This window comes from Babylonia areolata, chromosome 25 (genome assembly GCF_041734735.1).
Source record: "Babylonia areolata isolate BAREFJ2019XMU chromosome 25, ASM4173473v1, whole genome shotgun sequence".
In the NCBI taxonomy this organism is placed as follows: Eukaryota; Metazoa; Mollusca; class Gastropoda; order Neogastropoda; family Buccinidae; genus Babylonia; species Babylonia areolata.
In genome coordinates, this window is record NC_134900.1 from 10,770,684 (window position 1) to 10,838,470 (window position 67,787).

The following is a 67,787-nucleotide window of genomic DNA, read 5'->3' on the forward strand; positions in this document are numbered from 1 at the left end:
CAGTAAATTTGTTCACTTGCTCCTCCGCCCCTCTTTCCACACACACCCTTCTCATAGTTGCCAAAGTTGCTCGAGAGAAAAATTAAGTTCCTTTTATTTTCCAGCTTCCAAAACAAGACCAGCAATAAATATGATATGAGTACTTATATAGTGCCTGTCCTCGGTCTGAGACCAAGCTCTAAGCGGCTTACTCTACAAGCACTGTCATTTCCTCAACAGGCTGACTGACAGCTGTCATTTGGGCGCTCAAAATATACATATATAATGCATATGAAAACAAACCCAAAAAAAACTAGCATTAATTACAGAGTAATTTCCCTTTTTTACTATCTGCACCAAAACGTTTGCAAAATAAATAAAACTTCCATGCTTAGCAAAAGAAGTTCCTGTTTGAACAAAAAATGATAATAATGATTGCTCTAGTTGTTGGGTCAGAATATCAGATCAAAGTGCCAAGTTTAGAGAATACAAAAAATATGAATATAACAGTAAATGCAGTTTGCATATAATTCGGCTTCATTCTTTATTTTTTTGTGCCCATCCCAGAGGTGCAATATTGTTTTAAACAAGATGACTGGAAAGAACTGAATTTTTCCTATTTTTATGCCTAATTTGGTGTCAACTGATAAAGTATTTCCAGAGAAAATGTCAATGTTAAAGTTTACCACGGACACACAGACACACACACACACGCGCGCGCACACGCACACACACACACACACACACACACACAAACCGAACACCGGGTTAAAACATAGACTCACTTTGTTTACACAAGTGAGTCAAAAAAACCACCACCGCTGACAACAAGAGAATGACAACCTCAACAGGAAAAGATAAATCATTGTGCAGTGCTAGCTAGAGCTTGGGCGCTTGCACGTCTCGGTTGGTTGCTTGAGCGCCCAAGGCGCGTTTAGAAGATGAGTTCGAATCCTTCTGCATGGGCATCCCGAGTGAAAAGAAAGGGCATTTGGAGCAGTCTATCATGTGTATGTCGCTTTGATGGTGACAGCAAAGACCTTACATTCTTATGTGGTCGTGTAGTTTTACATTCCCTCTACCCCTCTAACCCCCTCGCCCCCTCTCCCCCCCACCCATCCCTCCCGCCTCCCCCCTCCACCACCACCCCTCCACCCCCCACCCCCGCACCCCCCCCCCAACACACACACACACACACACACACACACACACACACTCAACATCCCGATTCCAATTGTCCTGGGATGGTTACTCCCATCGACCATCTACCATATAACCAGAGAGAGGTGTCGCCCGAATGCAACAAGTCAAAGCTTGGTTCGCTTCCTTCCCTCGCTTCTGTGTTTATATAATTGTCTATTCGAGGGTTTACACTCTCAACACTTATGTCACAATTGTCACAGACGGCTTCAAACCGTTTTGTAGACTGTTAGACAGCTAAAGGGTTGAGTTTGCCAAAATCATTGAATGAAACCGATAAAGCAGCACAGAACACACTTTGAACATGAAGTTGTTGGGAAGAGAGACGAGGGTAGTGCAGACAGAAGGAAGGAGGGGTTGTGAGTTTGATTTGATCTCATTTGATATGGTTTGAATTGATATGCGATACTTCTATAGCGCCTATCCTAGGTCGGAGACAAACACGGGGTCATTTGAACAACAGGCTGCCGACCTAGGTAGAGCAGACTGATGGCTGCCACTGGCATTCGTTTCCTGTGTCATTTTAGGCGAGGGACGTGCCGTGACTACCATAAGTCACCCCGCCATTTTTTTTTTTTTTCTTTAAACCCATAAAGGTCCAGAGGTGGTGGGCGTAACCCAGAACTGGGAGCTCCTGGTGGTGCACCAGCCCGTCAGACCACCGACCACCCTCGTCTGCTTCGACATGGCGGGCAAGGTGCTGTGGTCCCGCGCGCTGCACTCGGCCGCGCGCCACGTCAGCTGCTGCAAAGTGGTGGGGGGCGCGGACGGCTACGTGTACGTGGCGCTGCAAGGCGACAGCGTCCTCTACCGGATCCACCCGGCCACCGGCGTCACCGAAACGGTGCTCAACTCTCGCAGCGGCATCAAGGTGAGGGTGACTGGAGGGTTGGGGGGTGGGGGTGGCGTTTTCAAGGCCTTTTAAAGATACTTGGCCTTTGGGGGTTTTTTTTGTTGTTGGTGGTGGTGGTGGTGGTGGTGGTTTTGTTGTTGTATAATTGTTGTTGTTTTGGTTGTTTTCGGTGGGGGGGATGGGGGAAGGGGGTATTTTTCATTCTTTCGAGACCCAAGGACGATCTGCTGAAGAAAACTTGACCATGAACTCTTGAGATCTTCATCTGCCATTTTGTAATCAGCAGATTCTCTTTTGTCAGTTTTGTAATTTGTCAGTTTTTGTTGTTTTTTGTTGTTTTCTGCTTGTTTCTAATTTCCTAAAGTTCACTTTCTGGTTATAGTCTGCCAGAGTATAATTCGCCAAAATCTCTCTCTCTCTCTCTCTCTCTCTCTCTCTCTCTCTCTCTCTCTCTCTCTCTCTCCAGTTTGTATTTCCTGAAAGTTCATAATCTACCAGTTTTGTTACCCTAAGTATTTATCTGCCAGATTGTGATTCTTCATGTACATTGCCGTCCATTGTGTAATTCACCGTGTTCTCTATCTGCCAGTTTGATTTTCCACATTCTTTGACAATCGGTTTGTAATTCACTCAGTCTTTTTTATCTGTCAACTTGTAATTCGCCAAATTCTTAGATTTCATCTGCTTTCATTCTTTAACTCTACCAAAATAAATGTGGAGACTCGCTTAAGACAACATAGATGCTGACTTGCAGTTTGTTTTAAAAGAGCACAGCTATGTCAGCATATATGTGACTCCAGTCTAAACAAGTGAGCAGCTGTTGGACAATCTTTCACCTGTTATTCTGTCCGTGTGTCTCCCACGCCGCTCCCCACCCACCTCTCCACCCACCGTACAAAGCTGCGATTCACAAAGCATGTGCTGTTTTTGATGGAATATGTTTAACGTGACTGAGTATGCTATTTATGTGTATTGTATATTCCTTAGCTCAAGTGTGCATCACTGGACAAAGTATGTTTCTCTCAAATATTCATTTTATGACACTCTTTCACGAGGGGCAATGGCCCTTAACCTTTCCCGTACGTCGCCTAAAATTTTGCGCGCCGTACGTCGTGGGTGTGCAGAAACCCATGGTTTCTAAGAAGGAATGACCCCTCGCTGTACGTCGTGGGTGTGCAGGCACCCATGGTTTCTGTGTACGAACTAACCCTTCGCTGTACGTCGTGGGTGTGCAGGCACCCATGGTTTCTGTGTACGAACTAACCCTTCGCTGTACGTCGTGGGTGTGTAGGCACCCATGGTTTCACTGAAGAAATAAGACCTTGCCGTACGTCGTGGGTGCACAGTAACCCACACCTGTCCGTAAAGCAAATTTGACTTTTCTTCAGCAGACTTGCATGCGCAGTTTCCACTTGTGCGTGTAGGCTATTTACTCCAGTGCTTGACCAGGCGCATTGTGAATAAGTTTTGCCCGTGAGAAGAGAGTGTTGTTACTTACAAAAAACGGTTTGTTTTTGTTTTTTGTTTTTTTGTTGTTTTTTTTGGGGGGGGTTGTGTGTGTGTGTGTTGTTTTTGTTGTTGGTTTTGTTTTGTTTTTAGCGGCTACACGCCCATCCTCTTTCGGTCAAGGCAGATGCCCTAACATAGCAGCAACAGCCTGGTATCAGTCCCCCCTTCCCTTGGCCTAGATCTCGGCATTCCTGGCTGGCTGGCTGGCATTTTTTTTTCTTTCTTTTTTTTAGCCATAGTCGGGTTTTCTCTACTTTGAACAGATTAGGATAAGAATAAAATTTCTATATCAACTATCTTTCTTTTTTTAGCCATAGTCGGGTTTTCTCTACTTTGAACAGATTAGGATAAGAATAAAATTTCTATATCAACTAGATTTTAGATCAATTGATTTCAGACTTACAAAAATATCCAGTTCTTAGAAAGGCACTTTAATTCCAACTAGATAAAAAGCTATCAATCAGTTGCTCCCGATCATTCTCTACAAGAAAAACAGTTCATTCAATATTGTTGAAGATATCTAGTGCAATAAATATTGTTTTCTGAAATTAGTTACAACTTTAGAGTAAAACTTGCCGCAGACTTGAACCGGGATACGATCAACAAAAGACAAGGTCACTCTCATCTCTCTCTGTAGCGAGCCCAAGTGACGTCATGTCGACAACGCGTGGCGCGCAAGCTTTGCATGGGTGGCTCCACACCCACGACGTACGGCGTGCAAGGTTTATTCTTTGGGAGTATGGGTGTCGTCACACCCACGACGTACTGGGACATTAATTGATTAATAACTTCTTTGTTTATGTATAAAAGAAAATAATGTTCAGTGGATATGTAGTAAACTATATTATGGACAAAGTCATGAAATTATGTGGAAGTGGCTTCAATATTACTTGAGTTACAGAGCAAAAACACTTGTCTGGGTGATTTCACACCCACGACGTACGGGAAAGGTTAAATGAATAAACCATCCAACCCTTCAACCCTGCCTGCCTGCCTGCCAGCCGTTCTCTCCGACCTTCCTGTTAACTAATTCTTCCCTTCCTTTCCCTACTCTCACTCAGCTGCCGTCCAGTGTGGCCGTGACGGAGAGCGGCACGGTGATCGTGCCGAGGAACGAACTGCCCAATGTGCAGTCTGGCGACGAGAAGGCCGCCACAAGCCAGGCGCCACACATGCTGCCCACCACCACGGAGATCGACATTTACGTGCAGTGCAAGGACAGCGGCAAGAACTCCGGGAACTGAGGTTGTCACCGTGCTGTTGTGGACACACAACATAACCTAACAAGAGCTGCCCGGCCCCTAGTGTGACTATGGCGGACGCTGTCCAGCAGCGGTCACTACAGGACAAGTACGTTGCCGATGAATGCACCCAGGGTGTTTTTGCTTTTTTTTTTTTTTTTTTTGCACGTTAAGTGGGGTGGTGGTTGATGCAGAATTGAAATCAAGAACACGTACTGAACACATGTGCAGCAACAGGTCACTATCACTCTGCCTGGACAGTACCGGTAGCAAGGGATGCACGCGGGTTTGTTTTTGGTGGTGTTTTTTTTTTTTCTTCTGCACGTTGAATGGGGCAGTGGATGGATGCAGGGGGTGGTGGTCACAAGTGAAACCAGGAACACGTACTCAATACGCCCTCCCGGCAGATGAATTGTATAATATCCACCTCGCACGAGGCAACGTACCGTTAGAGTTGGTGCCAGTTGCAGTTGCGAAGCCGAAATAACAACAAAATAATCTGAAGGACTTTGTCCAGTCTGACAATATGCAATGCATGGTGTTAGCGCCTTTGGATTCTTATTACATCACGGTGTTTATTTTATGCACGGACATCGTCTTAGAAAAGAACTTCATTGAAGGTATTTAAGGACACGGGTGTTTCATAAATTTGACTCGCGCAATTCATTTATCCTGTTTTAATTAACCTAGTGAAGGATGGGATACAATACGAATTTTAATCGAACACACGCAATTGTTTAGAAATTGAAATATGTGGAACCTGTGATTGAAAGCTGCTTGAATGTATGTCAAATTTATAATTGTATAAAACGTGAGAATCCCGAATGTCTTTAATGTCACGATCGTATTTTTTCTATTCCGGGCCCTCATACATCTTGTTCTAAATGGCTGTTCAGTGATTTGAACTTCGTTTTGGAATACAATGAGACAAACCATCGGGATAAAAAATATATACATATATCTTGAATTTAAAGGCCGTTTAGTTCCATGGTCTGCAGTGCCAACGAAATGGGAAGATGCATAATGTCATCACTGTAGCCAGTGCCGGTCAACATTCACTCCGACTCGGCCTAGTGCCGGTTCAGTTCCCTTGGACAGTCCAGTGCCGGTTAGTCACTCGGACACGCTTCAGTACCGGTCATATTCCATCAGTCACGGTCCAGTGCTGAAATTCAACCGCACACACGATGGCTGATGGCTGATGCAGCAGTAAAAATGGGCTTAATAGCTGGTTTCTCATTGAGCTTAATCAGTTTACACATTGGAATCGGAATTGTATGTTTTATTTTTGTGATGGCCTTTTATGTAGATTGCGTTTTAAATGACTTCAGTCATGTTGCCAACAGGGCAAAACTTTACCTGGGAAAAGGCACTGCAGACGCTCATTTACCTGGAATCAAAAGCTTAAGCTGGAAAAGACTTAGTGCATCCGACTTAGTCTGTAAATCTTGAGGTGAAAAAGAAAGAAAAAGAAATAAGGCCCTATTTTTAGCCCACCGCGGGGAAAAAAAATATACCAACAGCTTTCCATATGGTCTTTCAAGCGTCATTAATGACGTATTCCCATGACTAAACATGTTTTGCCATTTGCGTTGGTGATGGTTTTGAATTAGATGTTCTTTTACCAGAACAGAACATTTCATAACTTTCGATAGTGCCCTGACTACACTTTTTTTTTTATATGAATGTCTATTTTATGCATTGATTTACAGAGTGCGTTGATCGCAGATTGAAGTACAACGTTAGTCGCAGATGGACGTGTAGTTTTTTTTTAACTTGAAAGCATGACTAGATTCTTCAGTGTGTTTAGAGGTATGCTGAATGAATTGCTCGAATATTACGTGTAGTTCTGTGCTGTTTTTTATAACTTGTACAGATGGCGGGTCGTGATATGTCTTTTTTATGGCTTGTTTTTATGTACTGACCTATTTTTCAATATGCTAGTTAAGACTGCAGTGCGGTTTTCGTCGCAGATGATGGATGTGGTGGAGGGTGATGATCTTGATTTCGCGTGTTTCTGTGGTTTGTGTGTTTTTATGCATCAGCCTGCAACATGCGTTCATAGCAGGTATTTTTTGGTCACACACGGAGATTTAGTGGAGGATACAAATCCAGTCGTTTTAGTCTCTTTGAAATCTTACAGTGTGGGGTGCACGGATTACAAATCATAGTGTCATCTCTATCAGTGATGAGCTTGGTGGTTCAGTAAATAGAATATTATTTCACAGCTTATTTAAATCATCATAACATGGCTTATCCTGCTGGTGTGATATAACTTTATGCCAGAGGCAGACTTTTATTTTGGTTCTATGACGTGTGTGTTTTGTAAGCGTTGGTTTACTGATTGCGTTTGTCGCAGATAGAAATGTACTTTTGAAGTGGACACACAAGTCCACAGTTGTCACGCATGTCACCTGAATAAAAAAGGCGTCAGTACACATAAGTTACGATACTCCATCTGTAAAGTGAGTAATTTGACATGGCATGGATTTTATTATTCTTTATGTGAATAAAAAAAAAATGGAGAAATCTCCTCTGTGTGTGTGTGTGTGTGTGTGTGTGTGTGTGTGTGTGTGTGTGTGTGTGTGTGTGTTTGAAGTAAAAAGTAAACAAAACCATTTCAAAGAATATTGCCTTCTATAAATTTTTAAGTCGGCTCCCCCTTCAACCGCTCTCTTTGTTATCTTTATATAGAAAATGACTGCTTTGTGCTGAATGCCTGTGAATCCAAGCAAACAAGCAAGCAAATTTGCAATGTCTACGTTTCTGAGAGACAGGCCGGCAGGCAGGCAGACTTCATGAAGGGCTCGTCGTGTCACTTATAAAAAAAAAAATAATAATAAATAAATACCCATCACTAGCGGATGAAAGTCTCCCCGAACCAGTACGTTCAGATTCTCTCGCTTTCTAGGCGGACGCGTTACCATTTTGCCAAGACTCCATCTTTTCACGTTCTCGTCGCCACAACCCCCTCATTACAACAAGCGACCCCCTCCCCACTGAAACAATAACTACATACAACCCCGAAAGACAAAAAAGCAACCCCCACCCCCTACCCCACCACCATCCAACACGAAAGTCCCCACAACACAAACCAACCTAATTACCGCAACAACCGGAAACGAAACAGCTGTTTGCAGGCACATTGATTGCACGGACCAAAGACACTAGTGTCTAGTGTCTATGCACGGACTTCCAAACAGTCCGTGGCTGATTGTGTAACCTGACAAGATGGCGTGGAGAGCCTTGGCCAAAGGAATGCTTGTAGCTTTTAGAGGTGTTTGATTTTCGAAGAGCGGACAGGGCAAGACGGGTCGTCTTTTCACAGTCAGCCGCGCGAATTTTTGCCAAGCAGAGCAGGCCTAGTTTGCATCAGTTTGACATGGTAAGTATATGTATCACCAAACGTGGAGTATAATACAATTTCCTCCTGTTGATTGTATAACTAGTTATCTATATCCATTCAAACCATGACGGATTGCTAAACGTAGTTTTACCACTACACGCATGTCTCGATCGACATGTAAACCGAAATCATGTTACGTGACAGATCACGTGACATATCCTTTGTGACGAAGGGTCTACCGGTGTCCACCTCAAAACTTTCCGTCCTCCAAATATATCCGGGAACACGAGTTTTCTCGGTTCTGTTGTTGTTGTTTGTTTGTTTTTGTTTTTTGTGTGTGTTTGTTTTTTTGTGGGTTTTTTTTTTTTTGGGGGGGGGGTTGTTTGTTTTTGGTTGTTGTTGTTTTTTATTTTGTTTGGTTTTTGTTTGGTTTGTTTTGGTTTTGGTTTTTTCTCCTTTTTTTCTTTTTTTTTTCTTTCTTTTTTTTTTGTTTTGTTTTGTTTTTGTTTTTTGTTTTGTTTGTTTTTGTGTTTGTTTGTTTGTTTGCTTGTTTGTTTGTTGATTTATATTGTCAGCAAATTTTAGCCTATTCATTTTAATTAGTTTGTAAGGTACATAATTCATGTGTGTATATGTGTGCATGATTATCAAGCAAATCAATAACTTAACAAATAAACTGTACATTCCCATGGAATTGTCGTACTTGCGAAAATTCGGGCTTTCTTGTGTTTGGGATGTTACACTTCGTTGTGTTGTGTGTTATGTTTTCTTGTACTTCTTGATAACACACACACACACACACACACACACATATATATATATATATATATATATATATATATATATATATTCATATATATCTAACAAAATTGTGTCTTTTTGAAACAGTCAGTACTTTCCAAGGCAAAGTCCAAACGTACTGGATTAGGACAGTCCATAAGACAGTGTTGTGCATTTTGTTCTGAACAACTTTCTTTTCTTTTCTTTTTTCTTTTTTTTTTGTAACTTTTCTTTTCTTTTCGGGTTTTTGTTTTTCGATTTGTTTTTTTATAACAACAACATGTTAATGTTAAAAGGGACAGAATATGTTCCCGTACCTTATGCACATAAGATAATCTGCCACCCCCACAACCCCCAACCCCCAACCCCCATTACTTAGGAAAGGAAAGAGAAAGCTATCATCTATATAGCAATAGGTGTTTCTACACCACCATCTAAATGATTTATTTATTTATTTATTTGTTTGTTTGTTTATTTACTAAGTTATTCATTCACTCATTTATTTATTAATTTATCTATCTATTCATTTATCTAATCGTTCATTCATTCATTTTGTTTATTTATGTATATTTATTCATTCGTGTATCTGTTATTTCATTTATTTTCTCACAAAACTGTTATCTCTTGATGAAAATCTCTGTGTGCTTTTTTAGCCTTTCAAATTTCGAAGCTTTTGTCTTCTTCTTTCATTTACTATTAATTTTCTTCACCCTTTTGTGATACAACGAAAAAGTTGATGAAACTGATTACATTTTGTACAAAGAGGCGTGGAGGTATGGGAGAGGGTTAATGGGTGGTAGGCGATTTACAGTGAAACACTGTCAGTTTTCTAATTGTTTTGTTGGGGAGCTGTATTAGGTCTTCTTTTCAACATTTGTCTCATTCTTGACGGGCGCAATAGCCGAGTGGTTAAAGCGCTGGACTGTCAATCTGAGGGTCCCGGGTTTGAATCACGGTGACGGCGCCTGGTGGGTAAAGGGTGGAGATTTTTACGATCTCCCAGGTCAACATATGTGCAGACCTGCTAGTGCCTGAACCTCCTTCGTGTGTATATGCAAGCAGAAGATCAAATACGCACGTTAAAGATCCTGTAATCCATGTCAGCGTTCGGTGGGTTATGGAAACAAGAACATACCCAGCATGCACACCCCCGAAAACGGAGTATGGCTGCCTACATGGCGGGGTAAAAACGGTCATACACGTAAAAGCCCAATCGTGTGCATACGAGTGAACGCAGAAGAAGAAGAAGTAGTCTCATTCAGTCTTTGCTTCGGTTTTGTCCGTTTTCTACACTGTTGTCCGTTTTCTTCACTGTATTCGCATGTTCATGTAATTATATATATACATCGCAGAATCAATAAATACGCCTGTACGTATGTGAGTTTCAGTTTCAGTAGCTGAAGGAGGCGTCACTGCGTTCGGACAAATCTATATACGCTACACTACATCTGCCAAGCAGATGCCTGACCAGCAGCGTAACCCAATGCGCTTAGTCAGGCCTTGAGAAAAAAATAATAAATAAAATAATAATAATAGATAAATACATTAAAAAAAAAGAAATACTACTAATAATAATAATATGTATAAGGCGCAAAAACTTGATGAAGTCAACTATAGGCGTACAAATAAATTGATATAATAAAATAAATAAATAAATATATATATATATATATATATATATATATATAACTAAATAAATAACTAAATAAACAATAATAATATAATAAAAATAAATAATAATAATAATAATAAATAGATAAATAAATAACGTATGTGAGCAATTCAGAAATATAAATCTCAACCTATATAGATACAGAAGCATGCAAACACACACACACACACACACACACACACACACACACACACACACACACACACACACACAAACACGCGCACACACACACACACACACACACACACACACACACACACACACACACACACAGCGCATACTTGTGTATATATATATCATTATCAAATGTATACTATAATGATATATGCGTACATACATATATATATAAAATGTGTTTGTACACACACACACACACACACACACACACACCACGCGTGCGCGTGCAATTTGCAAACTGAACGACAAAGTTTTAGCTGGGTGGAAATTTTAATGGGGGAACATTAAAGTGTATATCTTGGCTAACCTCCCTTGTTACGCACGTGAGGGGGGGGCTTCGACTTCCTCTCTCACTCCACTCACTCACTACCTCCCTTGCGAACAGGTTGTTCCCTTGTACCACGGCGTGAATTTCAACCAGGACAAAACGTTGTGAGAAGCTGTCGAATATACAGGTATGGTTTAACTTTAATTTTTTTCTTCTTTCTGTCATTCATCGTATCCTTCTTCACATGATTGATGCTTGTGTACGTTGTGTTATGTTGTTTAGTCACTTTTTATCACAATAAAAACTTTTTTTGTGTAAGATTCGGGTTGCTGTCACGTCTATTTTTAGATCAGCGGTTGCTGTCCGCGAGAACACCTGGATTCCACGCTTCACTCTTTTTTTTTTTTCTGTTTGTTGTTGCTGTTTTAAACTAACGAGATGGATTTTCTCTTGGAATGCGGTGTCAACACCAAATTTGGCTTAGAATAAGAAACAAACAAAAAAAGCAGAGGGGGAACGAAAATTCCCGGTCAGTGAGGGAATCGATATCAAACACGTGGATAAGTTAGTTCTTTTACGCTCACTAAATCCATGGGAATTCGATTTATCCGTGAACGGCTTTTCCTCAGTCTACTTTCCACAACTGAGCTTTTGCTAGGAGCAACTCTCTTTCTTGCAATGGGTTCTTTTAGTTTTTACGTTTGCTTAGCGCAGATAGGACTTTGGTTTCTTTGTCTTGTCCAAAACAGTAGCACGCACACTACCACTCAAGCTCAAGTGGACGGTGGAACAAAAATTCTGATCTGTGAGGGAATGGACATTTTTTTTGTTGTATTTGTTGCTGTGCGTTCTTAAGTTCGCTAAGTCTATGAGACTTCGGTTTTGTTGCCTCAGCCGAACTGAAACAGTCGCCCTCGCAGTAACACTAAAGGTTAAGTAGACGGGGAAGTAAAAATCCCGGCCTGTGAGGGAATAGAACATGTGGACTTTTTTTTCCCTTTTTTTTGTTTTTCAAGGATGTTCGCAAAATATTAGTCCTATGGGGATTAGGTTTGTCGTCTCATCCGAAACAGTTACACCAACACTACCACCCCAAGATCTTGTGGATGGACATGAGAATCAAATTCCCGTTGTATTCGGGAATCAAACATGTGGACGTTCGCTTCTTTGTCGGGCACACTAGCAATAGACCGCAGGCTGGAGAGTTCCGCGGCCATCTTGGATCTTGCGCATGCGCATCTAACTTTTACTCGAAATCGCAAGCAGTGTCAAAGGCGATCGACACAGACAAAAGCAGCAAACATGCGCTGTCCCCCATTTCTTCAGTTAGTAGCCTCAACTGCTACAATCAAACTACGTACAATATATGCACGATAGAAAAAGAACAAAATATGAAGCAAAAGGTCGAAAAAAAAAGATGCTTTCTGTTTCGCACGTTCTACCTCTCTCGATCGCCTTGTTGCTCGAAATTTCCGAGAGCCAACCAACTCCGAGAGCACAGATCATGTGACGCGCCTCTATAAGTCATGTAAGCACGGAACTCTCCAGCGTTCCATTGGCCACTCTCCACTTTTAATGTGTGTGTGGAGAGGTGGTATTCATTTATTCATTTCGCCGTATGTTCAGTGACTTATTTCATTTCGACGTATAAATCTTAATTACAACGATTTGTTGTGGTTGTACACATGCATGCGTGTGTGTGTGTGTGTGTGAGTGCAGAGAGGAAGTGTGTGTGCGCATGCGTGTGCATGTGTGTGTGCAAGTGTGGAGAGGAAGTGTGTGTATGTGTGCGTGTGCATCTGTGCAAGTGTGGAGAGGAAATGTGTATGTGTGCGTGTGCATCTGTGCAAGTGTGGAGAGGAAGGGTGTGTGTGTGTGGGTGTGTTGGGAGGAGTGTGTGGGTTTTTTTTTTTTTTCCTTTTTGTGGAGAGGAAGGGTGTGTGCGTGTGTGTGTGTGTGCGCGAGTGTGGAGAGGAAGTGTGTGTGTGTGAAGACAGGAAGGAAGGGTGTGTGTGTGTGTATGTTGGAAGGAGTATGGGTTTGTTTGTTTGTTTGTTTTGTTGTTTTTGGGGGGGTGTTGTTTTTTCGTGGAATTTTGGCTTAAACAAATTTTATTCATTCTCAAAGAGTAGAATGCAGTGATAATCATTAAATAATTGAGCACAACAAGCAGGGGTTTTAAGCATATGTGGAATTTTAAAGTATGCTTGTGATGTTTTGTATATGGCTGTCTATGCATTCACTCCATGACTACTGATTTCTGAATCATTAAACACTGATTTTAGAAAGTTGGTTGTGTTTGTGCATGTCTGTGTGTGGGGGGGGGGGGGGGCGGGGGCGGGGGGGGGGGGGTGTATGTCTGTTGGGAGGAATGTGTGTTTGTCTGTATGGGAATGTTAAGAATTTGTATGATTTGTCTATGGTGTTTATTCATTTGTTCTGTATTTTCTTAATGCTTTGTTTATTTTTATTGTACTTGCTCCATGGCTTTGATTTATATACACATTGATTGGTTTTAATAAGTTTATCAACTGTGTGTATGTGTGTGTTGGTTGGGTGGGGATGAGTGTGTGCTTACATTATTCATTTGATTAATCATTTAATAAAATGTATGTTACATATGTGTTATACGTTTCAAAATCTGCACTAATGGCCTTATACAATCAATCAGTGCTATTATTACTATTAGTAGTAGTATTATTGTTACTGATATTATTATCATCTTTATTATCATCATCACTATATAATTTATGTGACTGAAGTGAGGGTTGGAGGAGTAAGGAATGATTTTATTATGTCATTTTATTTGACAGGTCACGAATATTGGTGTGACTTTTAATTATCAGTTTTAATATTTGATTGACACTATGCTGTTCAGATGGTTTTGAGAAAGGAGAGCTAACTTATGTTGGAGTAGGAATTAGGCTGGACTAGGGGTGACTGGCTGTGTGGGTTTTGGTGGTCTTCCTCTCCTTCTCATTCTTTTTCTTCTACGTTTCCTCCTCCTCCTCCTCCTTTCTTTCTTATTTCGATAAATGAAGTACATTGAACAAACACTGGTCCAGGATTTCGTGGTATTGTCTGTGATAGCTTTCCTGTTGATTTCGGTAGCCACACTCGTTTTTGCCGCTGGCTTAGCTCCTCGATTTGTTTGCCGTTGGAGTTGTCTGCGGTTGGAATTCTGTGAAATTTTATGCCTGGCTCCTTTATACGGTTGCTTGTGCAGTCTCTTACACTACAGTTATTCACCATGCTTTTTATATATATATAAAACAGTAAAAATGCGAACACCACTTTGTGTACAAGTCGATAATGCTAGGCCGGTGCTTTTATCCTCTAAGGACTTGTACGCATAAAGTGATGTCAATCGGGAGAGGTCGATTAGTGACAGAAGCTGTAATCAATGGTGGCATCTGGAAAGCAGTGAATACTGATTTAGTAGCTGGAGCTTAAATATAGAATTATCCATCTGAAATTATATCTGTAAATTTTTGTGTTCCATCAATGTTTAATGAATGTAAGTTACTTTTGTGCTAGAAAACGATTATAGATTTAATCACAAGTGCAAACGGGTGTGTGTGTGTGTGTGTGTGTGTGTGTGTGTGTGTGTGTGTTGCAGGATACCGTTCTACAAACATGAAGAGCCTTTTGGACTCATCCATAGACTTCATTGCTGATCACGAGGAGAAGTTTTGGACAAGAAGTCCAACCGCGCCTCATGAAGTCGTTTTCAATGGCCCGGTGGGGTTACTACGCTCCGCACATCTGGCTGAAAAGCTCCTCACCGCATTGTCAAAACGTTGTGCACTGAACGACGACTTGATGGAGTGGTTCGGAGAGCATGCACGCCTGAAGAATGTATTCCTGCACTCAAATTCGAATGTATCAGAACGAGGCTTAGCAGCTCTGAAATCACAACAACTGTCAACCTTCCACATCGACAACTCTTCGATGTCCACCCTTTCCATGGAAGGCGTCTTCTATGCGCTGTCGGGGTCGAGAGAGACCTTGACTGAAATGGAAGTGAACGGCATGGAGAATTTTCCTGACACCGAGGGATGGGGTCCTAAACGCCTGGGTAAAGAGTTTGGGAAATTTCCCCGTCTACGGTGCCTGTCATTGTATACCGGAAACGCACACAATGAATATTTACGCCCAATGCTCCAGAATCTCCCCCAGCTAAACAGCCTGGCAACATTCTTCGAAGTCAGTTTCTGTCCGACCGACTTATCTCCCTTGTCATTCTGCCAAGACCACCTCCAGAGTCTCGTTTTACGAGATTGTGTTCTTTCTAAGGACAGGAGGAGGATGCGAGCATTGTGGGGGTTGAGGCAGCTAAAGCATCTGGACTTGTCGATGCGCACCGAAGACGGACTGTGGTGCAGACGGAACTGTAGCACTTTTCGTATCAAACGGTTTCTTATGAACACCACAGCAAACCCCAAGTTAGTGTCTCTTGATATTGCGGGCGGAGATGTACCGACAGAAAGCGTACTCAGGTGAGCATGATTGAAACTTTCGTCTCGTATATTCAGCTAAATTTTGAATTGTACAGAAGTGATTCTATAAAAAAAATAAAAAAAAATTAATAATAATAATAATAATAAAAAATTTAAAAAACGACTGCCAACGCTGACATCACAAAAATAGCATGGTTTGAAAGGAAACTTAATATGTGAATTCAAATGACAGGGAAAAAAAACCATGAAATTTGTGTTGAAGCCATCTAAGCTTATCAGATAACGTTCAGCAATTTTTTTTTTTTTTTAATCATGTTTTGCACAAGATTTTAAGGCTAACCCGACTATTTTCTTTTATATAACCAGAGACTACATTGCTCAACACACAGAGCTCCGTCTCCTGGACCTAACCCACAACAAGGCTTGTCAATTCCGCATGTTTCGTGAGGGCTGGTACCACAACGGGGACACTTCTATCAAGGTGAGCATCTGTTTTGTTCACAATGGTCATTCGAATCGGCATGACAAGGATACCCTGTATGGCTTGATATATTCAGTAGATTTTATTTAAATCTTGGTACGATTGCGTATCGTAATGACTAAATTCCTATGCCTTTGGTTACCTTTCTTTGTACATTTTTCATGGATAAAAGCAAATAATGCCTTCTTTTTTCACTTTGCGCCTGTGGCAATTTCCCATACTTTCGCGTTTCGTTTTCTCTTCAAGTCCGATGTTATGGTGTATCAGAGAGCAGTTTCCTTTTTCGCTCCAGTGACGTTTCTGTAACATCAGTGGAAAATGTAAAGCTATAACCACTTGTTGAACTTACTTTGTTATTTAATTTTGTTTGTTTATTTGATTGATGTGTTGTTGTCGTTTCTTACAAGGTCCTTGGGCACGCCAATCTGCGACAGGTGACAGGAACGCTGGATGAATATGTGTCCCGAATCAAGTGTCGGGACACTGTTTATCACCACCAAAGCCTTTTGTCGCTGTACAATGTGTCCGAGACAATAATGGAAAACTTCTCCGACCTGTTTGAATCCGAGCTTGAAAAAAATAAGGTAGGTTATTATATGCATACATTTAGCACTGCGATGACAGAGAATTTGTCCGCAGTTGCCAGAGTGCGTTAACTAAAACAATGTCATTTAAAGTATATAATTTTTTATATCTAAAATGTATTCAATCTTTCGACCTAAATTGCAGTTTATCATTCATGTTGACAGATAATGATACTTTCAAGGGGCGTGACTCGTAAGCTGGCACAGAAAATACTGTCCCTTTGAATAATAATGATAATAACAATAATAATCAAATATAAACATTTGGTACTACACATGGTGGTGCCTGTTTTATACTACATAGCTGCTGAAGAGAGACATTTAACGGGACTTCTGCAATATTGATTCTGATACTACTGTTGCAGTAGTGGTGGTGGGTGGGTGGCGGTGGATATTTTTCTTTTTCCTCATTATTGCTTTGTTGTTGTTCCAGTTTCTGCAAGATTGCAGAGAACTGTCGGACTCACTTTTCCGACTGATACAGGCTGTCAACTGGCAGAAAGCTGTGAGGGAAATTATTGTCTTCCTCGTCAAAACCAGTTGGGAAACCGCTGTCAGTCTTCAGGGCCTACCTCTTAAGGTTTGCTTTTTTTAAGTCCCCCTTTTTTTCTGTTTTTCAGTCGCTTTCCATTTAAGTCTTTGAATGTTTTTAAAAGATGGACAAAATAATTCAACAAGAGACAAGGCCTTCACGACTCACTTGTGCCCTTCATCACAGTGATGGAACAAAAAGACCATATTAACGCTTCTCAGTTGCCTGACCGTAGGCTATGTTCCGTCCAGAATTTGTATTTCTTTTCTTTTAATTGAAAATAAGAAAAAAGAGGTCATGGCGTTTTCGTAACATAGCCTACGGTCAGGCAACTGAGAAGCGTTAATATGGTCTTTTTGTATCATGAACGAGCCTCATCGAAATAAACCTTTAAAACGATATTTTATTCAAGAAAGGCCATGGCCTTATCTCAAGGCGGTTACACATAAATAGGAAACATTTTAGAAAACGATGCACACAAAAATATACATGTAATTCGTGAATATGAGAGAGAGAGAGGGGGGGGGGCGGTGGCGACAGTGGGTGATGGTAGGGGTGTGGTGTGGGGTAGGGGTACTGAAATTGAAGGAAGGGGCAACGTTGGGTGTTTGATATTGCACTTCGAGCAGAAATCAACGGAAATATGCGATGTAATAGTGTTCATCATTATCATCGTATCATTGTCATCGTCATTCTTCTTCTTTTTATCATTTATTATTATGAGTACACACAGTAGTAGTTTCATCACTGTCATTATAGATATTGTCGTTGTTTTCAATATTATCATTATCACTGTTATCTTTATTTTTTTATCATCATTATCATTATCAATATTGTCGTTGTTGTTGTTTCAGATTCATGACAAATCCACATCCACCTTGTTGACGGCTTTAAAGCGGCTAAAGAAACATGACGAGGCGTTCGCCACCAGTACTCGTCGCTTACTGAAAAAAAAATGGGCTGGCAGTGTGTATTACATCACCCTTCGACTCTGCACGATGGAGCTACCTGTAAGTTGATTACTACGCTGGCTGTTCACGGACAACACACACATGTGCACAAATTTTAGCTGCATGATCTTAATCTTTCATCAGTGAACACGCGCTCAGCACACACACACACACACACACACACACGCACGCACGCACGCACGCACGCACGCACGCACACACACACACACACACACACACACACACACACAGAGGGGGGGTGGAGGGTGGGGGGGGAAGATTCACAAATGTTTACACTGCTAAAGAGCAGTACACTAGTGTATAATACAGTGAAACTATAGTAAAACTAAAAGAAAACGCACGCTAACGGTTTCGTTAGTGAATTCGTGACCCAGTAAAAACGCGTATCGCATAATTATATGTAATTCGTGTACAAAATTAAATCGATTTTATGCTGTTTTGTACATTTCTCTTTTTCTATTCTTTTAATTCTAATGGTCTAACTGCACTAGTTCAACACTGTATCAACGACAATACCGTAATGATTCATCAGGGGGGGGAAAAAAACAGCGAGCATGTGAAATATATAGATGATAGCGGTGTAAATGTAAATCGCTGACCAAAGCATAATGAGGAAAAGTACCCGTGGACAGTCTGCAACAAAAATTAAACTGTATAAATAAATAACTTACATGTGTGAGAGAGAGGAGAGGGAGTTTGAGGGTATATGTTGTAATAGACTGTTGACTGTGATCTGCTAACTAAAGGTATGGTTTTGTTCTTGTTGTTTTGTTTTTGTGTGTGTATTTTTTTTAATCTTTTTTTAAAGTGCTCTACACGTGGCTTTCTTCACTGCCCCCCCCCCCCCCCCAAAAAAAAAAAGAAAGAATAATAAATCATGATAATGATAATAATAATAGTAATACTATCATTGATAGTAAAACGAAAGATTCAAATGGGAAAGAACATGTTGGAAAATAAAGAAAAAGGAGACAGGAACAGACCCATTCATGCTTCATCCGTGTGTGGGTTTTCTAATGATGGACATTTGTTGCGTACTTTAATGTTGTATAAGTGCATGCCGTACTAGTGTTATCCACGCTAGTACTTGATGCTTGGTGGGGTTTTTTGCGTGTGTGTTCGGTTGCAGTGCGCGTGCGGTCGCATGTATCTCTGCTATTTTAGTCAATAGATTTCATGATCACGCTTTTCTTGGTTTTCCTTGTAGGAGACACTTACGGAGCTGGAGAGTGTCGCGCAGTGGTATTATAGCCGATTCACACGATACTTGGAAAAAAGGCAGTGATCAACGGCACCGACACTCCCCACGGCCCTCGACAGAGAAGTTGACATTTGCACGGCAGTTCAATGGGGCTGCACACAAGCCAGCATCCAGTTCCACAAGGCAAGCTTTCGCCCGTAACCACTGGGATCATACATGTACCTCTGGAGGGAGTGCGGAAGCAACGCTGATAACTGAGAAAAGTCTTGCGGAAAGGAAGTTGCCGTTCGGCCATCTTGGACTGCTGTCCCCACAACACGTGTTCTGTACGCATCAACACAGTGTGCTGTAGTGTATTCGGCTGTACAAACAAAAGTTTTGCTTAACTGCAAATGACAGAATAAAATAACTTCTCATAAAAGACCATATTTTGTTGCTTATCACTCTTTTTTTGTTGTTGTTGTTGTTGTTGCTTCAGACGCAGGTTTTCTTCGAAATATGCATTGCCTATAATTCAGCTCTCTGTTGGCAGTTGTCTCCCTCAGGCTACTCCTTTTTAAGTGTATATGAATCGCAGCTTTCGGTTTACGATCTATCTGTCTACTGATTTATTTGTTTATTGATATCCGGCAGGGCCTATGATTCAAGATGTACACGCTTAGTTTTATGACTTTACAACTGACCTTCGTTTTATCCTGAATAAGACATTATAGTTCCTAGAAACGTCCTGTCACAAAATCGTGTTTTTTTCCGTTTTCATGCATTTCTTCACTTCTCTTTTGATAAGTGATCGGCAGTGCAAGTCGTCAAATTCATGGCATGAAACGTTACGAAACATTCTTTCACACACACACACACACACACACATATATATATATATATATATATATATATATATATACCGCACGCATGCATGCATGCACTGGCGCGCGCGCACACACACACACACACACACACTGACATACACTCACACGACCAGACAGACAGACAAACAGGTTATCGAGGCAGAAAGATTACTATTGTAACGTCTAGAACTTGCACCCATTCACGGTGTCTTCTCAGAATTTCAATGGATATGGCGGTCAGCTTGTAAAAAAAAAAAAAACACTGATACCGATTGTTCATAAAACACGCAGTTTTTGTATTGGAAGATGAACACGTCGTACTAGTCCAGCTCTCTTCAGCCTTTCATTTTCGTGTGGTTAGATATCTATTTCTTTCTGAAAGCTGTCCTGTTGTTCGCCAAATATCAAATCTGCTTGTATGTTATTGTTGTTGCTGTGTTCTTTCGGTGTTTTGTTTTGTTTTGTTTTGTTTTGGTATGTATCTATTTTTCTTTATCTTCTAAAAATAAAGCGAGCGTGTGTGTGTGTGTGTGTGATTGCCATTGCTTCACATTCCCACATCACAAACTTGAGCTGATTCCTTTAGGTTGGTAAAAATGAAAAATATAGGGAATTTTTAGATCGTTGTCTTAAATATTTTCCCCTTTGCAATTAGTAACCTAAAGTTAGACACCAAAAACAAAAGCAAAGCACTCGCCGAGTATTATCTACACAATACAGCGTATCTTAAAGGGGAGGAAAACGTTTGAGTTTCAACATTCAAACAGTTAACAGACAATGACTATGTGTGCATGTCTCTGTCTGTCTGTCTATGTATATCTGTATACATGTCTGTGTTTGTATGTATATGAGTACCTGTGTGTGTGTACGTGCGTGTATGTGTGTGCATTACAGAGGAAAAATGAGAGAGATTTTAACAAATGAAGCTCATTGCATTGGTGACCAGCGCGATGTAGTTATTACAGCAAAACAACGCAGTTGGTGTTTACGTGCCGAACGAGCTGCCGGACAGCAACAACAAAGCCAAACAACACCTATAACTGGCAACACTTATCATCTCACGTTAATTCTAACCTTGTCCCAGCTGATTCTCACACACACACACACACAAATACACACACACGCACGCACGCACACATCCACGCACGCACTTTCGCCAGCTCGAAAACTGTTAGTACAATTATAGGGAAGGAAGGAGGAGAGACTTCATAAAGAATTAAGGAGGCCATTCTGCTTGTAAACATCAAAACAGACACTGATCCGACTACGTCAATCACGTATGGGGGTGGAGATGGGGGGATGACAATACCCGTTCAAGATGACCCAAAACTATATATAGTGGGCCATGACATAATTATGAGGGGAAAAAAACGATTGACAATGCCTGTTCAAGATGACCCCAAACTAGTGGGGTTCCGAATTTATAACTGGTCACTTGTTGACACAAGGCTCTCTGTCTGTCTGTCTGTCTGTCTCTCTCTCTCTCTCTCTCTCTCTCTCTCTCTCTCTCTCTCTGTGAACGCCTTGTGTCAACAAGTGACCAGTTTTAATTTCGGAACCCCACTAGTTTGGGGTCATCTCTAACCAACACACACACACACACACACACACACACACACACACACGCACGCACGCACGCACACAGACACACACGTACGCACGCACGCACTTTCGCCAGCTCGAAAACTGTTAGTACGATTATAGGGAAGGAATGAGGAGAGACTACATAAAGAATTAAGGAGGCCATTCTGCTTGTAAACATCAAAACAGACACTGATCCGACTACGTCAATCACGTATGGGGGTGGAGATGGGGGGATGACAATACCCGTTCAAGATGACCCAAAACTATATATAGTGGGCCATGACATAATTATGAGGGGAAAAAAAACGATTGACAATGCCTGTTCAAGATGACCCCAAACTAGTGGGGTTCCGAATTTATAACTGGTCACTTGTTGACACAAGGCTCTCTGTTTGTCTGTCTGTCTGTCTGTGTCTGTCTGTGTGTGTGTGTGTGTGTGTGTGTGTGTGTGTGTGTGTGTGTGTGTGTGAACGCCTTGTGTCAACAAGTGACCAGTTTTAATTTCGGAACCCCACTAGTTTGGGGTCATCTCTAACCAACACACACACACGCACGCAGACACACACACACACACACACACGTACGCACGCACGCACTTTCGCCAGCTCGAAAACTGTTGGTACAACTATAGGGAAGGAAGGAGGAGGGGGACTTCATAAAGAATTAATGAGGCCATTCTGGTTGTAAACATCAAAACAGACACTGATCCTCTGCTTGTGACTACGTCAATTACGAATGGGGGTTGGGGTGGGGGGGGTGACAATGCCCGTTCAAGATGACCCAAAACTAGTGGGCCATGACATAATTTTGGGGGAAAAAACGATTGACAATGCCCGTTCAAGATGACCCCAAAGTAGTGGGGTTCCGAAATTAAAACTGGTCACTTGTTGATACAAGGCTCTCTGTTTGTCTGTCTGTCTGTCTGTTTGTCTCTCTCTCTCTCTCTCTCTCTCTCTCTCTCTCTCTCTCTCCGTTTTAATTTCGGAACCCCACTAGTTTGGGGTCATCTCTAACCAACACACACACACACACACACACACGCGCGCGCGCGCACGCATGCACACAGACACACACACACGTACACACGCACGCACTTTCGCCAGCTCGAAAACTGTTGGTACAATTATAGGGAAGGAAGGAGGAGAGACTTCATAAAGAATTAAGGAGGCCATTCTGGTTGTAAACATCAAACCAGACACTGATCCTCTGCTTGTGACCGCGTCTAACACGTATGGGGGTTGGTGTGGGGGGATGACAATGCCCGTTCAAGATGACGCAAAACTAGTGGGCCATGACATAATTATGGGGAAAAAATGATTGACAATGCCTGTTCAAGATGACCCCAAACTAGTGGGGTTCCGAATTTATAACTGGTCACTTGACACAAGGTCTCTGTCTGTCAGTCTGTGTCTGTCTGTCTGTCTGTCTGTCTCTCTCTCTCTCTCTCTCTCTCTCTCTCTCCCTCTCTCTCTCCGTTTTAATTTCGGAACCCCACTAGTTTGGGGTCATCTCTAACCAACACACACACACACGCGCGCGCGCGCACGCATGCACACAGACACACACACACGTACACACGCACGCACTTTCGCCAGCTCGAAAACTGTTGGTACAATTATAGGGAAGGAAGGAGGACAGATTTCATAAAGAATTAAGGAGGCCATTCTGGTTGTAAACATCAAAACAGACACTGATCCTCTGCTTGTGACTGCGTCTAACACGTATGGGGGTGGGGGTGGGGGGATTACAAGTGACCAGTTTTAATTTCGGAACCCCAGTAGTTTGGGGTCATCTCTCACCAACACACACACACACACACACACACACACACACACACATCGTTTACAAACCACGAATAGTGGCCTAAATGAAACTGAATCTTCGCCATCAAGCTTCTTAATTAATCTGTCATTTATCAGTTGACGACCCCTGTACATGAGCGAAAACAAGTAAGCAATGTGAACGAACGGCCTCTCCATTTCTATCGATCTCTCAGTAATCAGGATCTGATCGTGGTTGTTTTTCGACATCAGCTACATACTGTTGATAGGCCTCCAATCTTATCGTGACTAAGTGGCTTGTTATTTCGGCTCTTATTGACCTTGCTGTCTCATCAAGTTCATGGTGCAAAGGCGATGGTGTTAGGCCTTGACCTTATATAGGTTCTGTCTTTCTTTCTTTCTTTCTTTCTTTCTTTGTCTTACCCCCTTTCTCTGACTGTCTTTCATTCTCTGTCATTCTCTCTCTCTGTCTGTCTCCCCATCTGTCTCAGTGTCAGAGGATAAACACAGACTTGTACGGGCTTAACACATATATGCGTATGTGTGCGCGCGTGTGCGTGTGCATGTATGTGTGTGTGCATATGTGTGTGTGTGTGTGTGTATGCGCGCGCGCTCCATTTAGGTACCCGTACTTCGATTCTGTTTGCTTCTTTGTCAGTTTGTTGTTGTTGTTGTTGCTAACAAGAGGAAGAACAAAATGACTAAACGATACAATTTAGCGGATCCCAGTCCCGATGCCAATCAACGACCATTAGTACCAGGTGAACAAACAGGAGGACTTTTTGATTACTACTGCGAAGTCTATGATAGACGACAGAGAGATTTCGTGACGTCCGCTCAGCTGCATGAGTGACACAGAGAGATATACACTGACAATGACACGTGCCTTGGAAACAGCTGCTTTGTGGTTGGTTCAAGGACGTCCACCTTCAATAGCTTCGAACTTTTAACTGGCTAATAAACCGGTGCATAACATCCTGTTCGTACCCCCGCTGGTTTAGACCCTGCGGTCAAATCTGAACCGCCCAAATTAATCCCCGGGGTCTCTGTAGACTAGCATAAAATGATCCCTGAGGGTAAAATTCAACTAGTCAGAAATGACCCCCACCCCCAGCCCCACCACTGCCCCACTTAGGTTTTACCCCCACACCCTCATAATGGATATGAGGGTCATTCTCTGCTAGCTTGAAATGACCCATACCGGAGGCACGATAAACTTCAACACGTCCCCATTTAAATTCCCTCACCCCCATCCCCATCGTACTTAATATGGGGGTCATTCCAGGCTAGCTTGACTAAAGTGACCCGGGGAAAATTTTGGCCCAGTTAAAATCAGTACAAGCTATCAGAGTACGTTCTCCGGCGTGTGCTTCCTTTACGTTATAAAGGATAGAAGGAGGGAAGGGGGCCTTTTTTTCAATACATAGTTGGATTAAACCCGTAAATAAGGGGGTTATTTCCATCAAGAAGGGGCGACGATAATTATTGTCTAGCCACAACTGACCCTGGGAGTCGTTCGAGGCTTGCCCAGAACATAGACACTATTCTATAGTGTCTATGCCCAGAATAACAACGGGATGAAACTGAACAGTGGTGTGGGGTGGGTACTTTGATCCCGTTACACCATCTCGTACGCCTAAGTAGTGCGCGTGGACGGACAAGCCCGGTAAACAACTGATTAAAGGTGAGAAGAGAACAATCCTAATAACTTCGGTGCAGTGAGGATCTAAATTTAGAGGCAGAGAAAAACCAAGACTGCGCATCGCACGATTGTAAGCCTTTTGCGTCGTGATTATGATGACCATATATAAAAATATATATTGGTAATTATCAGGTGATTATTTCCATATCAAAAAAGGAAGAAACAGTGAAAAGAAATAGAAAGAAAAGAAACAGAAAGGGGCGAAGGAGTGGAGAGAGAGACAGACGGAGTGAAAATAAAACAAGATATAAAACACACACACACACACACACACACACACACACACACACACACACACTACGTCATGTTACAAAGAGAGAGAGAAAGAGAGAGAGAGAACGAGCTGGAAGAAGAAGAAATGATGATGATGTTGACGATGATGGAACAGTGAACTGACATAAATTGCTAACCTTTCGACTGACGGCTCGCAGTCTGAAAACTGTCAGTTGGTTTTGCTTTCTCTCCACAACCTCAGTCTCTGAATGAGCACACACACACACACACACACACACACACACACACACATACACACACACACACACAGATATATATATATATATATATATATATATATATACACACTTTGTTTTTCTTTTCGTTTTTTCAAATCGTAGGGTGTCTTCGACAGTGGTATACATTTTATCAAATAAAAGAAATTGATTTACTCTTCAAGCCAAAATATTGGGGCCTTTTTGTTGTTGTTTGGTTTTGTTTGTTTGCTTGTTCACTGTAATGAAACGTATACCATTGTCAGTCCGGAAACGTTCCTCGATTGTTACTATTGTGAAGTCACCCAGGCCAGACGATATCATCCTGGAAACGTACAACTACTGTGAAGTGGTGCCAGGAAAACGGGAAGTTCTACTTTAATATTATATTTTAAGTGGTTTTCATATCGAGAGAACAAAAGTCCCGGTCCAAGTGGGATTAGAACTCATGGATACTCGATCACTTTCCATTCAGACGATCTACCACTCGGCCACCTGTCTGCAGAATAATATTCTTCTGATCCACACACACACACACACACACACACACACACACACACACACTGACACACACGCATGCACGCACACATTTTTCACGCGCGCGTCTGCAGCTGAGGCACGGGCTGATGTGATAACACCTAGATTTTGTCCATTACGGTAAGCCCCCACACACTAAAACTGCTTTCTTGTGCTAGGTAGTAGACATAGATAGCTAGCTAGCTAGACAGATAGATACCTGTATGCTTACTTTTACTCTTACGTATCCTCATGTAGAGTTGGGTTTAACGACCTTTTGACTGACGCTCTTAGGGTCAAGTTGTTCAGGCAGCATGGGTCTTGATTCGTGCTACTTAAGGACCGCCACCAGAGATGACCACTTCTGCTTTTCTTGGGCCCTTTCCTGAATCCATTAGCCTGCCCCAAGCGTAGCCGTTTTCGTTCGGTTCCTTTTTTCAACCGTTCTTTCCCCCGTGTCTCTCTTGGCCTTCACTCCTGACAGACGAAGTGACGAGTAGTTGGGTGAATGGACAGACATCTGCGCGCGTGCATACTGACACACGCGCACAGGCAGACACACACACACACACACACACACACACACACACACACACACACACACACACACACACACACACAGACAGAGAGACACAGAGAGAGACAGACAGACAGACAGCAAGAGCCAGACAGAGAAGGGGGGAGTGAAGGAGAGAGATGAGGGATGAGATAGTGTGTTTACTCTTACGATGAATTTGCACAGTTTGAAACAGGATTAGTAACGCGCGTGTTAGGCCAACCTGACTTTTCCCAAAAAAGCTTATTTACGACTGCGGCGCGCACTGCGCCATTCGGATGACACCTCATGTTGTTGAATACACGCATTGGGCGCCACAGGTCCGAAGGCTGAACAGACCCGGTGTAACAACCTCAAAACACCCCTTTGCTGAGTTTTACCCCAGGGTCATTCTGGGCTGGCCTAGAATAACCCCAGGGGCCATTAACTTTTGTGGTGAGCCAAAAGCGATCCCCACTCCGCTTTTCTAAGATATTGAAAAGGGAAAGTGGGGGAGGGGGGTTTGCCTGCGTCTGCCTTTACTGCTCCCCTCCGCCCCGCCCCCACCCAGCTGTTCATCCATCCCCATCTCATCTCTATCACAATTTACCTGAAGCAAACCTAGCCTTAATTAATTGTAACTGGACCAAATTTACCACCGGAAGACACTTATCTTCAAGCTAGTCAAGACTGACCCCCATATTGAGGTGGAAGGGGCAGGGGGTAGAGACAAGGGGTTCAGTTCTGACAAGTTGAAGTTTACCCTCGGAGCTTGTTCCAGTCTTGTTTACATGAACCTCAGAACCTGGGGTAAATCTCAGCTAGCCAGATTTGATCCCGGGGTAAAATCCAATGGGGTTGTCAGTGAATAGGATAGCTGTACCGGCTCGACACATCCTGAAGCAATCCCAACTGGAAAATCTGCTGGATCGTTGTAAATAATTCAGTACGCCGGCGGCACCCGGTATTGTTGAAAGTACTTCTGCTGGAGATTTGCTGTTTTTCAATGCTGCCAGATCATTCAGTCATATGCACGCTTGCCAGACTGGACGGTCCACGTAACGTCACGCTGTACAGCTGCGACTCGGTGCCATCTGATGCTGTTTCCTCTATCCGAGCAGTTTGTCACCATAAGGTTAGATGTAGTATGACCCGCTATGCCCATAGTAATTTCTATACGCTATACGCTCATAAAGATGTTCCCCCATCTTGTGGTTTACTGATTTTGACCCCGGGTAACTCAACTCGCTCGTTCGAGAGCAGTACTACAGCTCGATTGTACGTTCGTTTGTTTTTTGTTTGTTTGTTTGTTTGTTTGTTTTTCTCAAGGCTTGACTAAGCGCGTTGGGTTACGCTGCTGGTCAGACATCTGCTTGGCAGATGTGGTGTAGCGTATATGGATTTGACCGAACGCAGTGATGCCTCCTTGAGCTACTGATACTGATACTTGTTTGTTCGTGTGTGTGTGTGTGTGTGTGTGTGTGTGTGTGTGTCTGTGTCTGTGTGTGTCTGTGTGTGTGTGTGTGTGTGTGTGTGTTTTAGCACTCCGTCTTTCAGCTTCTCGTTATCTCTGTTTTAATATTTGCTATTTTTATTTATTTATCTTTTTTAAAATTCATTTATTATATTCATTGTTTCTCCATTCATGATCATGCCACTAGAGATCTCCAGTGGCTGTTGCCTAATTTCTTTTCCACGGTAAGATGTATATGTTTCCGTAGTAATGTTTTACACAAGCCCGTAGGGTATATAGGCTAACAATGCTGATCCGCGCACTGGGTTTGTGCGAAGATCAGGCACCCTGCCGGGCCAGGTTTTTTGTTGGGTTTTTTGTTGTTATTGTTGTTTTTTGGGTTTTTTCTGGGTTTTTTTTGTTTTTTTCTTTTTTTTCTGTTTTTTTTCTTTTTTAATATCAGTATTGTTCAGTCTGTGGGGGGGGGGGGGGGCGTGTGTGTGTGTGTGTGTGTGTGTGTGTGTGTGTGTGTTTTGCTTTATTAAATTCATCCTTATACAGTAACACACCTCCGGTAAAAGTGTCACGTCTTTGGCTTAACCAGTGTAAGATTTGCTGTCATACCGTGGTCGCGGCGTGTGAGAAACAGTCCGTCAATCCATCGTCAGCGGGGTCGTCCTCAGGCTCCGAAACCTGAGATCATTCCTCTTGGTGACGAAGGGCTTGCAGGGTCAGTGGTTGGTTGACTGATATTCTTGCGCGCGCGCGCGCGCGCGCGTGTGTGTGTGTGTGTGTGTGTGTGTGTGAAGTTTCATTACATTCAGGCCATAGGCATTGTTGCATTGGGATGCTGGGATGCTGGGATGGGGGACGTGCTGACAATCGTAGCATTCCATTGACATTCAGTCTAGTGTGTATGTGAGAGAGAGAGAGAGAGAGAGAGAGAGAGAGAGAGAGAGAGAGACTACATGGCTTTGCCATTTCAAGTCGTGCCATAACTGCCGTTAGTTTCGCAACCTACGGTCAGTACCACCAACGTCGTATACTTCAATACTTGCCATGCACCGCCGTTTTACTGAAACATTGTTCACTACATTATCTCTCTGACTGTTTAACTCATGGCCAGACTCGGCCGAGAGAGAGACTGGGAGAGAGACGGTCGGAGAGAGAGAGAGAGACTGAGACTGAGACTGGGAGAGAGAGACTCGGAGAGACAGACAGACACAAAGAGAGCAGTAAAGTCAGTATATTCAGTCGGACGATCCTCAGTCTCCTTTTTTTATAACATTGAGACTATGAGCGATTTGTGTGTGTGTGTGTGTGTGTGTGTGTGTGTGTGTGTGTGTGTGTGTGTGTGTTTTATCAGTAATAATGACAATGACATACATTCATTTAACTGATCGCCAACCGTCCACTGACATCTATTTATCTGGGTCAAAAATCACGTCATTAATCGAGTGTCATTGACTTCGTCCGCGGCAATTGGGGCAGCCTTATATAGAATCCGCATCAAGTAGTCCAAATCCTCTCAGTCCTCCTTGAGTTGTTGTTGCAGATACATATCAGTTTTGTGGATAGAAAACACTTGATTGTGAACAGGGCTATAAAATAACTGAATGAGAGCAGAACTGAACTGAATACAAACAATCGAACGTCGTGCATACCAAGGACAAAACGTCTAGACTGAATGAATGGTAATAGCTAAGTAAGCTTTTATAAGATGCAAAAATGTAATACTTTTTAAAGATCAACCAAAAAAGAAAGAAGGGAACTCTGTGGTTTGTAATTAAACAATACTAACCACCTTCGATGTCTTTACATGTGCATAAGATCATGACAAAGTCACCGATTGATCACGAGCTGCATGTGTCGTCTGCTTTTGCCTCTGTGAAGAGTTCAGAGTTATGGTTCGTTGTATCACATTTATCTGCCTGACAGACGACAGATAGGTTTGAACAGTGTCCGTGTCAACACTGAATTCTCAATTTTGTCTGCTAAACTCTCTGACTCTTCTCAATGGCTGGCTTTTATTCTCTGGATATCAAAGAAGTTATTCGTGTTAAAGTGAAGGTGGGTTTTTGCTTTTGTTTCTGTCATCCTTTTTCGGCGTTTCTCCAGTTGTGTTGTAAACCGGTGTTTCTTTTGTTGTTGATGGTTTTTGTGTTGTTTGATTGTGGGCTTTTGTTGTTGTTTTTTTCATGTCTGTCGTGTTCTTAATTATATCTGTTTGAAAAAAAACCGACGTTAGTTTTATTTTAGATGCTGGACAAAAAGACTGACACGCTCTCTCTGTAAATAATTGAACTTGATCCTTTTCTGTCAGTGTCAGTCGATCTGCCCTTCAGACGCAATGAATCGATCAGTTTATCCACTCGGTCATCTGTGGTCTGTGGGACATGCATATAACGGAAGACATCAAAGTTATAAATATGAAAAGAAAAGAAAAAAAGAAAGTCATGTTGATCCGTGATTCCCATTCACACACACACGCACACACACACACACACACACACACACACACACACACACACACACACACACACACACACACATGTAATGTGTGTGTGTGTGTGTGTTTCGGAGTGTCCCCCTTATAAGTTTGAAGTACTTTAGTCTTCAACAAGATGAAGGTGTTCACCTGAAGGAAGAAGAAGTGTCAGTCTTTCAGTCTTACAACAAACAGCCCTGTAGCTATTGGACTCTAGGTATCAGGTGTGCTCTTACCTGTGCATACTAATCTATCATACTTGTTTACATTCTGTCTCATCTGTCAGTCAGTCTGTCTGTGAAGCCATCTGTGATGTGTATGTCTTCATGCCAGCTGTCACTGCATGCCAGCCTACCTATTGACCCACTGCTGCCTATCACTGTATCAGTATTATTTGCTCTGCCTCATACAGACAATGCAATCCACAATGAATAACTGACATTGGTAATTACGCAAAGCTGTAGAGTGATTATGACTAACATGGCTGAGTGAGATGAAAGATAATGAAGTGGTGATATATTTGCCAGCATGCTGCACTAGCTGTCAGTACACTGGAATAATTAAGAATCACTGCTGTCACTGAGTTAGAAACTACTTGTCATAAGATATAAATAAAGAATTTTCATAACTGAACTTCCCAAATTGTGTTGAGTGTGTTTATATATGTGTGTGTGTGTGTCTTTCTATGTCTCTGTGTGTGTTCACACGGTCTCAGTGTTTGTATCACTGTATGAGTCTATGTAGTATCATTAGTATGTATGCATGAGAGAGAAAAAGAGATATCTCCACTGTCTTGTTTTGTTGTTTTCTTATGTTTCTGAACCTAAATTAAATTTGAACCTTAATTTTGCTTACTCCCTCACTTTGACTCTGTATGCAAGAGATACTTTCTTTTATGGTTTTGGTTGTAGCAGGAGCAATTCCATTTATATGAATGTTACTATTGCTTTATTTCAGAAATGTGAAGGTCTCAAGCAGCCAGAATACAGGAAGTTCTCCATAGATCCACAGATAACTTCATTTGAAATGCTCCATGGAATCCTGGGCAACGCATTTGAAACAAAAAGGTATGTATAATGGACCAGTGGGCTGTATTTGTAAAATATGTAGAAAGTTTAAAATTTATCATTGTGTTATATATATATATATAATATTTGTTTTTAAACATTTTGCTAAGTGACTTCTTATTACAAATGATGCACAGTGATAACACTGGAACGGAAATTGATTAAATTAATTACCTGCACATGCAGAACAAGTTTTCAGTTGCTATTCTCAATTCTGTTTTGGAAAGTCTTGATACCAATACTTTCAATAGATCCACATACATTTTTTCAGCACTTTTTTCACAGATTGATTCAGCTTTATGATTTGAAAAGCCTTTTTTTCATATTTTTCTGAAGAAAAGACATATTAAGGTATCTAGATTTTTTTTTCCATAAAAAGGTAACAAATATAATGTGGATTACAATGTGACAGTCTGACACATACATGAAGGTAACGTTTAAGTTTGTATTTTTAACCTACTTTTGTAATTGCCTGATTTTAATTTTATGCAAAATGAATGTTGCCTCATTGATCTGAAGTATCATTGCAAGAAAGAATATGAACATCAGCATGATGTTCATACCTGTACACCTACAAGTCAAGTAATTGACTTGATTGTACTCTTTACTGTTATTGTCACATCCATATGTGTACTATTTCAGTATTTGCATTCTTACATTGTAATCTAAGGTGTATGGTCATCTTTCTGTGGGCTAACTGCCTGTGTTCTATCCATGTCAAACAATTGTTTTACATTTGATATCTTGAAATGAACCAGTCACTTACTTGCTTTTATTTAAAAGCTGTAACTTTTTAAAGTTTTTATGTTGTAAGGCAAAGGTGGCTTCAGTAGACTGGTCCCTTCCTTTCTTGATTTGTAGGTTATTTTGCCCATTCTTAATGAAACAAATATAGATTGCATCACAATGTTTCATCATGATACAACATACTTTTAACTATTTATAGTAATATGAATGATCAAATGCTGCTTCATTGATGTCTGAATTGTTGCTAATTCCTAAACTAATGCTCATCTTCTTAGAGCTTCTACATTTGTGGGTGGCAGCTGTCACATTCCATACAAAAGGGCTTTTAGCATATGATCCTTTTCAACCCACCATTACATAGACAGTCATACTTTATTTTGAGGAGGTTGCATGCTGAATATCTTTGCATTTCCATAACCAGTGAATGCTGGCATGGATACAGCAGTCTGTTACATGCATATATCTCCATGTTTAATCATAATTTTGTATGATAATCAGTTGTGTCTGACTGTGACCATCAGAACAGCAGTAGGCAACTGCTGTCCCAACTATCTGGGCTAGAATTGGATTACAGTGGAGATTGTCTTGCCCGTGTGAAATCCCGACTCTCTTGGCTAAGAGGGTTTTTGGACAGTTGGCATTGGGATGGTCTGCAAAGGCCAACTAGCCCCTAAGGCCGCAGCACTAAGAGCCAGAGCAATCTTGCCTCCTAGTCTGGGAGTCAGAGTCCTTCACAAAAAACTAAGCTATAAATGAATTCCTATTGCAGTGGAAAAACCATTGATCAAACAGCTCTACTTAAAGTTGGCCAGACTAACTTCACCAAGCTTATGTCAGTCTCTGATATAAACCGAGTGTTGAGCTCATACATCATTTACATAAAAGGGATTAAGGCAGCAGGCTGGCAAAGTGTGTTGACCTGGTAGATCAAACACATCCCCACCCTTAACCCACCAGGCTCTGCTATCAGGATACAAATCCTCAGATTGGAAATTCTGCTCTGTAACCACTGAAATTGGCTATCTCACCTGTTAGCTTGTGCTCTGGTTTGGCATTACGTGTTCCTAATCATATCTAGTTGTTTTTGATTGATAAAAGATGTGTTTATATGTGACCTGTCTGTGTTATGACGACAGTGATTACACACTGAACTACCTGGCGAAAAACGTGCAAGGGAAAGAGGTGTATCTCAGCATGCTGTCTGACTGGGACATGGATGCTGCTTTCCAGTGTGCTTCTGACCCCTGTCTTAGGCTGAGAATGGACGTGAAGACAACTGAGCAGGGTTAGTCTTTTGTTTTAATCTATACTTTTGCCTTTTATTTATTTTATTTTATTTTATTTTTGCTGTTGTTGCTAGCATCAGATGTGTGTGTGTGTATGTGTGTACACATGTGTGCGTGTGTGTTAACGTTAATGCATGTGTGTACTGATCTGTCCATATCAATCAGCCAGTATTTTTTCTTTATCGATGCATGACGGTTTCAAGACTCGTGTTTTACATTTTATTTGATGAATTAAGAAAACGTAAATCACAATATAAAAGAAGACATATAAAACTTCAACAAGTAGCAGCAACAGACCCACGCCAAATCATGCAAATCATCTTCAAACACTCCCAAGAGTATCAAGAGACAAAATGGCTATTCAACTATACACATCAGTCTTGTGCTTGTACATGTACATGTGCACATCAATATCTATGTCAGAGTAGCAACAGAATTAGCTAGCAATTCCGCTGATGTTGATTGCAGTTGTTCCTATACACGCAAACATGCACACATGAATATAATGATACATGCGCTCACACATATGCATGCACACATGTATTTGCAAGCACGTGCGCACGCACACACTTGCACACACACACACAAATGCACACATACACACACACACACATACACATACACATACACACACTCTAATGCATGTATGCACGTTTATATTCATAAGCTAATAAATGGTATTCAGACATTAGCAGGTCTGCACCTTTGTTGACTTAAGGAATCATCAACCAGTCATTGATGGAATTTGAACCCTAGACCTCCAGATGGGAGCCTAATAAATTGCACAGCCAATTAGCTAGGACATATTGATTGTTGATTCTCATACATAGTTTGCTTCATATTGATCTGCCTTTGATTTTTATAAACGTAGATGTGCCTTCATTTCGGTTCTGTTTTTCATACCTTTTGTGTGTGTGTGTGTGTGTTTTTCACTGTAGAAATGGATGACTGGGATGTGATAGCACCAGCAGAAGTCCCAAACCACAGTGTTCTCCGTCTGATGGAGAAACCTTCACTGCTTGGCACCATCACCAGCAACATCTCCTCCCATGTGGGAAAGACAGTGTCTTCCATGCAAAAAGCTATGAGTAAGTCACTACTGTGATGATCCAAAGGAAGGAAATTACATGGTTTCTGTAGGAGGAGAGCAGTATATTGTAACTACTGTGATGATCCAAACGAAAGAAGTTTCATGGTTTCTTTAGTAGGAGAGCAGTGCATTCTCACTGTTGTGATGATCGAGACGAAAGAAGTTATGCAGTTTCTATTGGAGAAGAGCAGCGTATTCTGTTGACCAGTTCTTTTAAAGCGCTTGTTCTTCAGAAAGGTGTTGCAGAACAGTTTTCAAAATGCAGCAGTCTTGTTTGTGGTACATTGTGGATAAGGAAGAATAGTAGATTGCAAGGAAGAATAAAGTTTGCAAATATTGTAATTGTAAGAGTCTGTTTGTTATCAGAAAGAATGAACTTGAATGATTTTGCTTTGATGCCACATGTTTGGATTGTTGGTTATTGTTACCAAATCATTTTGTTTTGTTTTTTCAATTGACCTTTTTTTTCAATTGTTTTTTTAGGAATATGTTAAATATCTTAAAGTACATTTAATGTATACATTCCAGATATTCAAAAACTATTTGGATTAAAACTACTTTTTTTTTTTTTTAGATCATAGATAACTTTCACTTCTTAAAAAAATAAGATAGATGATGAAACTTATCATGGACTTATCTTTTTTTTTTTAGCACAGTGGCATTATTGTAATGATGATGCTGACTGCAGGGTTGAAGAACACTGACGAGATGTACAAACCAGTCAAGCTGCCCATGTCGGACAAGGAATTCCACACCTATTTGGACTCGGCAGGGTTCATGGTCAGACCCAAAGAGTTTCGACTCAGCATCTACCAGGGGGGCATTGAGCCCTCCTTGCGTCGGGTAGCATGGCGCCATCTGCTTTGCATCTTTCCTGAAAACCTGTCGGGCCGTGAACGGTTTAGCTTCTTGAAACGTAAAGAAAGGGTGAGTGCTTTGTTTACTGAGACATCTAGGTGACTGCAGTCACTATTGTTGTGCATGCACAGACTGATTTTATCTTTGGCTCATGGTCACGTGATAGTTAAAATGACATGCGACGTGCAGTCAACATTAGACAGACCAGTTCCATCATGAATACATTTAATCTTTTCATCGTAATGAAAGTAGAAAGGGAAATACGTTTGAATATATATATGTTAACTGATTAAAGTAGCAAGCATTTACAGATGAATAATACACGTTCAGAACTGTTTAATGCTGTCTTTCTATTTTGCATGAATTATGTCTTGAAGAATGTTGAATACTGTGCCAGCGTCTGTCAAAAATTTAATCAGCGTAGCTTTTCTTGAACGCTGCTGGACTCTGCACTCACTCCATTAACTGATGATAACAACATTGTATTTGTGGACTGCCAGTACTGAAACTGACTTGAACAAATCATGGATGTGGCTTTGCAGGAGAACAGGGAACTCAGGGTGAGCAGTGTGAGAGTAAGGGCACCATTGCAGTGCCAGAAGATGAAAAATAAAAATGCACAGGGAAAGTTTACCTGTCAGTCAAGCATTTTACTGTAGTGTACTGTACTGTACTGGATTGGACTGGACTTTGCTGTACTGTACTGTACTGTACTGGTCTTTGCTGTACTGGGCTGCACTGTACTGTATTGTAATGTACTGTAGTGGACTGTTCTGTATTGTACTGTATGGTAGTGGACTGTACTGCAGTGTATTGTACTATACTATTGTGGACTGTTCTGTATTGTACTGTATGGTAGTGGACTGTACTGCTGTGTATTGTACTGTACTATTGTGGACTGTACTGTTTTGTTCTGTATGGTAGTGGACCGTACTTCAGTGTATTGTACTGTACTATTGTGGACTGTACTGTTTTGTACTGTATGGTAGTGGACTGTACTGCAGTGTATTGTACTGTACTTTTGTGGACTGTACTATTTTGTTCCGTATGATAGTAGACTGTACCATTGTGTACTGAACTGTGTGGTAGTGGACTGTAATTTACTGTAATATGAACTGTACTGTCCTGTTTACTGAGACATCTACATGACTGCAATCACTATTGTTATGTATGCACAGACTGATTTTATCTTTGGCTCATGGTCACGTGATAGTTAAAATGACATGCGACGTGCAGTCAACATTAGACAGACCAGAACCATCATGAATACATTTAATCTTTTCATCGTAATGAAAGTAGAAAGGGAAATACGTTTGAATATATATATGTTAACTGATTAAAGTAGCAAGCATTTACAGATGAATAATACATGTTCAGAACTATTTAATGCTGTCTTAGGGCTGCTCTCCCCAGAGACAGAGAGCACGTCACCACAGTGCAACACCACATGCTGTTTCTTAGAGGGACAACCAACACTTTTCTTCTTTCCCCCACAGGAGTACTGCCGCCTGCGAGATGAGTGGAAGGAGCGGTTCTCCAGGGGAGCCACCACGGACGAGGTGAAGCACATTGCCCTGATGGTGAAGAAGGACGTGCTGCGAACGGACCGCACGCATCGGATGTACGCCGGGGGGGACGACAACAAGAACGTCATGAGCCTGTTCAACATCCTGGTGACCTATGCCTTGACGCACCCGGACGTCTCCTATTGTCAGGTCAGTGTCTTGCTGTTTCATGTCTGTTTTAGGCCAGTCTCTGAATGGTGCGCCAGGTGTGCTTCGGGGTCTTGACTTCTCCTTGGACTCTCTTGCATCAGGCATTCTTTGGCCTCCCTCTCTGCTTGCATAAGATTAAGCGTGAAACAAAAATAAATTATTATTATCAAAGAGTAGCCACCACCACCACCCCCACCCCCCCACCACCCCCCCTTAGTACACAAGTGGGCTTTTACGTGTATGACCGTTTTTACCCCGCCATGTAAACAGCTATACTCTGTTTTCAGGGGTGTGCATGCTGTGTATGTTCTTGTTTCCATAACCCACCAAAGGCTGACATGGATTACAGGATCTTTAATGTGCATATATGATCTTCTGCTTGTATATACACACGAAGGGGTCTCAGGCACAAACAGGTCTGCACATATGTTGACCTGGGAGATCGGAAAAATCTCCACCCTTTACCCACCAGGTGCCATTACCAAGATTCGAACCTGGGACCCTCAGACTGAAAGTCCAACACTTTAACCACCTGGCTGTTGCACCCGTCACAGCCCCCCAAAATGATGACATCATTGTGAACCGAATGGCTGTCAACAGGGCATGAGTGACCTGGCCTCCCCACTGCTGGTCATCCAGAAGGAAGAGGCGCAGGCCTACGTCTGCTTCTGCAGCCTGATGAGTCGGCTCCATGGCAACTTTTCCCCCGATGGCATGGCAATGATGACCCAGTTCCGCCACCTGGCCGACCTGCTGCAGGTCCATGACCCTGCCTTCTACGACTACCTGAAGAGCATCAACGCCCACGACCTGTTCTTCTGCTATCGCTGGCTCCTCCTCCAGCTGAAGAGAGAGTTTCCATTTGAAGATGCTCTTTACATGCTGGAGGTAAGTGTGTGTATTTTTGGCTTTCTTGGAAGGTAGTACAGTGGTTTCAGCGCAGTTGCATATTAATGAACATGAATTTCTTTATCTTTGTATTGACGATAAACCTAATGAGTGGTGTACACTTTTGTGCTCAGGTGATGTGGAGCACTCTGCCTCTGACCCAGCCCAAAGATGACTTGCTGCTGGCCGACCCAAACTACAGTGTCAAACTGCTGTCCTCCTCTCCGGCCTCCCCGTCTTTCTCCTTCCAGCAGTCTGTCTACACCAAGCTGCTGGCTATGCGATTCTCCAACAGGGCCAGAGACCTGGCCACTGAAAGCTTCAGTTCCCAGGACACTGACACCCCTGAGGAGCCCTCCAGAGACACTGAGAGTTCCCAGGGTTCAGCATTTGATGTCTCGTTGTCCGATGATGATCAGGTGTCAGATTACCCTCGGATTGAGGATGATGTGACCCGCTCATTGCAACAGAGGTCGGATTGCATTGATCAAGTGTTGCAGGAGAACAAGCCTACTGATTCTCCCATCGAGCACAACGGTCTCTGCCAGGAAACTCCAGACATCGACGCAGATCTGGAAGGGCACTTAAAAGACATGCCAGCAGGTACCCCTGACACTGCCAGCCACAAGGACATTGAGGAAAGTACGGACACTGACAACAGCTTTGTCAATGTCAGCATAGAGGTGGGGACTGCCGACCTCTCCTCAGCTGCTGCCCCTAGCTGTGATGATGGTTCCTCGTTCCAAGATGTGGACAGGGAAGGGGTGTTCACCCTCTCGCTGGAGTCTGAACCTGCCAGTTCTGAAGGCCCCGCCAAGACAGAGGGTGATGACGAAGGCTACTCCGGTCTGTCTGGCAACAGGAAGCGGCGATCTGTGAGCAGCGCCAACCCTCCGGTGGACAACATCACACAGTCTGCCGACTACAACTGTTCAGCAACGGACCCTGGCAGCAGTGACCAGCCTTTCCGGAGAGGTCACTCTGACTCTGGCGTGTCAGAGGGCAGTTGGTCAGGGGGTCAGCAAACGCAAGGTGACAGGTCTGACGCCAGATCTCAGCAGCCTGAGTCCTCCCTGCCTCCCCCACATCAGTTTGGGAGAGGCAACCCCTTCCTCATGTTCATGTGTCTGACTCTGCTGCTGCAGCACCGTGAGCGGATCGTGAGCGCCAGGATGGAGTACGAGGACGTGGCCATGTTTTTTGACAAGATGGTCCGCCAGCACAACGTGCACAAAGCGCTGCATCAGGCCAGGGAGCTGTACACCAACTATCTTCACTTGCAGAAAGGTCTGGAAGATCTGAAAGATTTTCAGCTCAGTCTCTGAGCTGGCTAACTTGTGACCAAGGAACTTTTATCCAGCTGTTTTCTCACTGTATTCTGATTTTACTCACTCCATCCAGGTGTAAATGGGTGCCTGACTTCTGTTGGGGAATGTTGAAACAGCAAAAGGAGAGTACTGGGCCCTGTCTTCTCATACCAAGCTGGATATAAATACATATACACAGTGGATATACACAGTGGATATAAATTCACTGCCTCAGTGGCCGCGAAATGCTGTGGGACCTTTAACCTTTCACCTTCTTACACAGATAGGTATGGAAAATCAGAAAGATTTTTAGCTCAAGTCTCTGAACTGACTTGTGATCAAGGAATTTTTGTCCAACTGTCTTCTTACACAGAGAAAGAACAATTTTCAGCTCAGTCTCTGAACAGACTTTTGATTTGAAACACACACACACACACACACACACACACACACACACACACACAAACTGTTGTCCAAATGTCATCTCACTCCAAAACGTCTGGTAGAGCAGACAGATTTTCAGAATCAAGTCTCTGAAAACATTCCTCTGCTCTAGGCATAGAGGCCATGACAGGAGAGACAGCAGCTGTTCTGTTTTGATTTTTTGTTTTTTTCAAATGAACTGATGTACTCAGAGGGAGGTCTGCCCTGGCTGTGTCCACACACAGACAGGCGTGGCAGCGGCAGAAATCATTACAGTTCTGGCTGTGAAGTGATGGTTGTGCAACAGGTCAGGCAGCTCCACACTACAATGACCTTCCTAGTCAGAAAAAAACAACAGAAAACACATTGACCAAGAAGACACAGCCAGTGTTTCTTGTCTAATCTTTCTTTTGTGAAAACAATTCAGTGATTAACAGTGCAATAAAGGTTTGTTTGTTTGGTTGTGTTTTTTTTTAACCTGCTGAATATGACAGACATAGATAGTGCAATCTTCTTCATTCGTGGGCTACGACTCATAGATTCACTCCTATACACATGTACGTGGGCTTTTTACATGTATGACCGTTTTTACCACCACCATGCTGGCCGTCATACTCCGTTTTGGGGGTTGGAAATAGTGCAATAAAAACTGCTGTGCTGTGCAGAACGGCAAATCCAACACAACACAAAACAGTGCAATAAAAAAAAATTTAAAAACTGTTTTACAGCGCAGAACGATAAACATAACAACAACACGATAAAATCAGAGTGATTTTTTTCTGACACTGGTACACTGCTGAGACAGACGTATGAACACTCCAGTATTCAGCAATGCACGGGAACACACAGAACAGTGGGGATCATCAGTTGAAGTGCAGTGAAATCAGCACTGAGAGCATGAGACTGTAAACCTCCCAGGTTACACACAAACCTCACCTCAGACAAAACACAGTGGCGAGTTACGTATAGTGGCATTTGTTTTTGGACATATTGGGAAATCCATTCCAAAAGCAAACTTTGAGTTATGACATGATTATTATTTTCGGCTGTCTGGGTTTATTGTAATGCAGCAGTGAAATAATGTTCAGGAAAATAGAAACATCAAACAGGCAGTTAGTATCCATGATCACACATTGACACATGGACTCACACACATGAACATATCCACAGCCATTACTCGCGAACTCTCCCCTCCCCCTCCTCCAAATCCACTCACCCCTCATCCTGTCCACACACACACACACACACACACACACACACACATGCATACATACACGCATGTATTTGCACACATACACACACACATGCACGCACACACACACACACACATACACAGATATGTAATTAAAAAAATTATGTGTTGGGTAATAATAATTAAAATTTAAGTAAAAATGTTCGCAAAGCAACACACACACTAACAGAGCAAGTCTGTACACCCACACAGGTGTGCATTAGTCACTCAGACTGAAACATCCACAGTGTGAAAGTGAGTACATAACATCTGCTTCCATCAGCATCTTTTCCTGTGACGTGTGCGAACATTTTACTTTTTTTTTTTTTTCTTTTCTTTTTTTTTCTTTTTTTTTTTTTTGGTGCATGAAGACTGCTTTAGTTCAGTATATACAAAGACTTGGAAGGACAGTTAGCATTAGCTGTCCAGGATCTCAGCATGTGTTGTGATATGTTGTGAAGTCAGTGGTGAGTTTTGATTTCTCAGTAAGACTGGGTGTGCTGTGGTGGGTCTGAGAGTGGCGTGAGGGCTCTGATTTATGATACTGACTGACATTAAAACGTTAAGTGCTGATCACTTACTTGAAAAAGTGGTGAGTTTTGATTTCTTATTAAAACTTGGTGTGCCGTGGTGGGTCCTTGAGCATTATGAAGACTCTAATTTATGATGATGACTGACATTAAAACGTTAAGTGCTGATCACTCACTCACTGGGACCATGACTGATATGACTTTCGATCCTTTTCTTTTGATTTCTTTTTATTTATTTCATTTCATTTTGTTTTATTTTTATTTACTTTTAGTGTGATTGTCTGAGCTAGCTCTTACTGTTGTTTTATTCTGCTTTGTTTTGAAGTTTACATGTATCATTCCATTTTGATTGCTTATCTTATATGAACTTGTGTTTCTGTTAAAGAAGTAGATTTACTCATCAAATATGATATTCACATGAACAGAGGCATATGCTTATACATGATATGTGCTTTTGCATACATGTACATGCTTACGCTTGCACGCATACACATGCCATAAGCACCCGTGCGCGCATGCACACATACATGCACGCACACACACACATACTACATGAGATGAGTATATTTTCTTAGTCTGTGTAAATCATTTTTACTTTAAGTTAAAATTATGACAGTAAGGTTGACTGGGCACTGCATACTTTAATCTTGCCTCACTGAGTCCAAAGAGTTCTTGAAATTTTTGAATGAATGATGTAAACATGGGAGCTACAGTCTGTTTTATCAATATCTGTTCAAAGAAATATTCATAATGCAAGATCTGGTTCATACGTTGTGGTTGATTTCTTCTGCAGATCATATGTGAATGCATGATTAAGAAAGGACATGTCTCTCTTCGTCTGTGAACACAGAAATGTGAACAACGAATAAACTGCTTGAACATGTATCATTGTTTCATTTTTTGGTGTGTTTTTTTGTTGTTGTTGTTGTTGTTTGGGTGTTTTTTTATCATTGAAGACAAAATTAAAACTTATCTGTGAAGTTTGACAATCTCAGTGCCAGTTCAGATTTTTGTTGGGTTTTTTTTTTTTTTTTTTTTTTTTTTTTTTTTTTTTTTTTGGTGATGCATCATTGTCATTTGTGTATGTGTGTGTATGTATGTACTTGTTTGCATGTGAACAGGCATGCATGTTTACATGTGTCTGTTTTGGGTATGTGCGTATGCTCGCATTTTTGCCATTGTAGACATTAAGCAAGTGGTTGCCAGTACTTCAGTTGAATGATATTAAATAAAGGCCATTGTGCAATACAGTTTTCTGTTTTCCAGTTTGAATGATTCATAATAAAGTTGTCTTGAATAAATGTACCAATGTCAATGTGTGTGTGTGAGAGAGAGAGAGAGAGACTGCTGCTGGTGCACAATCAAAGTAAAATACAGTTCATCAGCACATCACACCTTTTTTCACACTTATTTTTCTATCTTTCTGATTCAATATTTATGTATTCATTTATTTAAGTGTATTTTTTGATAGAATTTATACTGTAACTACTTTGCCTTGGATTCTTTAACTCATATTCATTACCTCGAATCAATGCAAAATATTGAATCGACCAGAAGATGATCATCTCTCTCAGAATTGAGGAAATGATTCTCAGGTAGAATATTACAGGAAAGGGGATCCATGAATGAACAGTCCAAAACTCAATACCCTGGAAAAATAAAACCTCGTGTTCGTTCATTCTGTGTGTGTATGGATGGGCACCTTGAGCATGCACATCTTGATTTCTTCTCTTTTTTTTTTTTTCCTTTTTTTTTTTTTTTAAAAGCTTGCACAGTTAATCCATCTTCACCTCTCCACACAGGTTTTGTTTTGATTTTCTATTTGCGGGCTGGCTGTATTGTTCTTACTTTGATTTTATTTATAAATCATTCTACATTAATTTCTACCTGCGGGGACATCTGTCACATATTTAGTGTGGGTGTGTGTGTGTGTGTCCTGCTGAACATTATAATTTGTACTAGGATATTTTAAAATCAAATACTGTTTGAATTAAGTATATGTGCTCAATGTCATGCCAGTAGTCACTACAGTGTTCAATACTGAGAGTCTCAATAAAAAGTACACATTGTGAAGCTACTTTGTCTTTAACATGGTAGGGATGGGTTAAAAAATGGAAACAAAGAAAAGAGTGACCAGTATGCAGCCTGCACAGAATAGTTCTCCATCATCCCCCTTCTCCCAGCAACCCCTCTATCTGTGACTAATAGTAATGATGATGATGATAATAATGACTGATGATGATGGTGATGATGATGATAATAATGTTGATGATGATGATGGGTTATGGAAACAAGAACATACCCAGCATGCACACACCCAAAAACGGAATATGGCTGCCTACATGGCGGGTTAAAAAAAAAAAAATTAAGCAAAAAAAAGGGTCATACACGTAAAATGTTACATGTCTGTCTGAGTGTGTATGTGTGCATGCCTGAAATCTGACCGAATGACACAGGAAGCGAATGATGAGTGCCCATTTTTTCTATATTTTCCTGCATGCAGTTTTGTTTATTTTTCCTATCAAAGTAGATTTTTCTACAGAATTTTGCCAGGGACGACCCTTTTGTTGCTGTGGGTTCTTTTACGTGTGCTAAATGCATGCTGTACACGGGACCTCGGTTTATTGTCTCATCCGAATGACAACTGTTTCATCCGAATGTCTATAGATGGCATGTGAGAAGGTGAAGATCATTTCATATTCCAGTTTAAAGCATACAAAGGCATCATCTCTTGAAGGACCATGGTCAATTATATGTTGACTGTACTGTCACCTTACTCCAATATTATCATTTTTCCCTTTTACAGTCTGCAAGTGTGAACAAGACTTGTATATTTTGGTATCCTTTGGTCATGATAAGATTATATGATAAGGTATGGAGTAAGTTTGACACTGACAAGATGGATAGCAGCAGCGCTTCAGGAAAGAACCGTCGTCCTACGCCTCGGAGATTGGATGTCTGCACCTTCTAAACTATCCATGGGACTGCCACAAGGGTCTCCGCTCTCTCCTGTCCTCTACAATGTCTACACGAAGGGCCTTGCAGACTTAAACAACAATGGAATAGCTCGGGTGCTTACTCTTGCGGATGATGGCCTGGTCTTCAAAACTTCGAAAGATGCTCAGGAAAGAACTAAAGCCGTCCAGCCGAAACAACTAAACAATATTGCTCAGACACAGGATCTTCCATCAATCCAGCGAAACGTTGCTGTGCACCCTCAACAACAGAACCGCGAGCAAATCACCACCACCTGTGTCATTCGACGGGATTCAGATCGAGAAAACCGAATGCCTACGGTACCTAGGAATACACTTCGACAGGATGCTGACCTTCAGAAAACATACGGAAAATACTGTTCTCAAATGCAAAAAGGGCCTTTCAGTCTTAAAAGCAATGGCAACCAAAGGTATTGAACAACGCCACCTCTTCCTGCTATACCAATCACTCGTCCTCAGTGTGATCGACTACGGACTTGGGCTAACAACACCATCTCAAAGCAACCTCCTAAACTTAGAAAGAGTTCAAAATGAAGCTATGAGGCTGATCCTTGGAACAACAAAAGACACGCCCACGGAAACCACTGCGATACCTGCTTGACCTTCCTTCAGTGCAGGCCAGAAACGAGTTAGAACAGGTTAAGACCTACTTCAAAGCATTAGAAAACCCTCAAAACCCACTGCATGACGCAGTCAAAGAACCAAAAGGCAGCCGTCTAGGACGAGAAAGATCATGGATGGGGCAAGCAGAAGACACAATTCAGCTAGTATGCCCACTACAAGACCTGAAAGAAACAAAAGAATGGGGGGAAAACTCCGAAAACCTCAACCATCTATTCAACACAGCCATTTCACCCACTCTAGGAAGACATTGTCGGGAATGGCCAGAGGGCAAAACTGATGCGGAAGTGAAGCTACTCATAGAAGAAAACAGTAAAGAAGAGGACATCATCATATACATAGATGGCTCAGTCACCAAAGACCAATCCGGTTGGGGATTCATTGCGAAACAAAATGGAAAAACAATTAGGGAAGAGAATGCTGCCTACAAAGTCACAACCTCCAGCCTAACGATGGAAGTTGAAGCTGTGATACATGCCCTCCAGTGGCTATCGTCCATCCATATGCCCGGAAACCAACATGTCATGATTCTAACCGACTCAATGAACCTCATACAGAAAATTGAAAACGGAATGGGAAGCCCAGAGTGGCATAAAGCAATGCGCAACTTTCAGATTTAAAACTCACATGGTCATACTGCCCGGGACATGCAGGTGTTGAGGGAAATGAGCGAGATGACAGACTTGCTGGTAACGCAACACCAACGAGCGGCCTACATCTAGGAAAATCGGAAATCCTCAGAAGAGTCAAAGAATATCAAAAAGAACAGGTACAAGGCCATCACACCATCGATCGCCTCAAAGAAATAAAACTCGCAGACAGAGGGAGCAGCCGTAAGTCTAACATGAAAGGTAGAGCACGATGCTTTGCAAATCAAACAAATATCGGCATCATTTCCAAACCGACATTGCGCAAATTTCTTCAAAACGGAACAGAGTCTCTGTGGCTTTTCCAATTACAATAGACTGAGCAACACACTAGACGCCACGTTCTTGGCATCAGAGATCTTTTCCCATCCCTCTTGCGGCCAATCAGTGGCAGCCTCTGTGCGTGTGTGTATGTGTGTGTTTGTGTGTATGTGTGTGTTTGTGTGTATGTGTGGGTCTGTGTGTTTGAGTGCGTTTGTGCATGTGCGAGGGTGTAAGTGTACACAAGTGTCAGGAGAGTTCTGTGCACGTGCGTGCGTGCGTTCGTGTGTGTGTGTGTGTGTGTGTGTGTGTGTGAGGGGTGCCGGGGGAGGAGGGGGGTTAGGGGAGGAGGTATGTGAGTGTGTGCATGCCTACACTGTGGGAGCAACGGGATATTGGAACGTGCGGGTGTATATATATATATATATATATATATATATATATATATATATATATATATATATATATATGTGACCAAGCGCGCTATGCTTGCTCCAACACTATTCACGCACAAGCCACAGCAGACGACAGTTTTCCCTCATAACCCGCGCACAGAATGTGTGACGTCACTCCGCTTACATCATTTTGTCCTCCTCGCCAGACACCTGCTCACAGCTCGCCCAATGTCGCATCCCGGCACTGTCTTCTCTTTTAGTTCTTCTTCTTAGTTCTTCTCTTCTATTCTCTTCTCTTAGGTCTTCTCTTTTTATGTCTTCCTTTTAGTTCTTTTCTTATGTTCTCATAACTATTGTAAATAAAACAATAGAAAACCCCATTTGTGACTGGCCTCTATATGTTCCTGGCCTGTGCGTGGGATCTTGTCTATCCTTTAATTCATTCAATCATATTTAGTTAAGTCTTTTGTGCCGTACCCCCTTCAGTAACCACTCGGTACACGGCTACAAAAGTGGCGTCACCGACAGGATAAAGATCCATCACAAGATTGATCCAAAATTATTCCCTTTAAGGTTTCAATTCTTTTATCCAAATTCAATCCATCCCAAAACCACAGCCCTTTACCACCAAGTGTACCTTGTTACAACTTGGCGCTGTGAGCATAGGATGTGCTGATTCTTTAAATATCTCTCTTAATAAATCACAGCTCCTAGCCAAGCTAATCTCTATTACATACTTGGCGCTGTGAGCTAGGATCATACAGGGACAAGAGGTTGTACTAACAGTCACATAGGGATAGTCTAACATAGGAGAAGAGAGAAGACAGTGCAGCAGGTACATCAAGTCCACAAGAAGAAACGTCGCCCACATCAAGATGGCTTCAACTGACTTCCTGCCCAAACTCCCGACGCTATCCGGTGAGGAAGGCAGCAGTGAAGTCGACGACTTCACCCAGGAGGCCAGACTGATCCTCCAACTACAGCCCCTGGATGACGCGACAGCCTCTCTCTGGCTGATCTCAGCCCTTGCCGGCCGAGCTCGCCAGCAGATCGTCAGGCTGCCGGCGACAGAAGTAGACACCCCAGCCAAGATCCTTCACATCATTGAGGAGAACTGGGGAGAGCAGCGAGACGCCACCGACCTTGCCACTGCGTTCTTCAACAGACAGCAGCAGCCCAAGGAGACGGTGATCGACTACGCATCCCATCTTCGGCACCTATGGACCAAGGTCAACAAAGCCGAAGATGGGGTGATGCAGGTGCCAGCAACCATACTCCGCGACGCCTTCGCTAGAGGCCTTCAGCCAGCTGCACTCGGGCGCGATGTCAGGCGCTTCATACGAGACCACCCTGACACCACCTTCGAGGCAGCTAAGAAGGAGGCCCAGCGATGGCTGAGGGAGGACAGCCACACCTACAACACCTGCCCTGACGTAGACAGTGTTGTCCGCCTGGAAGCCCAGCTGGCCACACTCGCAGCTGAGAACACCAGCCTGCGATGTCAGCTGCAGTCCCCCAAACCAGCACACCGCCCGCATCCTACAAGACCAGCCCTCCATCCTCATCGCTATGCCGCTGACCGCGCCCCAGACCCTCCACGCTGTGTCTGGTGTGAGAGGCCCGGCCACACTGAGGACCAGTGTCGGCACAAGCAGCGCTACATTAAGGAGGACAGGCAATCAAAGGCTGAAGACAAACAAACAGCCACATCTAAGGGGAGACGACTGACAACACATGCGGTCAACAAGCAGCATGTCACTGCCAACAAGACACCTCCCCCCAGCCAACTGCACTTGCGACCCAAGCTGCCACCAGAAGAGCTGCGCAGACTTCAGCTTGCTGAACCCACCATTGGGCCAGTCCTGTCTGCATGGCCAGCCACACCAGCCCTCAGCTCCAACTGGCAGACCAATGTGCTGACCCAGCAGCGTGACAGGCTGATCTGCAGGAAGGGTGTCCTGCATCGACGGGTGATGGACCCTAAGCACGGGGCATCTGAGCAGCTGGTGCTTCCCAGCAAACTCTGCCCCCAGGTCCTGTCATCCATACGACACCACACGGGGCACCAAGGCTTCCAGCAGGCTGCAGAGATGCTGCGACCCCAGGTCTACTGGCCTGGCATGTACCGCGACCTGGAGCAACACTTCTCCAGTCGCCCATCCAACAGCAACACCACCCAACCTGCCTGCATTCAGACCCAGTCATTGGAAACCAGGTCAGTCTCTTCCTCTGCAGCAGCACAAAGAAACCAGAGACGCCGACGCAGACGGAGGCGCCACAGCACCACACCTGACGCTGTGGTCCTACAGGTGTCCCCACCTGTAGTCAGCCCCATGCAGCAGAGGCACGACCAACAACAACAACCTGCTGTCACGCCTACAGACCCGGTCCCACTGCACCACCAGGGCGACAAAGTGTCTGACTCTGACACAGACTCTGATGATGAGGTATGGTTTATAATACCACCCCATCCCCAGCCCAGGTGTGGAACTCCTCCACCCGACACTGCGTCAGAAGCACCCCAGGCCACAGCCCAGAATGACCTGCCTGCAGCATCGGCCCCTGTGCAAAGACGGTCCCAGCGCCTCAAAGAGAAGGCCAGAATTAAGAATTGACATTCTTTTCCTTTCCTTCCCCAGAATGGACAATTGAGGTTGAAATTCTAGTCTCACTTGCAACTAGGACTATTTCATCCACTCTATTTTTTTCTAGTCTTGCCTCTCCCATGCCCTTTTCTGCCATGTGGCCAGTGCAACGCAAACTGTTTCATCTCTTATGTACATGTTTTCTTATTTTGTTTTCATTCCAACCAGTTTAGGTGGAATTTATATTTTGTGGGTTTTGGTGTACTTTTTTTCTTCTATTTTTTTTTTCTTGCCTCCCCAAGGCCAATCCTGCTAAGTGGTCTTTGCAAAGACAAATATTTGTTGTTGAAATGCTTGCTTGTTAATTCTAAGCACTAGTCGGGCAATCATGTGATACATAGATTGATATGCACAAAACTGAATGCTTTCCAACCCCTTCTCTATATCAAACTCTTCAAAGTTAAGTTAGGATGCATTTGACTAAACTCTTAACTTAACCTGGCTAAAGCCACTTTGAATATAGAAGTAGAGTATTGTTCCTAAGAATGTTGCAGTCATTTCACATTCACTTAGCTATCAGTTATCAGCTAAATTAACTCCCTTACCTGCCCAATAATTCTTGTTTGATGCTCAGCTAAGTCTCCTCACAAGAATTACTTTTAATTAACCATCGCGGACGATGGTTTTCAAAAGATGGGGGGAGGTGTGACCAAGCGCGCTATGCTTGCTCCAACACTATTCACGCACAAGCCACAGCAGACGACAGTTTTCCCTCATAACCCGCGCACAGAATGTGTGACGTCACTCCGCTTACATCATTTTGTCCTCCTCGCCAGACACCTGCTCACAGCTCGCCCAATGTCGCATCCCGGCACTGTCTTCTCTTTTAGTTCTTCTTCTTAGTTCTTCTCTTCTATTCTCTTCTCTTAGGTCTTCTCTTTTTATGTCTTCCTTTTAGTTCTTTTCTTATGTTCTCATAACTATTGTAAATAAAACAATAGAAAACCCCATTTGTGACTGGCCTCTATATGTCCCTGGCCTGTGCGTGGGATCTTGTCTATCCTTTAATTCATTCAATCATATTTAGTTAAGTCTTTTGTGCCGTACCCCCTTCAGTAACCACTCGGTACACGGCTACATATATATATATATATATATATATATATATATATATATATATATATCTTTGTATATATGTGTGGGGGGTTGGGGGTGGGCGATATGAGCGTATGTGTGTGTGCTTGAACAAGTAAGTGTTCATCTGTGTGTGTGTGTGTGTGTGTGTGTGTGTGTGTGCCGTGGAAGCTGCGATACGTAGCCTAGAAATGAGTGTGTGGAGGAGGGGGGTAGAGGAGGTGCAGGGTAATGTGTGTGTCAGGTGTGTGTGTGTGTCGTGTGTGTGTGTGTGTGTGCCAGTGTGTGTGTGTGTGTGTGTGTGTGTGTGTTGGGGCTCATGTACGTTTATGTGTATTTGACTGTGCTTTCATATCTGTGAAACTGCATGTTTGGTGCATATTTGTTATGCATATGTGGGTGTATGTGTGAATGTGTGTCTCCATGTTTTACATTTATTTGCTTATTTATCATCATTGATGTCTTATTTATTTATTTATTATTATTACTACTACCTTTTTATATTATAATTATCATTTATTTATTCATTTACTTATTTATGTACACTTATAGTTGACTTCATCAAGTTTTTGCGCCTTATACATATTATCAGTAGTGGTAGTTTTTTTTTTAATGTATTTATCTATTATTTATTCACCTTTTTTTTTCTTTTCTTTTTTTTAAAGGCCTGACTAAGCGCGTTGGGTTACGCTGCTGGCCAGGCATCTGCTTGGCAGATGTGGTGTAGCGTATATGGATTTGTCCGAACGCAATGACGCCTCAGTTGAGCTACTGAAACTGAAACTGAAACATGATAAGATTGCAGCATTACTCGCCGAAATTTGTTTCAGAGACAAGTAAAGGCTGTTAAAAAAATTTGATAATAATAAAAACTGATAGATGAAAAATGAATAAATAAATAAATAAATAAATAAATGAAGAAAAAGAAAAATCACCTAACAATGGAGGGGAAACTACTCATGCATGGCACAATTTCAGTAACAATTGTATTATTTCCCCTTTGTTATCTAAATTTCACACACTTCACTATTTCTCAGTATCTGGATAATACCTAATTATGTTTAAATAATTTATAGATTCTTCTGATGGCTACTGTATATTTAATATTATGTACAGCCACCTTTACATAAAATCACCCAAAACAAAAATAAAACAAACAAAAAAAGTATCAAAGGCAATGACTGTACAGCAGACGACGAATGCTGTGCAAACCTTGTTTTTTGTACAGTGGAAAACAAAAATTTTATATCCAGTATAATATTGTTGATACAAAATGGTGACATCTACGTTATGTCTGATCATTAATTATTGTAATTTATCAGAACTTATCAGAACCGATATCTTCCGAAGATACCCGAAGAAGGTGACTTCGGTATTGTTGTCTCACGTGACCTAGTTTCCATGACGTCACTCCCCTGACGTCTGGCCGACAGGGTCGTGCATGGCAACAAGAGTCTATTCTTTTTAAAATAAATGCAGTGCCACTGGTGGGAGGATAGTGGAGCTATGTGGTCACTATGCATGAAAAGAAACCCTCGTTTGTAAACCACCATGGATCTATCTGAAAAAACACTGTGAGTGGAAAAAGTGTGACTGTGCTAAGAGGTTAGTGTTGACAGTCATGGAAGAATGAGTACAAGAATAAACCCTATGCCAGTTCCGGTGCAGCGAACGCGTTCTATATTTTCTACGGGGGATATCATGACCCACACGTACGATACATCATCCCATCTGCCTCCCCTTACAAGTCAAACAGTGGGGGGAGGCAGCACCCACATGAACCAGCACGGAGTTAAAGTGCAGCAGTTGTTTGACGATCATAAGCATCACCATCAACGCGAGCCAGTGCAAAATGGCGTCCGGCCCGACGATCAATCACAACTGCCGGCGGTAAGACCAAGCTCCAGTGCGGGCAGTGCGGGAAGCAGATCATCAGTCGGCCGAAGGGGAAATTCAATGGCCCCCGAATCGGCAATGAAGCAATATATGCACAAACTGTCTGCATTTGAGCATCATGAGATTTTCAATTTCTCCAGCGTTTACTTTGTTGGTCAGAATGCAAAGAAGCGACAGGGAGTAATAGGAGGTGCAGGCAATAGTGGGTATGATGATGAGAATGGATCCTACATCCATGTTCCTCATGATCACATTTCATATCGGTATGAAGTGCTCAAGGTGATTGGGAAAGGCAGTTTTGGTCAGGTAGTGAAGGTGTACGACCACAAAGAAAATCTTCACGTGGCTCTGAAAATGGTGAGGAATGAGAAGAGATTCCATCGTCAAGCCCAAGAAGAGATCAGGATCTTGGAACACTTAAAGAAACAGGATAAGGACAATACTATGAACATAGTACACATGCTTGAACATTTCACCTTCCGAAATCATATCTGCATTACTTTCGAATTGCTCAGCATGAACCTGTATGAACTGATCAAAAAGAATAAATTCCAGGGTTTCAGCCTGCAGCTTGTACGTAAATTTGCCCATTCCATTCTGCAGTGTTTGGATGCTCTGTTTAAGAATCGAATCATTCATTGTGATCTCAAACCAGAAAACATTCTCCTGAAGCAACAAGGGCGAAGTGGTATTAAAGTGATTGACTTTGGGTCCAGCTGCTATGAACATCAAAGGATCTACACCTACATCCAGTCTCGCTTCTACCGTGCACCAGAAGTCATTCTAGGGGCCAAGTACGGCATGCCAATTGACGTGTGGAGTCTGGGTTGTATTCTGGCAGAGCTGCTGACAGGGTACCCCTTGTTCCCTGGTGAAGACGAGGGAGATCAGCTGGCCTGCATCATCGAGCTGCTGGGTATGCCACCCCAGAAGCTGCTGGACAACTCCAAACGTGCCCGCAACTTCATCAGCTCCAAGGGCTACCCGCGCTACTGCACGGTCAGCACCTTGCCTGATGGGTCCACCGTGCTGAACGCCGGGCGGTCTCGCCGAGGCAAGACCCGGGGCTCCCCATCCAGCAAGGAGATGACGGTGGCTCTGAAGGGCTGCGATGACCCCATGTTCCTGGACTTCATGAAGCGCTGCCTGGAATGGGACCCTGCCACCAGGATGAACCCGACGCAGGCCCTGCGCCACCCATGGTTGCGCCGCCGTCTTCCCAAACCACCCTCCCAGGTCGAAGGTCGTGGTGATTCGGGCGCACGACGCAACACCTCCGGCAACCGCACTGGGATACCCAAGCTGGCCAATGGCACCATTGGAGCAAGCAGTGGCAAAGCACGGCAGCTTGTCTTGCAGGAAGATATGCAATCTCAACTGAACACTCACACCAAGCTGCCACAGATTGGATCAACAATGTAAGTGAAGCCATATATAAACTCAGCATCAGTTACCATCAGAACTGGTTGTCACTATCTGTAACTAGTTCATTTTACAAATCCAATGCCGTCCATCTTGAATTGTAGAATTTTGTACACTGCTGGTTCTATGACACTGTGTTTAGTTGGCATGATAAAGTGATTAACGTACCAAACAATGTACCATGCTCATTTGAAAAAGAAAACCCTGGATCACTTGTCAACTTACTTGGTGTTGGTATTCTGTGTCAGTTTGAAAGTACAATCACCATGAATATATATATTTTGAAACCCAGTTACATGTGGTTTGCAGTGTTCACTGAGTGTTGCCATCATTGAAACAGTTTCCAGTAGCCTTTACTGTGCAGAACTGACATCATTGTCTAGTGGGAATGGTGAACAAAGTAATAGCACAATCATTGGTCAGTATTGTTAAGTCCTCTTTTTTTTTTCTCTTTTTTTTTTTTTTTTTTTTTTGGTTGGTTTGTTTTGGTCTGGTCTCAACAAATTTTTTTTTTTTTTTAAAGATTTATCGCTGATTTATTTCTTTTTAATGATTTGAAAATTAATATGAATATCATAAAATAAATGGTTTTATTCCAGAAAAAGATTATTATTGTTTTGTTTTTTGTTGTTGTTTTTTTTCTTGCTATTGTTTGCTGTGAAGTTGGATGATGAGGGTAACACACAGTTAATGTTATTATGAATGTTTCAGAAGTAGTTATGGGTTTTATTCATTTATTTTCCTTAGTTTTAAAAGCAGTGGAGTCTAGTAACTTGTAAAATACACATTATTTTTTAATTGTTATTGTACCGACTAGACCATTCCATTCAATTATAAAACCTTGAAAAATAAAACTTAAAAATTTTGTTTTGTGGCCATTGGTAGAATTAGTATCACCTACCACTTTCTTTACTGACACAAATTTGATTAGCCAAGCTGGAATGATAAATGTTCTGATGTTCACTAAAGTCCATTTAAAGATGTTGAAACTGATAAAAAAAAAATTAAAAAAATTTTAAATGGGTGTTTGATAGAATACATGTATTAGAGCACTCTCCCCTGCCCCTCATTTTGTTTTAACTAACTTAATAAGTAAAACAAACTTAGGAAGCACAGGCAGGCTCCACATCATGTGATATATCTAGGCATTTAAAAACTTTTATATATATGTGTGTATTGTAACTGTGACAGAAAAAAAAGCATTTTAATTACACATACTTAACCGTGACCCAACATAGAAAATTTCCTTTGAGAAGTGATGGTATTGACTAATTGAGTATGTGTACATGGAGCTTAGATCTCTCGAGTTAGTGTACACACCCAGTAGAGGTGGCCTGTGACTGAAAGTGAGATAATGCACAGGTCTGCTGATGAACAGAAGGATATCCTGATTGTCAGTCACATTTATGAAGCAACTGGGTGATGTTTTTTGTTTCGCCACCATTTTCACAAGACCTTAAAGTTAAGCTGTGATTTCGGTGCCAGTCTTTTTAATTTATATCTGATCATATGTCCATTTATGGTGTGCATGAGTTTACAAAAGAAAGAATCGGTCCCTCATAAATATCTGGTCAGTTTCAAAGAGTCATCAAAGCATGCACACTAATCTTTATAGACTGTACATACATACATGTATACAACATGTCTGCTTATAAAAAAAAAAAATTAAAAAAAGAAAAAAAAGAGAGAATAAAAGCCACTGTTATTATACACAATACAATTATATACAGACATTATTGTCTATACTTTGGTACAGAGATTTGCTTTTTGGCAGCAGCACGTTTCCAACATAAAAAGACATACATGTACTAATTAAATAAAACAGATGAAAATTGGGAGGCACCAAACAGTTCTGTTACTTAAGTAGGGATCACTGCATTCAAACAAATCCACCTATACCACATCTACTAAGCAGATACCTGACCAGCAGCGTAACCCTATGTGCTTTCTCAGTTAAGTAGACTGGATTACAAATTTATTATAAATTTTTATTTCTATTTGTATAATTGGAAATCATAAGAATAATCATTCAAGATAGGAAATAATATTTAATCTTTTGGGAATTTTAAGACAAAATTTTAAGACAAAGGGTTATATGATTTATTGTCATTGGTTTTTTGGTGGTGGTTTTTTCTTTTCTTTTTTTTTAAGGAACAATGCAAAACTCACTCACTGTCAATGATCAACCTTTCTGAGTTGCATAGTACTTCATCTCACTATTCATGTAATTTAACATTGAAACAAATTATCATCAGATTATGTTAAATTGTCAGATGCTAAAAAGATATCATTTATCATTTCAGATTCTCTTCTTCTTCTACTTCTTCTTCTTCTCCTTCTCCCTCATCTGTGTGAAGAGTCATTGGGGCGCCGGACAGAAGAACTGTTCATCAGATTAAGTTGATGATTGATTTTTTTTTTTTTTTTAATGAAAAAAAGACAAACAAAAAACAAAAAAAACCCAGTGATATGTGATTGAACATACATTTCATAAATTATGTAATAAAAAAAAAATTAAGATGTTATTTCGTCAGCCTTCTTCACATACATGTACGCATACACACCTACAGAACCAGGTTTGTTTTGTTTTTTTTAGATAAAGAAAATATATTGAAAATTGGAAAACCAAAATATTTTCTTCAATATAATATACAAAATTTTTCATAAAGTCTGGATTGAAATTTGAATGAATGTTTTGACTGTTAATTAAAGGAGGAAAAAATCCCTGATGAAGCCTTTTATTTTCCTTCCTCTTTGTTTTCTGGATGTTCTCTCTTTCTGTGTCTCTCTTTGTCAACCTCCTACCCTTCATTGATACCACCCTTTAAGAATTCTTTAAACCCCCTCCCCCCTCCTCTATTCACTCCTTTCCCTGTTCAGATATGTGCCAAAGCCTTTTTAAAGTCTTGTATTTTAACATTAATTGATTTGTCATATATTTTTAAAAAGTGACATTAATTACTAAGTTTAGGATCAAATTCTTTTTGCTCCTTTTTGGGGGGGGGGGGGTGGGGTTGAAGGGAGGGAGGGACCACATAACATTAACAGTGAAAAAAAAAAGTTGTGGAGTTTGATGATTGCTATGATTATTTTTGTACTATTCTATTTTCAGCGTGGAGTTCATGATGAGTTTGCTTTAAACTAAACAGTGATCAGTGATCCTACTCTTAGCAAACTAACTACCACCCTACCTGGATGAAATTCCAGAGATTTTGTCTGTGATGCTTTCTTTCAAGGTGCATACATTTTGTGTTATTTTTTTTTATTGTAAAACATCAGAATAATTCATTGTATGGAACAGGTGTGTTGCCATGTTGTTGAGACTGGTCAGCTCATACTTTGTGAGGTGTGTGTGAGGCAGTTACATCCCATAAACAATTTCTTTTATATCCATTGAATTTGGATATCTAAAAAACAAAAATGTGGGAAATGTGGAAGGAAATAGTTTGATTTGACAGAATCCCATGAACAAAGAGCAAATAGAAACCAAACAGAATGTTGATGATTATGTTCACTTTGTTGGGGGCACATTTGAAAAACAAGACAGGATCTTCAGCTGCAGTTCGGGGGGGGAATAGGGAAATGTTTCAGGTTATGAAACTGTTGAACATTGCAGTTGTCAGTATATATATGTGTACTGCAGATTATCAAGCATACATGGGCTTCGGTTGGAGGCCAAGTCTGCATCTTCCGCATGGTGGAAGGTGTTGTGCAAATTGCACATTTATGCATGCTTGCAAATCAGTTAATGAAAAAACAGATGCTATCAGAGTGAAGGTCTGTCCCAAACTGCCCCCGAACCCCTGCCTCCTTCCCGTTCCCTGTCCCACCATCACTGATGCCTCCCCTCTTTTTTTTTTTTTCTTTTTTTTTTAAATTACTTTATTAGCTTGACTTCCTGTTTTAACAGGTAACAAAAATGGCAGATTATTTACATATGATCCTGTTCAATTCATTGAATCTGTACAAAAGCTTTGACAATTTTGCTGCAGCTGACAAATGTTAGAATTGTTTCAGGAGTATAATAGGTAAATAAAAATTAAAAAATTGAAAACGTGTATAGTTTGTGTTTTGGTTTAATGTTGTGCTGAGTGAAACAGACGTGGGCACCAGATCAGCTACATGATTTAAAATGATTCATGAGGCTAGATTTACTCATTCACTGGTAGATTGAATATTGTTTTTGGTTATGTTTCTTTATTGTTGTTGCCTTTCATTGATTTTGTAAAATGATGGCATTTGGTGTGTCAGTCGTACAGTGTGTAGCTTACCAGCTGATGGAGTCCTCTTTTGTCAGTTTACAATCGGTGTTCTTGTGTGTGGGTATGACTATTTGTGAGTGTGTTTATAACACATATATGACTGTCAGTGTGAGAGAAACATTCATTTGAACTTGAAGAAGATCAGTTCTGCAGGAACTCAACACTTCTGGAGAAGGAGAGAACATTACCAGGGGGGCGGGGGGGGGGGGGGGGGAAGTTTTCCTGCAATCCACACTGGAACGAATCCCCCTTTCAGCAGTTCCTTCACAGCCCTGGGCAGTCCTGCCTTACCTACCCCCCTCCCCCCCCTCCCCCAGGCCTGCCTCTTGCTTGTTCCCCCCTGGCCCCCCCCTGCTTGTTCCCCCCTGCCCCCACCTCCTCTCCCACCCACACCCTTCTCTCTCTTCTGCCTAATACCTTAATCCCTACCCTTACAGATATATGTGAATACCATTTTGTCTGAGCAACACACACCTCTGCTGGGTTTGCCTTTTATGACTAGCATGTCACAATGCAAAATTTTGTGCTTTGACTGACTTGGCCCTGGCACCATTTTTGAAGGGTTGGGTTGGGTGGGGGGAGTGGGGGAGAAGGCATATGGGGAGTTGCTGGCAGGAGGGAGGTGGGGGGGTATTACTTTTTTTTCAGGCTTTTTTTTTTATGTATGTAGGGATCAGCTACAGTGAGTTGGAACACTAGTTTTCTTGTGTTTGTGCGAGTTGATCTGCACTTGTTAAATGACTGCACAGGTTTGTTCACGGTTTGTCTTCTTTTTTTTTTCTTTTCTTTTTTCTTTTTTTTTTCGTCTCCGTTGAAAAAAAAAAGTGCATATGTGTGTAATTTGGATTTGGGTCAAAGGTCTTAGGTACATACACTACAGCATTTCCATCCAATTCCAAGCATGGAAATTGGGATCTTGAGTCAGAAAAATGCAGTATTGACCTTGTCTAGGAAATGGTTTGACAGTGACTGTTTAAGACCTATAGCTCTCTGGGGTTTTTTAGGGGGTTTGTTGATTGTTGTTGTTGTTTTTTCCAGTACAGCGTATTCCTGCTGGAGATTATGTGGATGTTTGTGCAGGAATGGCATTCTGTTGCAGTGTGTATATATATATCTGAGAGTTCTGTTATACTGTGCTTTTTTTTTTTTTTTTTTTTTTTTTTTTTTTTTTTAATATTGTTTGAGCACATACATATATGTTACGCATGAATTATATGATTTGTCAGTTTTATTGGGACAAGGGAATGTTCTGTTTTCATAGATCCGGGATGCACATTTACACCCTTTTTTTTTCTCTTTTTTTTTTATATTTAGTAAAAGAAGAAGCCAATCATTCTTTCTTGTTTTAAGGACAAAGTGTTTCACAGAACTGATCTTGTGGTTGCAGCTTTATGACCGGAACAGTCATTTTGGGGAATGATGTGGTAGAATGGAATTTCAGCACAACTTCACCTTTGAATTTACAAGAGAATTTGAGCAGAGTATGGTTTTACAGGGAAGTTTCATATACATAACACTTTCCCCAAAAGAACAGTGTGCAAGTAAAAGAGGTAAAATGACCAAAAGGAAAGGATTTCCCTAGACCAGAAACTTCAGCAGCAAAGTGTTGCTTAACAGTTAGCAAATGGTCGTGTTGCGGTGTGGTGTTAGGTCTTCGAGCTGAAAACTGAACGTTCATATGATGCCTGTGAACACTAGCACTGTCGCTAAGATGATTATGATAATCATACTTCATGTGGAGAAAGAGATATGAGATACATTCGTAAAGCAAGCAGCATAACGGTTGAGAAATCTTTTGGGAGATGTTTTAACACCATTGAATTACTTAACCTTTGTTACGGTATGGGACCAATTAAAAGACAGATCTTAAAAATATAAAGCATGTTGCCTGATTTGATAAGGAGCCGAGAAAACCTTTTCTTTTTCTTTTTTTCTTTTCTTGTTCAGTTTCATTACTGTAGTCAGATTTATGCATTCTTGGAGTTTGGATCATTTGGCAAGAGCATGTTGGTGATTTTCACAATAGGTTTGTACAGGAATGCAGACTAGCTGTGTGCCATACGAATATTATAAATTGCACACTTTGAAGACCATGGTATGCCAGGGTGTTTCCATTCCATGGTATAGTTTATACCAATAGCCGAACAGATGAAACATAGAAAGTCTTATTCAGGATAAATTGCTGTGGCTGTGATAGAAGAGAAAACCTGTTGGTTGTTTTTCCATATGAAATATTCATGTATGTATGCATAGTTTTTTGTCAGCAGTCAACCTCACATGTATTCATGAAAGTGGTGGAAATTAGAGAAATGAGAGAGAGAGTGAGCTGCCATTATGCTAGCGGAGGTGGTTTAAGGTGTGTCGTGGTGGGTGTTTTTTCATGCGGGTACTGTGGATTTTTGAAACTGAAGACCAAATGTTGTAGTGAGTCTCCCCGCGGGCACTTCACCCACCCAGCTCTGTCCCCCTGTACCTGAATTCAAAATGACCCTCTTAGCCTCCAGACATTGGTTTTTTTTGTTTCTTTTTTCTTGCCAAAACGTTGGACACAGCAGTAGCAACAGCAAAAATCTGCATGCTGTGTAAACAAATGGAGCCTCAGCTTTTTTCTTTCTTTTTTTCTTTTCTTTTCTTTTTTTTTTTTCTTTTGTGTGTTGTTTTGAAGCTGGATGCTTCCTATATATCATTTTTGTTGATAAGAAGGTGTCTTGCTTTTGTTGTTTCAAAGTCCCTATCATTGCTGTAGACTAGCATGCTGAATTTTGAGCTGAGATACCAAATCAGTTTGTCATTTTTTTGTTGTTGTTTTTTTTGTTCTGGTATAATGTCATTTTTTGTTGTTGTTTTTTTGTTCTGGTATTTGTCATGGCTGTATGTGTTTTTTTTGCAGCTCTAAGTATAACTTCTGTTGCCATTCTTCCTTTATTAGAACTGTGATCTTATATTTTATTAGATGGAAACGGTTTGTTTGTTTTTTTTGGGGGGGGGTTTGTTGTTGTTTTTTATGTTTTTGGGGAGGTGGTTTTTTTTGGTTTTTATTTGGGAGGGGGGTTTTGGGGGGTGGGGGGGGGGGGGGGGGGGTTGGTGGTGGTTGTTTTTCTCTTAAACCTTATTTGCTGATCTGTATTACCTTTCGTCTTTGTACCTCTGTCGGTGTCTGTCTGTCTCTCTCTCGCTCTCCATCTATGTCTACCCCTCCTGCTCTCTGTCCTTCGTTAGTGTAAATTAATTTTTGTGTGAGCTATAATGCATTTATCACAATATGTTCTGTAGTTGATACAGTGACAGGGCCATTTGTTTGCACATGTTTGTTTGTTTGCTTTCACAATGAAAAGTTAACTTTGCCTTGAAAAAAAAAAAATCAGTTATTCCTCATCTCCCTCCCTCCCTCCCTCCCCCACACCCTCTTTCTCTCTCTCCCCCTCTCTCTCTCTCTCCCTCTCTCTCTCCCCTGCTTCCTCTCCCTACACTCCCTTTCCCCTCCTCCCACCAACTGTCTCTCACTCTTACACTGCTTTTTTTTCTTTTTCTTTTTCTCCTGTTCCCTCTCTTTCTTTGTGTTTGTGTCCCAGCTTTTTTTTTTCTCTCTCTCTCTTACTGTGTGTACACATTTATCAGAGATTTGCATAGTTTTTGATAATTTACCAAAATATATCATAATGTACATGTGTGTGGGTTTTGTTCATTGTTTGGCTTGGTTGATTTTTTTTTTTTTTTTTTTTTGGTTGTTGTTGTTGTCAGGGATATTGTAAAGCCTATTTGATGAAAGGGCAGTTGATCTTGAGTGAATCGAAACTGCAAGTGCAACAAAGCAAAAAAAAAAAAAAAAAAAAAATGCTGGCTATTTTGTGATATTTTAATGTCTTCGCTACAATATTTAGGGGGGAAAGGTCAGTGTGTGTTGAGTTATTTTTGATTGATTAATTTTAACCTGTTTTATTCACCGAGTATTATTTTACAGGCATGTGTGAATTGTACGTGTACGACACTCTGTTCCATTTGTACTGTTTTACTACTGCAATATTCCAAATGTATCATTCAGAAATGTATGGTGTGATGTATATATTGATATATACATACTATTACTAGTGTGCGTTTATTACTACTACTACTACTACAACATGATTGTGTTTCATATTGGCTGTGCCAAAAACAATCTTCAAGGAAAATGATTGCCACTCACTGACTATGTTTGGATATTTTTTACCCATTGAATAAAGTTATTTGCCCCCCCCCCCCCCCCCCGCCCTACCCTTTCCCAAGTTTTTGGTTGTGTAGTCATGTTTGTTTTGATTTCTTCAGTAACCCTTGCACTTACGTGTGTTTTTTTTTGTGGGGGAGGGGGTGGGGGGTCTTTGAATTTGTTGTTTATCTGTCTTTGGAAATGCAATATTTATTGCAGTGTGAAGTAAGACAGTGCTGATAATTTAGGTGGGTACTAGGTCTACAAGACCTGTATGTTTCAGTGTTTTGTCATGAAGAGTGTGTAAGGTATATATATGTAATATGTATGCCTTTCAGATATGTTTTTTTTTAATTTTTGTGTGTGTGTGTGTTGGTGAGAAAACAGAGGAGCATGGTACCTATGTGTGTGTGTGTGTGTGTGTGTTTTGGAGGACAGAATGTTGGGTTCAGTTTCTTTGTCCCAAATCTGTGTGTTTATACATGCACAGGAAAAAAATGTTTTCTAAAATTAAAAAAGTGATTAGGCTGAGTACTTCTGATTGACCTTTTTTTTTCTTTATATATATATATATATATATATATATATTAACCAGGCATTCCAAAGGTATTTAGTTTGTTCAGTATCATAAGACAGCTAGCTTCCCAGTTTATATTAAACATATTGAATTTTTTTTCTTCTTCTTTTTTGAACACATGTTCTACCTCCAAAACTTTAGTATGAGGATAATGAAAAACAAGTCTTATCTTGTAACTTGTTTGTATATATATACATACATACATATATATATATATATATATATATATATATATATATATATATATATATATATATAAACGGGAAAAAAAGAAGAAAAAAAGGCACATTTAAAGAAGAAAAGACCTTGGCTGTCAGTAGCGCAGTGTTCTCAGGCCAGTCTTGACATATTTGCTTTCACTGTCAACAAGACAGAAATTCTGTGGCTGCAGTTTTGTTTTGATACGGTTTAAAACACACACACACACACACACACACACACCACCACCACCACCACCACCACCATCTTATCCCATCAACCCCCCTATCGGCTTTCTCACCTCATCACCTCCACTGAACCCCCGGAACAAACCCCACCCCCTCCGTCAAAAATGGAGGAGGGAAGAAAGAAAAGAAAAAAAGAAAAAAAACTGGGGAGGAGGGTATGTGGGGGTGGAGGGGGGGGGGGGGTTAATTGGGAGTTGTTTTCTCCTCAGCAGGGTTACTTTTGTAATGTGTCTGAAATGGATCCACATGGAACACAAACAGTTAGTATGGGGTTTTGGGGGGTTATTTTGTTTTGGTTTTTTTTATGCTGCTGTTGGAATTTGATTTGTCTTTCCTCCTTGCTGGCTGTGGTGGGGGGTTTTTTTGTTTTTTTGTTGTTGTTGTTTGTTTGTTTTTTTTGGGGGGGGGGGTTGTTTTTGTGTGGGGGGGTTTTTGGGGGTGGATTTTTTTTGGTTGTCGTTGTTTTTGTGACCAAGTGAGTACATGAGGAAAGCATAGATGAAAAAGGTAACCTTTTTTTTTTTTTTTATGTTGTTGGTACTTTCAAATGAACTTCTTTTTTATATATATCTTTTCCTTTTTTTTTTCTTCTTTTTTTTTCCACCCTTCCTGTTTTTTCTCCCTCTGCTTGAGCTCAGCAGTTACTGCCCCCCACGCCCCCACCCCTCCAACAACCCCTACTCACACCCACACACCCTTTTTTTTTTCTTCTTTTTTTTTTCCACCCTTCCTGTTTTTTCTCCCTCTGCTTGAGCTCAGCAGTTACTGCCCCCCACGCCCCCACCCCTCCAACAACCCCTACTCACACCCACACACCCTTTTTTTTTCTTTTTTTTTTCTTTTTTTCTTTTCTTTTTTTTCTTCTTCTTCTTTTCTTTTTCAGTTCTTCATTTGTCTGGTGAAGTCGCAGACAGTTATATCTGGTAAAATAATTGATTGATCAGGTTTTATTTATGGGTAGAATTTGAATGTGTGTTTGTACCTGTGCATGAATATGTGTGTATATATTTGTGTGTGTGCAAAATGAAGTGTTGAAGTGAGAGGGGGGGGGGGTACCTGTGGTAATGTGTGATAATGTGTTTGTGTGTGTGTGTGTGAACGCACGCTCGCATCCCGAGCCCAAGGCACCATAGTTTGTGACAATGCATATATTGGGAGGGAGAAGTGTTGTGATTTTGTACCTTTTTTTTTTTTTTTTTTTTGTCCAGGTCTGTACAACTTGCATTCCTGCTGTTGTGACATGTAAACTATGTACATCATGTGTGTTTTTGGTTGGTGTATTATTTTACACACATTGTTTTGTACATTGTACTCTTGATAAGAACGTGATGGGGTTTGTTTGGTTTTTTTTTTTGGTTTGTTGTTTTTTTGTGAAAAGCTTCAGTAACGTTTTTTTCTTTCTTTTTTTTTTTTTTTTTTTTTTCTTTTTTTTAAATTTTTTTTTACACAAAGTGAAAAAGCACCCCATCTTTTAATGAATTAACAAAGATCCATATGATTTATGACTTATTTTTTATGATGATTGTTGTCATTGATAGTATTATTATTACTATTATTATTATTCATCCCACTAGAACAACAACATTGAGAAGACAACTTAAAAAAAAAAAAAACTGATAAAAAAAAAGACTTCTGATGATTGAATAAAAATACAAAGACACATTGGATTTGTTGTACTTAAAGTTTTGTTGGCTGAGGTGTGCCTATGATGACTGAGTGGAGGATGACCTACAACACTTATCACCAGAAAATGACTTGTGTGCCATTTTGTGTGGAGGTGTTAAACCGTTATGAATTCTGGTGTGTGTTTTGGGGAATGGGTCTTGGTTTTTTTGGGGGTTTTTTTTGTTGTTGTTGTTGCAGTTGTTGTTTTTCTACATTATTTTGTTCCAGCATGTTGTCCCATGTCTTTTCTGGTATTGTTGTAGTTGTTGTATTTGTTGTTGTTGTTGTTCTTCTTCTTCTTATACAAATTGGTACAAAGAAGACTTTTTTTTTTCTTTGCTTTTTTTTTTTTTTTTTTTTTACAGTTAATCCCAATAAGTTGTATATATATAGAGAGAGAGAGAACAATTCATTCACATGGGGGTAATTTTGATTATTTTTCTTTTCTTCCTTTTTCGGGGGGTGGGGGGGTAGGGGGGGCGCTATTGGACAGAATTGTACAACATTTTAAAAATGAAATTTTAGAAATGGAAAGTCTTCAGTGTGCCAAATTCTATCATCCACTAAAGATTCATTCGGTCAGTCTATCTCCATGACACCCCGCCCCCCCCCCCCCACCCCCCCCCTCTCTCTCTCTCTCTCTCTCTCTCTCTCTCTCTCTCGCCCTCTCACTCGTTCTCTCCCTCTCTCCCCTATCTGTCTCTGTGCCAGCCTGTCTGTCACTAAGTCTCTCTCTCTCTCTCTCTCTCGCTTCTCACTCGTTCTCTCCCTCTCTCCCCTGTCTCTGTGCCAGCCTGTCTGTCACTAAGTCTCTCTCTCTCTCTCTCTCTCCATATCGATCAATAGAGATATATGCCTGGTATAGCGATCGCGTGTACATGCGCTCCATATAGATTTGACAGCAGTCTGCCCCAGTGTTTGCCGATCAGAAATACACAGTAATCCCTAGCCTTAATCCCGAACGACAAAAGGATAGACCTACCACCACCCACCCTTGCATCTCCCACCAACCCACCCCACCCCCACAACCCCCTCACCCTCACCATACTATAGCCTCTTTTTAGAGCCCCCTTCAACAGTCGCATGTTGGGACGTTTTGATTTACACAGATAAGACACGCGCACACTTGTGTGCTCATCGACGCCCTCCCACGGATCGCGCGCGCGCGCGCACACACACACACACACACACACACAGAGAACATGCATATGCACGTGCTTGCGGGCACAAATACACATGCACGTATGCACACACTGTGCACTGACATACATATTATATAAATACAGACGAACGCACACACACATACGAACACACACACACACACCTACGCACACACGCACTCATACAGCAACACACACACACACGTACGCACACGCGCGCGCATGCACTACACACACACACACACACCTACGCACGCACGCACTCATACAGCAACACACACACACACACGTACACACAAACGCACTCATCCAGCAACACACACACACACACACAACACACACACATACACACACACACACACACACACACAACACAACACGAGCAGCCAGGTGGCCAACGGGGTGTTTGTTGTGACAACCACCCACACAACAAGGTATTAGACTACCCACATACCTACCATTCTGTCTGTCTGCCTGGACCTGCCTGGGAGGGGAGTGGTGGGGGGGACGAGGAACACGGTTATATAGAGGTGACCCCTGTCCTCCTGTCTCTTGGGAAGAGAAGGGGGAGGGAGGGGGGGGAGGGGGAGAGACAAATATTGACTTTGAGAGAGAGAGAGAGAAAGAGAGTACACTGACACAAATGTTATTTGTCATTGGCAAAGTATATATACCCTTTTTGGCAAGGGGGTTACAAATACCTACTGCTATAAACATCGACCAAAAAACTTTTGGCTGAATATGATACACATAATATCTCCAAGAGCCAATGAACAACTATACCCCCCCCCCCCCCCACACACACACACACACACACACCTTCCCGAACAAACAAACAAACAAAAAATGCCCACCTGGCACCAGAGAGAGAATGAGAGACGGAGAGAGAGAGAGAGAGAGAGAGTGATAGATAGACACTGACCACAGTCGCACTAACACACTAATGAAATATATATATATATATATATATTGATCAGTGCACGAAGGAGCAGGAGGGTTATGAGAGCAGTTGGAAAGTTTTGTGCAGAGTCGATAGAAGCCGGTCCTTATTTCCAACACATGGGTGCGATTCACACACACACACACACACACACACGAGCTGAAAGAAGATTTTAAAAGATAATGGTGATAAATATGAATATGTGATGAATGGCACCGAAACTTTGTTGCCATCTGCATCAAAGATTATAAAAATGATTAAGATTTGGTTGTGTATCTGTGTGTATGTGTGTGTGTGTGTGTGGGTGGGTGGGTGGGTAAGTGGGTGGGTGGGTGGGTGTGTGTGTGTGTACTAGGTCTATCTATCAGATGTCTGTCTGTATCTCAGTCATAATGATCACGTTCACACTTCGTGGAGATGAAAATATTCTTACAGTTGGACTTCTCGAATCTGGAGGTGATCCTAAACATTTGGATCTTCGAATCCTTTTTTTTTTTTTTTTATGTGGGATGAGGAGAGGGCGGAGTGTGTGTGTGTCTGTGTGTGTGTGTGTGCGCGCGCGCGCGCGCGCGCGTGTGTGTGTGTGTGTGGTATGCGTGTCTGTGTGTGTGTGTGTGTGGCTGTGTGTGTCTGTGTCTGTGCGTCTGTGTCTGTGTCTGCGTGTGTGTGTGTGTCTGTCTGTCTGTCTGTTTGTGTCTGTGTCTGCGTGTGTGCGTGTGTCTTTGTCTGTGTGTGTGTCTGTGTGTATGTGTCTGTGTGTCTGTGTCTGTGGTTCCGCACAGTGGAAATGGGAACGGGAAGGAGATGGA

At 41.7% G+C, this 67,787-nt stretch overlaps 2 protein-coding genes across 4 annotated transcripts; both read left to right on the forward strand.

Moving 5' to 3' along the window:
- Window positions 1-27,673: 27,673 nt before the first annotated feature.
- Window positions 27,674-43,107, forward strand: LOC143299759 (TBC1 domain family member 25-like). Of its 3 annotated transcripts, none has more exons than XM_076613153.1 (8): window positions 27,674-27,840; window positions 31,604-31,713; window positions 33,597-33,745; window positions 34,685-34,834; window positions 35,525-35,763; window positions 37,191-37,409; window positions 38,010-38,297; window positions 38,432-43,107. In XM_076613153.1, the coding sequence occupies exons 1-8, from the start codon at window positions 27,712-27,714 to the stop codon at window positions 39,620-39,622; spliced, it is 2,475 nt and encodes an 824-aa protein (XP_076469268.1). In that variant the 5' UTR covers window positions 27,674-27,711; the 3' UTR covers window positions 39,623-43,107. The 3 variants fall into 3 exon arrangements, with proteins under 3 accessions (XP_076469268.1, XP_076469269.1, XP_076469270.1); XM_076613154.1 differs by lacking the exon at window positions 27,674-27,840 and adding an exon at window positions 29,331-30,228; XM_076613155.1 differs by lacking the exon at window positions 27,674-27,840 and adding an exon at window positions 29,332-29,852.
- Window positions 43,108-51,970: 8,863 nt separating this feature from the next.
- Window positions 51,971-53,947, forward strand: LOC143299824 (dual specificity tyrosine-phosphorylation-regulated kinase 2-like). The gene has a single exon (XM_076613289.1). It carries the CDS (start codon window positions 52,057-52,059, stop codon window positions 53,743-53,745), a length of 1,689 nt encoding a protein of 562 aa, XP_076469404.1. The 5' UTR covers window positions 51,971-52,056; the 3' UTR covers window positions 53,746-53,947.
- The last annotated feature ends 13,840 nt before the right edge of the window (window positions 53,948-67,787 follow it).

Bases quoted from the DNA above. Each gene is read 5' to 3' on its own strand.
- LOC143299759 (XM_076613153.1), top strand. From the start codon at position 27,712: ATGCTGCCAGATCATTCAGTCATATGCACGCTTGCCAGACTGGACGGT. The intron at 33,746-34,684 runs GTTAGTCTTTTG...TTTTCACTGTAG, and splicing joins CGTGAAGACAACTGAGCAGG to AAATGGATGACTGGGATGTG. The intron at 38,298-38,431 runs GTAAGTGTGTGT...TTTTGTGCTCAG, and splicing joins ATGCTCTTTACATGCTGGAG to GTGATGTGGAGCACTCTGCC.
- LOC143299824 (XM_076613289.1), top strand. From the start codon at position 52,057: ATGAGTACAAGAATAAACCCTATGCCAGTTCCGGTGCAGCGAACGCGT.